Source organism: Anabrus simplex, chromosome 4 (assembly GCF_040414725.1).
Source record: "Anabrus simplex isolate iqAnaSimp1 chromosome 4, ASM4041472v1, whole genome shotgun sequence".
Lineage (NCBI taxonomy): Eukaryota > Metazoa > Arthropoda > Insecta > Orthoptera > Tettigoniidae > Anabrus > Anabrus simplex.
This window is the reverse complement of record NC_090268.1, coordinates 308,537,623-308,609,711: the sequence shown is the minus strand read 5'-3', so window position 1 is coordinate 308,609,711 and position 72,089 is coordinate 308,537,623.

Below are 72,089 nucleotides of genomic sequence, written 5' to 3'. Positions count from 1 at the left end.
CACAAAATGCGAAAGTTACCTTCGTCCTTAAGATTCTGCTCGGCATTGTAATATGACTAATTTTGTAGAATGATATGAAATAAGTATATGTAAGTTATTATAAAGGCAAGCGTCCTACTGGTACGTTGACGGTAAATAGATTACAAATACCGTGTTTATTATCGATGAAGAAAAATATTTCTTACTTCAAATAGCACGAAAAAAAGCTTAATTTAAAACAATTCACTGATAAATTCACGCACACCGAGTTGGTTGACTACGGAGTTTTGGTTACGTAGCTGTGAGCTTGCATTCGGAGGATCGTTGGATCGAACCCCGCCATTGTAGCCCTAAAGGTGGTTTTCCGTGGTTTCCCATTTTCACACCAGGCTAATGCGAGGACTGTATCCTAATTAATGTCACGGTCGATTATTTCTCAGTCCTAGCCTTATCCTATCCTATCGTCGCCATAAGACATGCCTGTGTCGGTGCGACGTAAAAAAGCAAAAACAAATTAAACAATTATTATTATTATTACTATTATTATTATTATTATTATTATTATTATTATTATTATTATTATTATTACTGTACCAGGGGTACACCTTCCCCGGCTAGTTAAATTGTGCCTCTTCTCCACTACGGCCATCTCTGACTGTCATGTCCGGCTCTATGGCTAAATGGTTAGCGTGCTGACCTTTGGTCACAGAGGTCCCGGGTTCGATTTCTGGCAGGGTTGGGAATGTTAACTATCCTTGGTTAATTTCACTGACACGGCAACTGGGTGTATGTGTCGTCTTCATCATCATTTCATCCTCATCACGACGCACAGGTCGCCTACAGGTGTGAAATCAAAGGACATGCACCTGGCGAGCCGAACATGTCCTCGGACACTCCCGGCAATAAAAGCCATACACCATTGCATTTCATTTCTGACTGATTGTGAACTTTTAAGACTTTCTAAAACTTTCTTCTCCGATGGTTAGATATCTCTGACAACTATTTTCTAGCGATCTCTGGTGGGCCAAGCCCAAATTAATTTACGAACAAATTTAATTTGTTGTAATTGGTAAACCTTTTTACGGTTTATTGTTTCTTATGTGCCGAAGTTGTCAATACTTCACCTGGTTCCTCCTCTAATGTTATCTGCCTATCTGCCTAAGTTCTCTAACCAGGGGAGTGGATGGAAATTTAGCCTATCAGCACTCTGGATTCAAATATACGAGTAGTACAGAACTTTCCCCTGCGGATCTATTTAAGGAGAGCATTTTAGGACAGTCTTGTCTGATATGCTCCGGTTAATTTTAATTTCGTGTGGCTATTTCTAGCCGAGTGCAGCCCTTGTAAGGCAGACCCTCCGATGAGGGTGGGCGGCATCTGCCATGTGTAGGTAACTGCGTGTTATTGTGGTGGAGGATAGTGTTATGTGTGATGTGTGAGTTGCAGGGATGTTGGGAACAGCACAAACACCCAGCCCCCGAGCCATTGGAATTAACCAATGAAGGTTAAAATCCCCCCCGGCCGGGAATCGAACCCGGGACCCTCTGAACCGAAGGTCAGTACGCTGACCATTCAGCCAACGAGTCGGACTATGCTCCGGTGATTGAGAGTGCAACTTGATGGAGGTTAGAGGGGCCAGCAGGCAGAAGGCAGAGGGTGGCTGGCTTGAAGGAGATCAAGCGCTGACAGGTAATGGCAGAATTTACCTAAATATGTGATTGTGCCGGCGTGTGTTTTGAGGGAAAGATTTTAGCGATGTTCTTTAAAGTATAATATCTAATCCTTTCAGTCTTCGCTGAAATATAGGTCCTTCTGCGCAGTTTTCAGACACAATTTATATTCCCTACGGGGATAATATTTAATGTAATGGAGCACGAGTGGTGACTCTCAGAACTCTCCCCTTCTAGTTTTGAGCTGGGTGACTAAACTTTTTCACCTCTAAATTTTGGAAATTTCTGTCGGCCTTTAAACGCTCCCATTTCAGACACCCTTTTCAGCATGAGATTAGCCTCTTTGTCTTTGGGCCTTAAGCACACTTTGGTTCTTGTTGTTCCCGTATGTTCCCTCCTCCTTTCCTTTTGTTAATGGCCTACTTTTGCTATAACGTGTTTTTTTTCTTCTTAAGGTCACGTAGGATGGGCAATATGCCCCTGTATATTCATTGTGGTTTTGCGGGTAACCGTGTCTACATTTAAGTTCCCTTGTAGAACAATACTTCTCTTGTTTGTGAAGGCTTGTAATTGATAAGCCCACCATGGGGCAACCTGTGTATGAACAAGTTGAAATGGGGTCACCCAATTTGTAATAATAATAATAATAATAATAATAATAATAATAATAATAATAATAATAATAATAATAATAATAATAATAATAATAATAATGCCATCGCGATGTAAAATGTAATCAACATTTCACACGGACAAATATCTGAATTATTCTGCATGGAAAATATGATAAACGAGCTATTAAATGTTCTTGATTAAGTTTGTGTTCAGACGTGACTCACCACCCTTTTTACTACTTCCTGATAACATACGCTTTACGAGTGTGTTCTACTGCTTTAACATTTGAAAATAGGAGCACATTAATCTAGTACGCTGCTCGCTAGTCTACTTTGCTATTGTGAAATTCTCAAGTCACGCCAGCTTAGCTGCAGGACATTAAACGGCCTTTTCTAATCTTCTTTCCCAACACGAACCAACTTGATGGATCGCATTGCATGGTTCGGTTTCTACCAAGCAATAGTACTTAATGTCACTTCTAATAACTACATCGACCAAATTTGTGGCATTGCGTGCTAAAAATTGACGGTTACTTTTTTTCTTATACTTGTTCGTTTGTCTTGGGTTTCAAATCGATTAGATGATTTTACTAATGCAAGAGCAACTACCAGTTGGATGGATAATTGAACTGGCTTTAAGTAAGTGCGGAAATGAGCTTTTCTTTCTTTGAGTGATATCGTAAATAGGGTTAAGTACCACATTTCTTGTACACGAATCAACCGAAAGCTGGAGAGTTATGTATGAAAATGTACAGTTTGATGAAGTGAGTAAGTTCTTAAAAAGCCTCATTGGGTTTTCGGGAAATATTCTTGCGGTTAAAGCTGCAAAGGAAGCAGTACTTTTACCTCCAAGGCCTATGCTTGTACCTGCTAAAGATATTTGTTCTCAGCAACGTCCAACCATCTTGGCATCCTGGGAATCGGAGTGGCTGGCTATCCGAACTCGCAACAAGCTGACGGTGATTAAGAGGACAACTACCGTGTGGTGGTTTCTCTTTCCGGCCTAGTGTAGGCTACGCATTCTTATCTACTAAAAAGGGAAGACTCCCCAGTATGTCCTTGTGGTGGCAACTTCACCGTGGCCCACATCTTCACAGAGTGCGCCGATCTGTCTGGCATAAGACGGAGCCACGGTCTGCTGTCTTCGAACTCAATTTAGCCGATGACGCGACTACTGCTGATCTCCTCATTCGCTTTAAGTGTGACAGTGGATTAATCAAGGGTATATAAACTGCAAGTGTTCCGTTACTCAGGGAACTCACGTTTCCTTTCGATTTGTTAGTGACCTTTTAGGCTTAATACAATACTTTTTTGTTCTATTTTTCACTTCGTTTCGAAATTCCATCCTTGAATAAATTATTTCATTTTATTCTAAATTTATTTTCCACTTAATTTATTCAGAGAGGACGACTACCTAATAATATCATCATCATCATCTGTTTACCCTCCAGGTTCGGCTTTTCCCTCGGACTCAGCGAGGGATCCCACCTCTACCGCCTCAAGGGCAGTGTCCCGGAGCTTCAGACTCTTGGTCGGGGGATACAACTGGGGAGAATGACCAGTACCTCGCCCAGGCGGCCTCACCTGCTAAGCGGAACAGGGGCCTTGTGGAGGGATGGGAAGATTGGAAGGGATAGGCAAGGAGGAGGGAAGGAAGCGGCCGTGGCCTTAAGTTAGGTACCATCCCGGCATTCGCCTGGAGGAGAAGTGGTAAACCACGGAAAACCACTTCCAGGATGGCTGAGGTGGGAATCGAACCCACCTCTACTCAGTTGACCTCACGAGGCTGAGTGAACCCCGTTCCAGCCCTCGTACCACTTTTCAAATTTCGTGGCAGAGCCGGGAATCGAACCCGGACCTCCGGGGGTGGCAGCTAATCACGCTAACCACTACACCACAGAGGCGGACACCTAATAATATACTTCCTCTTAAAACAAAAATTAACCACCAACACCCCACCTAAAAAAGCTAAAAAGTTATTCAAACATAATTACAGCAACGAAACTACACACCACATTATTACATTTGCCAGGGCTGTAAATAAATTACCGGAAGTGGCAATAATAATAGAACGCAATATTTAATGGAATATCAACTACAGTTGCATTGCATTCCTGGTCCGCCTCTATGGCTATGTGTTTAGCGTGCTTGCCTTTTGTCACAGGGGTCCCGGGTTCTATTCCCGGTAGGATCGGGAATTTTAACCATAATTGGTTAATTCCCCTGGCACGGGGACTGGGTGTATGTGCCGTCTTCATCATAATTTCATCCTCATTACGACACACAGGTCGCCTACAGGTGTCAAATAGAAAGACCTGCACCTGGCAAGCCGAACCCGTCCTGGGATATTCCGGCACTAAAAGCCATAGGACATTTCATTTCAATCGATTTAGTACCGGGCGAGTTGGCCATGCGGATAGAAGCGCGCAGCTGTGAGCTCGCATCCGGGAGATAGTGGGTTCGAACCCCACCGTCGGCAGCCCTGAAAATGGTTTTCCGTGCTTTCCCGTTTTCATACCAGGCAAATGCTGGGGCTGTACCTTACGTAAGGCCACGGCCGCTTCCTTCCCATTCCTAGGCCTTTCCTCTCCCATCGTCGCCATAAGACCTATCTGTGTCGGTGCGACGTAAAGCAACTAGCAATAGATTTAGTACTAATTAAATGAATAGTAATACAAGAATGATGACTGTTAAGATTAAATAAAGATTAAATAAATTAGATATAATAAAAGGATACATTATTCAAACTAATATCCTACATGTAAAAAGAGGTACTACATAAAATGTAATAACATTTGAAAAACAGATATGGTAAGAATTTTAGACTAATCTTCTACCAGAACATCCATGGCGATAGAATGGCTGTGAGTAGCAGCATCAAGTTTTTTCTAGTGGCTTTACGTCGCACCGACACAGGTAGGCCTTATGGCGACGATGGGATAGGAAAGGCCTAGGAGTTGGAAGAAAGCGGTCGTGGCCTTATTTAAGGTACAGCCCCAGCATTTGCCTGGTGTGAAAATGGGAAACTACGGAAAACCATCTTCAGGGCTGCCGACAGTGGGATTCGAACCCACTATCTCCCGGATGCACGTCCACAACCGCGCGCCCCTAACCGCACGGCCAACTCGCCCGGTAGCATCAAGTTTACAGATGATCCTTACTGGTGCATAAAATGTCTCCACAGTGCTTCCTTGAAACGAACAGCGCTTAACACTCTGATGCATATATGGTAATGCATTCTCTCCACAGGCTTCACGTAATCCTCGATAACATTATGATATATTTTGCCATGGGCAACCTCGATTTTAATCCACGAATGCTGATCATCTTTTGAAAACATGCTTCATAGCGGTGAAATCGACAGTCTTCACTTCAACGCCACACAGCAACAACACTCCCAACATTCTCAAATGTACACTACGCATCGACAACAGCTCCCATATCCTATTTGGGCATGCCCAATCTCCTGCGAGTGTCTGATCTACGTTGCCATTACTTTATTTACAACCCTCGTACTTTAGCCTTTATTACATTTCGAATAAGCTGAATAATATTATATTTTATTCCCTGGATGGTAAGTCTTTTCAAGTCGTCGCCTTGGTGCCAACCTTTCAATTATTTAAATTTGGCAATTATTAGCTTTACTACCTGTATCAAAGAGCTTCCTGTATCCTCGATAAATTTAGGGTCTGCTCTGATCTTTGTTCCGTCTATCCCTTTCATTTAATTTTGTTCGATGTGACTCATATCACACTTTTTGTGTTGCATAGGAAACCAAGCCTTCAATATTGGAGAATTTGACAAGTATCCAGTACTTGGAAATAATATTCTTTCCTCCTTCTACCTTAATTTACTGAAATTACTATACACTTTTATTTCCATAAAGTTTTACTTTTTCTCTGATATTCTTACATTAGCTGTTCCCCAGGCCTACATCGAGCAATACGAATGTACGTTTATTATAAATGACTGGTTCGCCGAATCTGGCCTTATTTTTAATTCTTCACACACTATGCTTGTTTGTCCAACTCTTGTCCGGTTTCTCAACGAGGTCGGGTTTGAGATGAGATGAGATGAATCTGTCGTGGCGGGTTTTTATGACCGGATGCCTTTCCTGATGTCAGCCTCATCAGAGGAGTTAATGGGATGAAATGAATGGCATGATATATGATAGTAGGAAGTTAGAGGGTGAAAACCGCTGCCGGCACATAGCATACTCCTGTCGAATAGCACCAGGGGTCTGATCAAAGCTGAACGCCTCCATCCGACGGACGAATCAAATTCTATCACTCCATATGAGCACAGCGAAGAGGTTTGGAATTGACTTTAGGCACGCAATCTAGTGATTAGAAATTGTATACCACCATCTCTTCGACCCTGCTGGCCAACATTCTGATGGTGAAAACGTTTTAGATCAACGGGACTCGAACCGGCTAACCACAGTGTCAGACCCTTTAGACTTTAATGCTTTAACGGCCATGGCCACCAGGCGGCCTTAATTCTTCATATATTTGTGATTTCAGATGCTTTCAGTGCGGTAAATTACAGCATAACATACATTCCTTCTTCCCTTTTCGGCTAATGTCACTTTTAGCTATGAATCAATGTTTCTAATTATTATTTTATTATTTTCCTATACAGAGTCAGATTTAATTGAAATTCCTAATTGTTTAGTCATTTACTGTAGTATTCATTTTCCATGCTCTGAGGATATTCGATCATACAGTAACTAAGCCATGACACCAAGACATGTGATTTTACAATAACAACAACATGTGGATTAAACTGAGAACAACACATCGTGCCCACAATGTATATACAATCTCTTCATTCTTCATGTTATCAACATGATCAGATAAGGCCACCTTGTATCTAGCATAACGATGCTCTGGAGGCCTCTCTGAATCATTGTTGGAGAAATTACCTAGATGTACCGTCTTTTAATGTCAACCGTCATGATCATGTTCACAAAATTGGTAAGATGGACCTTGATTTCTCTCACATTAACTAATAGAACATAAACAGCATCGGTTTCAGATTAGCAGTAAATTTATCTTCCACAACAAAAGAGAATCGCTACCTGATAAGCTTGGTAACTAGCGATGAAGAATGGGACGTGCATACTGTACAACAATCGTAAGTGATCAATGATAGAATGAAATAAATAAACCTCCTGGATAATTTCCTAAGCCAAATTTGATTCCGCCGGATGTCTTGTTGGCAAAATTGTCTGCAAGGTGTCATACAAAATGAGCTTGTAGGTGGTGATGATAAACTTGACAGTCGCCTGGGCACTATGTTCCTGTGCCGATGCACAGTTATGTCCCGCTGTTCTCGAACAGCGAGTGTCAATTCTTCCGAAACATTCTCAAGCGAGACCGAGATAGTGATCCGCTATCCCATCACTATGCACTGCCCTTCGCCTACTAGCTGACTGTCGATACCGGCTGTGTGCCGCCACGTGCTGGAGTGTTCCATGTTCTGTCACATCCTCTTTGTCCTGTTCGTTACGTTGCACCGGCAACTGCCTTTGGTACATGCGAATAACGTAATGTGTTCTTTTTGTTTTCAACTGTTTTGTAAGATTGTTTTCATCGAAGCCCAGTAATATAACCGCACGAAAGACAGTAAACTTTGCATAATGTCATACCGGAGTCCTGTTTAGGACTATTTTTTTTTACTAGAATTAAACCGGACAGAGTGAAATGCAATTTATGTTTTTCTATTTTGTCTGCAAAGGGGTCTTCAACCGGCACGATGACGAGGTATTTCAAACTTAAAAACATCCCACAATTTTTATTTTCACGTTCTGCTTGTAGCCTATAGTTTTATTTTTAATCTCCTGATCCACTTGTATATAGTGTTTAATTTTTATCTTCGTGTTTTGCTTGTATGGGTTAATTTTTAATTTTTATTTTCGTGTTCCGCTTGTATATTGTGTACGTAAACAGGTACTGATGAATGATTCTTCAACTGTGCGAGTATATTTTTAGTTGGTGAAAATAACATTGCGACATTTGCAAAAACACATTACTGTGCCAGTGTAATTGTGACAGGTGTATTTCAGAATGAATAAAAACATTCTTATCCTAAAAATAACATTTAAACATGAGTTTTTGGGTGCGTATTTCAGAGTTCCGACTGCTTTTTCATGTGCCGTGTAGTTTTATTCTGGAGCTAATTACTCACAATACAGGCCTATAAATAAATAATTTCGTGTGGCTATTTCTAGACGAGTGCGACCCTTGTAAGGCAGACCCTCGGATGAGGGTGGGCGGCATCTGCGTGTTATTGTGGTGGAGCATAGTGTTATGTGTGGTGTGTGAGTTGGAGGGATGTTGGGGACAGCACAAACGCCCAGAAGCAGGGCCATTGGAATTAACCAATAAACGTTAAAATCTCGACCCGCCCGGGAATCGAACCCAGGACACTCTGAACCGAAGGCCAGTACGGTGCCAATTTAGCCAACGAATATACAGGCCGATACATTCAAATGATGAAAATATCCTTGGATTAGTTACTTTTAAACACCTGTAAATCCGTTGTAACCCTGTTATGCGTATTTCATAATGACCGGAAAAATCTTTACCTAAAAGCAGCCTTTGCACGTGGTTATTGGGCGCAAATTTCAGTGTTCCACTGTTCTTTCGCATTCTGTGCAGCTGTATGCTGGCCATAACTACACACAACATGTCCGGTACAGACTCATTCCCGCTGACGCGGAGCATGTCATGTTGCCTTACGAAGTTCTCTCTACCGCGCAGTTACTGTCCGGTGTGCCGTGTGCTTCTAATGTTTCGGAACAACTGACTGTTCCGGTTTGCCCAACCCTACTCCGTACAGGCCACGAAGGACTTTGTAGGAGTGGAAGGAAGAGGTTTCTTCCATCATGACTTCGACACTAACGCCTGGTTGACAGGGCTGACACTTGGATTCTACTGGTATTGTAGCAAAGTCCACCAAGTAAGTGAACTTGCTCCAAGTTGGTTTCCACACCTAGGGGCTTGAACAGTCAGGAATATGGTACATTTCGTTTTGCAACGTGTGGGATTGGTAGCGGATATGCTTATACTGGAGCGTGAAATTTGCAAAGAAACTTCGAACGTGGAACTGGATCCATGGACATGAGGCCCTTGGAGCTTCTTCCGATTCTCTTGCTATCCTTTCCACTGCTGAGTTCCGTATATCTTTGTTCTTATATTCCACTAACCTCACATTCCACAACACCAACTCTGTCTCATTTATCTCCATGTATCTTACATTTTTACCTATCCGTCCACTTTCTAGCTGTTTTCCGTTTACTTTTACGGGGTTACCCTGAGTGTTCTCCTCAACTGACGCCATTTTAGTCACACAAACTTTCCACTTCCATCCAAATCAAGTTGGGTGTAACTCCTATCTAAGTGGTCCTTGATGAACTGTCGCTACGATCCATGTAGCGTCCAAGTGATGCGCATGCAGCGTCCAACTGTACTTGATCCAAGTATACATGTACCGTGTCAACCAGACTACAATGGAATAGACTGGTTAGCTCTTTGCCCAGCCTCCTTTGCTCCCAGGAATTTGCCTGGACACTCTTTTGGTGTAAACGAGGAAATGTCGTTCCTAACGTTTTCATCTTTCTGATGGGGAATATAACCGTTGTCCTTTCAGGTGAATCGAGCTCGTTTACCACCTCTGCTAGATAGTCCGTAATTCACCTCCATGATACTACAAAATGTCAATAATTGCACAAATGCAACAAGCAATGGTAAATTTCCCTAGCCTAGCACACACACACGATTGCCTAAATATGAAAACATAACTGAATAAAATTTGTAACGCTTCATTGAAGTCAAGACACCTTCTGGGCTTGCACTGAATCGCATGTCAACCACTGCCAGCACAATGTAGTTACAGAAAGTTCCTGCTTCGCATTAAATGGTGGGAGCCAAATGTTAGGGGTTGTTTAACCGAGGCGGTGTCCTGCTCCATGGCTAAATGGTTAGCGTGCTAGCCTTTGATCACAGGGGTCCCGGGTTCGATTCCCGGCAAGGTCGGGAAGTTTAACCATCATTAGTTAATTTCGCTGGCACGGGGGCTGGGCGTATGTGTTGTCTTCATCATCATTTCATCCTCATCATGATGCGCAGGTCGCCTACGGGAGTCAAATCAAAAGAACTGCATCTGGCGAGCCGAACATGTCCTGGGACACTCCCAGCACTAAAAGTCATGCGCCATTTCATTTCAGCCGAGGCGGTAAAGGCGCGCTCAATTCATCCTGTAGGACACGGGTTTGATTCCCCGTCAAAAGTCGAAAAATTTAGAAACGAGATTTCCACTTCTAGATAGGCATATGACCCTATGCTTCACTCAGCCTGCACCAAAAATGAGTGCTTTTTTGCTATTTGCTTTACGTCGCACCGACACAGATAGGTCTTATGGCGACGATGAGATAGGAAAGGTCTAGGAATGGGAAGGAAGTAGCCGTGGCCTTAATTAAGGTATAGCCCCAGCATTTGCCTGGTGTGAAAATTGGAGACCACGGAAAACCATCTTCAGGGCTGCTGACAGTGGGGTTCGAACCCACTATCTCCCGATTACTGGATACTGGCCGCATTTAAGCGACTGCAGCTATCGAGCTCGGTAAAAATGAGTGCCGAGGTAATTCCTGGGGACAAAGGCGGCCGGAAATAAGGTTTACCAATCTGTTCCTCTTCGTGCTGGGGTTACGGATAGCGAAAGCCAGACCTTACATTGTTCCAATAGCCTTCATGGTCTGTATAGAGATGACTTCTTTGCTTTGTTCCTGGGTTAATTTTATATTGTATCACGTTTACCTTTATGTCCCGAACGAGGTAGTTGTAAAAATAAAACCAACAATGAATTAATTTACTGAATACTTTGTTTCGACTTTGAGCCGGGCCTGTATTGTAGGGGCAACGTGCCTGCCTGTTATCCGGAGACCCCGGGTACGATTCCTCGCCAGGATAGGATTTTTAACTGGATCTGAGGGCTGGTTTGAGGTCCGCTAAGCCTACGTGATTACAGTTGAGGAGCTATCTGAGGGTATGTTAGCGGCCCCGGTCAAGAAAGCCATGAACAACGGCCAAGATGATTCCTCGTACTTACCACATGGCACCTCGTAATCTACAGGGTTTTTGTTTTGTTTCGACTTAATTTTGGCTCTTCTTATTTCATTTTTGTGCGCTTATTTTGAAAGCTATTTAGCACCTACAGTTCCTATAATCATTTACGAGATTTGTGATGAGATATCTACCATGTTATTGTGCAAGAAGGGTATCATTCTTGCTGCGTGAAGAACGCATCCGGAGAACTAATGTCCGCGTTCTGTATCTGGCTGCCAACTGCGTTGCGACAGCACACGAGTAATAGTTGGAAAAAAGACCTTCATTTGTAGATGCCGTCCAAATGAGGGCCAGCGCAATAAAGAAATGTCCGTCCTGGTTATTTATCCCCTAGCTGGACGGTCGAGTGCTCCTCAGACACATGGCGTGTCCTCCTCCAACAGACTGAGGCTTTCTCAACAACAGATTGACAAGACAAGAGAATATCAGGACCTGATGTTGTTTACAGCAGTCGCGCTTCGAGACTGAGCCTACCAAACTAAATAATTAAATAAATAAATAAATAAATAAATAAATAAATAAATAAATAAATAAATAAATTACGATGGGGTCCACCAATTTATAAAAGATCCATTATTGTTCCAAGTAATATTATTACTGCTGCTGCCATTTGTTCTCTTTTGGTGCCTTTTTTTTTAGACATCCTTGAACAAGATGTGGGGCGGCTTCGTGGTGTAGTGGTAAAGTGCCTGCCTCGTATCCGGAGGTTCCGAGTTCGATTCCCGACCAGGTCAGAGTTTCTTACCAGGATCTGAGGGCTGGTTCAATGTCAACTCAGCCTATGGCGATTACAGTTGAGGAGCTATCTGACGGTGAAATGGTGACCTCGGTTTAGAAAGCCAAGAATAATGACCGAGAGGATTCGTCGTGCCGTCCACACGATAGGTACCCCGAAATCTTCAGGCCTTCGGGCTAAGCAGCAGTCGCTTGGTAGGCCATGGCCCCTCGGGGATGTTGTGGCATGGGATCTACTCCGTGGAACTGAGATGAACTCGCATGCCTCTGTTCATCGGAGGTATTTACATGATTTTGTTCTCCAATATCCAGACGCCCAACTTGTCTTCACGGGTGGTTCTCAGGTAGAACATAATGTTGATGCAGGTTCGTTTCCGATAATGTCAGCACTGAGATCTGGCATGAACAAGGCAACTTATGCATGTTACTCGTTAACTTATCTGCGGTCCATTTATATTTTTCCCACTGATACAGCAGATTAATTATGTTGTAACCAGATAATGCGATGTTGGAACCCAAGTTACCTTTGCATGGCTCCCGGACGACAAACTGCAGTATCTAGATCTACGAACGTACCTGCTACGGATAATTGTTTTCAGCTTCGTCGAACAGTTTTGGCTTTCTGAGAATCCGACAAGGGAACAACTGCCAGGTGGTGATCCTATTTCTGACCTTCAGTGATAGAGAAGAATGCTGATCTCCTTATTATCCTTATATGTGGTAGTGTATTATTCACGCGCATATAGATTTCAAATGTTCTGTTACTCAGGGAATTTAATGGGCTGGAGTGAGAATTAATGGTAGAATGAGTTCTAGGTTTAAGATACTTACAGGGGTTAGATGAGGCTATATTCATCTTCGTTGTGCATAGTTTACATGAATAATCTGCTGAAAGGTTTTAGGTGGCAGGATATATTCAGTTATGCGAAAATGTAGTAAGCAGTCTTTGTTGTTTGTTGTTTAAAGGGGCCTAACAGCTAGGTCATCGGCCAGTAAGCAATCTAACCTATGCTGACGGCTTGCTCTTTATGGCAGATTGTGCCGAAAGTCTGCTGTATAATATCTTGGAATGTGAAAATAGGTGCAATGAGTACGGTATGAAAATCAGCCTTTGATGTCAGTAGGTAAGAAATCGAAGGGAAATGAATATCAGATTGGGGATTCAAGACTGGAACAGGTAGATCATTTCAAGTATTTAGGAAGTGTGTTCTCCCAGGATGGTAGTATTGTAAGTGAGATTGAATCAAGATGCAGTAAAGCCAAATACATTGAGCTCACGGCTGTGATCAACAGTATTCTGTAAAAAGGAAATCAGCTCCCGGACGAAACTATCTTTACCTCGGCCTATTTTCAGGCCAACTTTGCTGGATGGACTCAGGACATCTTGTTCATAAGTTAGAAGTAACGGACATGAAAGTAGCGAGACAAACAAGTGGGAATGATGAGATAAAGGCTAATATAGGAATGAACTCGATGGATGAAGCTGTACGCACAAAACGGCTTCGATGGTAGGGTCATATAAAGCAAGGATAGGTGACGTAAAGATATCCCGAATAGATCTCAAGGTTCATTATTTCTATCTTCACAAATATTTTTATCGTGGGATTCAAACAACGCTGATGCGGTATATAGATCTATATATCATCAGAAATGACGGACGTCTCCATCTGACCTATCGTGAAATTGCAAGAAAATGGATAATTCTAGAGCATAAATCTAAGTTAACCTTTGTTACAATGCAAAACAACACTAACACATCACATTAACCTTAATTAATGCCATTTATACATTACATTACATAATATTATCATTATAGACTGTTATGCCTTTCAGAGTCCAGTCTGCAAGCCTCTGAGAATTTACTAAACGTCGCCACAATCCTCTATTTGCAACTAGTGTTGTGGCCTCTATTAGTTCTATACCTCTTATCTTTAAATCGCTAGAAACCGAGTCTAACCATCGTCGTCTTGGTCTCCGTCTACTTCTCTTACCCTCCATAGCAGAGTCCATTATTCTCCTAAGTAACCTATCACCCTCCATTCGCCTCACATGACCCCACCACCGAAGCCGGTTTATGCGTACAGCTTCATCCATCGAGTTCATTCCTATATTAGCCTTTATCTCCTCATTCCGAGTACTCTCCTGCCATTGTTCCCACCTGTTTGTACCAGCAATTATTCTTGCTACTTTCATGTCTGTTACTTCTAATTTATGAATAAGATATCCTGAGTCCACCGAACTTTCGCTCCCGTAAAGCAAAGTTGGTCTGAAAACAGACCGATGTAAAGATAGTTTCGTCTGGGAGCTGACTTCCTTCTTACAGAACACTGTTGATCGCAACTGCGAGCTCACTGCATTAGCTTTACTACACCTTGATTCAATCTCACTTACTATATTACCATCCTGGGAGAACACACAACCTAAATACTTGAAATTATCAACCTGTTCTAGCTTTGTATCACCAATCTGACATTCAGTTCTGTTGAATTTCTTACCTACTGACATCAATTTAGTCTTCGAGAGGCTAATTTTCATACCATACTCATTGCACCTATTTTCAAGTTCCAAGATATTAGACTGCAGGCTTTCGGCACAGTCTGCCATTAAGACCAAGTCGTCAGCATAGGCCAAACTGCTTACTACATTTTCACCCAAGTGAATCCCTCCCTGCCATTTTATACCTTTCAGCAGATGATCCATGTAAACTACGAACAGCAAAGGTGAAAGATTACAGCCTTGTCTAACCCCTGTAAGTACCCTGAACCAAGAACTCATTCTACGATCAATTCTCACTGTAGCCCGATTGTCAACATAAATACCTTTGATTGATTTTAATAATCTACCTTTAATTCCATAATCCCGCAGTATAGTGAACATCTTTTCCATCGGTACCCTGTCATAATATGCTTTCTCTAGATCTACAAAACATAAACACAACCGCCTATTCCTCTCGTAGCATTTTTCAATTACCTGGCGCATACTGAAAATCTGATCCTGACAGATTCTCTGTGGTCTGAAACTACACTGGTTTTCATCCAACTTCCTCTCAACGACTGATCGCACCCTCCCTTCCAAGATGCTCGTGAATACTTTGCCTGGTATACTCATCAATGAGATACCTCGATAGTTGTTGCAATCCTTCCTGTTCCCTTGCTTATAGATAGGTGCAATTACTGCTTTTGTCCAATCTGAAGGTACCTTACCAACACTCCACGCTAATTTTACTAACTCTATGAAGCCATTTCATCCCTGTCTTCCAACTATACTTCATTTCAGGTCTAATTCCATCTATTCCTGATGCCTTATGACAAGAAGTTTATTTACCATCCTTTCCACTTTCTCAAGCATAATTTCACCAACATCACTTTCCTCCTCCCCATGAGCTTGGCTGTTTGCAACACCACCAGGATGATTTCCTTTTACATTGAGAAGATGTTCAAAATATTCCCTCCACCTCTCCAGTGATTCCCCTAGATCTATTATGAGTTCACCTGAATTACTCAAAACACTGTTCATTTCCTTTTTCCCTCCCGTCCTAAGATTCTTTATTACTGTCCAGAAAGGTTTCCCTGCTGCTTGACCTAGCCTTTCCAGGTTATTAGCGAAATCTTCCCATGACTTATTTTTGGATTCAACAACTATTTGTTTCGCTCTGCTTATTTCATCTACGTACAAGTCCCTGTGTGTCTCGGCCCTTTTTTGGAGCCATTTCTGATAAGCCTTCTTTTTACATTTACAGGCTGCTCTCACTTCATAATTCCACCAAGATGTTTGCCTTTTCCCGTCTTTACACACAGTTGTTCCTAGGCATTCCCTTGCTGTTTCTACTACAGCATCCCTGTATGCCACCCATTCACTTTCTTTATCCTGAACCTGCCTACTCTCTACTGTTCGAAACTTCTCACTAATCATATCCATGTACTTCTGTCTAATTTCCTCGTCCTGGAGATTTTCTACCCTTATTCGTTTGCAGACAGATTTCACTTTCTCTACCCTAGGCCTAGAGATACTTAGTTCACTACAGATCAGATAGTGGTCTGTATTATCGAAAAAACCGCGAAAAACTCGTACATTCCTAACGGATTTCCTGAATTCAAAGTCTGTTAAGATATAGTCTATTCTGGATCTGGTACCCCTAGCCTCCCATGTATAGCGGTGAATAGCCTTATGCTTGAAGAATGTATTCGTAACAGTTAAACCCATACTAGCACAGAAGTCAAGCAAACGCTTCCCATTCCCATTAGCTTCCATATCTTCCCCACATTTACCAATCACTCTTTCGTATCCTTCAGTTCTGTTCCCAACTCTCGCATTGAAATCACCCATTAGCACTGTTCTATCCTTGCTGTTGACCCTGACCACGATGTCACTCGATGCTTCATAGAACTTGTCAACTTCATCCTCATCTGCACCCTCACATGGTGAATACACGAACACAATTCTTGTCCTAATTCCTCCAACTGACAAATCTACCCACATCATTCGCTCATTTACGTGCCTAGCAGAAACTATGTTGCGTGCAATGGTATTCCTGATAAAGAGCCCTACCCCAGACTCTGCCTTTCCCTTTCTAACACCCGTCAAGTACACTTGATAATCTCCTATCTCTTCCTCATTATCTCCCCTTACCCGAATATCACTTACTCCTAGCACATCCAGATGCATCCTCTTTGCTGACTCAGCCAGTTCTACCTTCTTTCTTCCATAAGCCCCATTAATATTGATAGCTCCCCATCGAATTCCATTTCGTTCGCCAAATTGTTTCCAAGGAGTCCCTCGCCTGTCGAATGGGAGTGGGACTCCATTACTCCCATAGGTCCGAGGCTTGCTTAAAATGTTCTGAGCTCGGTAAATCATGAAGCAGGATGCTACCCTACTTGCACATAGTCCAAGTGAGAATCTCTCCTCTAACGGGTTATGGACCACCGGTGAATTGTATAGTTCTAGCCGCCTGAGCACAAGGAGGGCCATGACTCAGAATATGTCCGAAATGCCCACTCCCATTCCATAGCAACTGGTATCCCGACTCTCAGGACCACTTTACTAGGCCACTCAGCCCTTGCCCATGGTTCACGAACTAAGAAGTTTCTACAGTAACCCACAAACATGAACCATTTATTCAAGAAAGTAATAATTACGTAGATGCGAAAAGTAAAATGTGAAATTAAGGTCAAAATTTAATTAATATTCCTTCTTCTGATATTTAATAATCATCTATGCTCATATTATCTGCATCAATCATGTTATTAGGTTCATATATCACAATTGAAATGGGTTATTAATTATATTCAATGAAATATTCATAATGAAAAATAATAAATTGCATCTTGACATGGGAAATTCTTTGTTATATCGATCTGAAAGATCATTCTATACATTAGTTGTCGTTAACTTTACTTAGGACAAGTTTTGTTAATACATGATTGTTATTTTGGTTTCGTAGCATTTCAATATAAGCTTCTGGAAATGATAATTTTTTCACTCGACAGCATAAATCTGCTTCTATTCAAGTTAAAATGATTATTATTATTAACCATCATCATATTTGATATATTAATTTATTTTAACGTAAATCAACATTAGTTGTGTATAACAAGGTAATAAAATTCTCAAATGTGACCAAATATATCAATAAATGACCTAATATGCGAATTATTCTAAGTATCTTGCCTAGGGAAAGTCATTTTTAAGACACTATGTAATATCTACTCTCAATTATATTTATCAAACAATATGATAATAATTATCCATGTTAGTCTCCGTTATGCAATCATTATTTGGGAAAAATTGGATTTCAAAATAGAAATATTAAGTTAAAATATCCAAATGCATAACCAATCAATATTATAAGAATTCCTTTTGATGATCTTGACCTACAAAAACATTCCATGCAGGTATAACCACGTCACCATTAACATAGGATATGGATTCTCAGATATTACACCGTTACTGCATAATAAACATATATGTTCCTACTGTGCGTCAATGTTACTTTCCTTACTCTTCAAATAAATAATTTATATTTCATATTTCGTCGTATCATTACATATTCCTTCAATAAATTCTTCATTCTCAACATATAACATCGTTTTGTCTTCATCATAACTCATTTTGCCTTATATCACTTCATATTCTTTCATATATTTCAACTATATATCTTATCTGACGCTCAACTTATTTCCAAATATTCGTAGTATCGGATCAATATTTTTTCAAATAACATTACAACGTCTTCAGTCTGCCATTATATTCATATTTAATGCATATCCTAATTTATTACGGTAAAATATAACATCTACATAACATAATATCAGTTGGCATTGCGTATCGAAGATCCTAAAATTATCCCTCTTATAAACATTTCGCTTATGGTACAGTATAACATGGCTAATTGGAATTCTTTTTTTTTTTTTCATTGGAACATTATTAACACTTTATTTCACTCCCTAACTTAGGTTTGTCTTATTTTTGATGAAGACTACCTATTCCCTTATATCACTGGCATAAATAATCACTCGCGAGAATCTAATATAATTTAAGTCATTCTGAAAACTCTAAACACATACCTACCAATGTATAATTTAACAACAGACATCCTAACTTTGTTACTACTTATTGATATACATGTTAGAAAAACTTTTCTTTTTCCGTCGCTTTCGGGAATGATATCTGCCATTTGGTCATCCTCTACAACTCGGGATACTGGTCATTCTGCTTGGCCGGTCATCGTGTGTCATCGGAAACCAGGGGTCATCTCTGCCACGTCGGTCCAGCTCAGAATCACCCACATAGTCGACTCCTAATCTTCTTAGCAACCCATGGTTTCCTTCAAAAACTCGATTGGGAATGCAAAATACAATGATGAAATCAACTGTGACATAATAACAGTTTCAAAGCCTTCTAACTTGCTTCGTACAATATCAATGCCTCTATTAGATCTCCAATATATCTGCATATATTTCAGTTTTTTTACTAGTTGTTAATCGTTTAAATTGCGATATATTGAATATTCTTTCTTGAAGTCACGGCCTTGTCGTTGCACTTTCCATATGCCTCTGCAAATCAATTTATAAGTTGCGTATTTTATTATTTGATTAGTCTTTAATACCTTCTTCTACTTTCTGCTTATTCATATGCTATAAGTAGCTTCCATTTCTTATTTTCTTCTCTCGTTTTATGACGCGATTTTCACAGCTTCTTCATCGGAACACGTCCATTCACTTGAGTTAGTCCTTCATTTGTAATTTAGACAGTGTCTGACTTAACAATTCGAATATCTATTTTGTTTTGGTCACTGCCACCATGATTTTATTCTTTACGACTTTGCGTTATTCTCTATTCCTTGATATATTATATAATTTTTTCATTGTGTCTAACTTCATTACTAGTAATCATGTTCGTATTAATTCCATTGAGCTTGAATGCTGGAATAGTGGTGGAATGGCACAATAGGTTACTTAGGAGATTAATGGACTCTGTTATGAAGGGTAAGAATAGTAGATGGAGACCAAGACGACGATGGTTCTACTCATTTTATAATGATTTAAAGATAAGAGATATAGACCTAAACGACACCGCAGAACTAGTTACAAATAGAGGATTGTGGACGGTTAGTAAATTCACAGATGCTTGCAGAATGAACACTGAAAGGCGTAACAGTTTATAATGTATGTACTTTTATTTCATGTTCAAACTCGTTCGTTGAATAAAATAAATTATCTAATTTTATTTTAATTTCTTGTTTCCATTTAATTTGTTAGCGAAGCTAGTTGCATAGCTGAAATTTCCCTTAAAACAAAAATTGTCACCACCACTCTCCCCTCTAAGGGGTAGGAACTCTCGGTGGATTATAAAATCCTAGCCGCCTGAGCACAGGGAGCTGCACGACTCAGAATATGTTCGAAATGCCAGTTCTGTTCCATAGCAACTGGATTCCTGACTCTCAGACAACTTTCATGGCCACTCAGCCTCTGTCCATGATCACGGAGTAAGACGTAATCCATAAAACGAACCATTTGAATAATAATAATAATAATAATAATAATAATAATAATAATAATAATAATAATAATAATAATAATAATAATAATAATAATAATAATAATCTGATAGACAAAGAAGTCAAATCAAATTTCAGATAGTTAATTTATTTTATTGAATTAAACTATTGAAATAAAATGTGTCCATGAGTCTATGCCGCTTATTAAGTCCCAATTTACCCGGACCATGCTGTCAAGCAACGTCACTGGTTTGCACTATACATTATATTATTTGTTGATGGCTTATCCTCTTGTTATTGTATAAAGGATAAGTAAATGCCCTGCTGAAGGAATCGCACATCGTACTTGAATGATAAACTCGTATACTTGTTGCAAGATGTGCATGTACATAGTTAAAAGAAAGATCGCTGAGATGGAGGCTGGTAAATGGTAAGAATTACTTGAGGGTGTGACTTACGGGTGGCATTATCATTGGGTTTTCATAGGGCGGACCCAGTTCGAATTCCGGTCAATGAACGTGGGAATTTTGAAATTAAAGTTGCGTCCCTCTGGTTCACAGTCCACGTCAACTTGGAGGTCCCGAGGCTATGATCACCATATCTGTGGTCACATAAAACTACAAGCTGCCTTACTTATTTTGTACTTCTGCAGTCCTCAGTAAGTTTCTAAGACCTGTGACATGAAGACAAAATGAAAGGCTTAATTTTAAACCTCAGTCACTTTCGGTAGATATTTTTGTTTTTAACATTCATTCCTGAAAAATGGAGAAAAGAATAATAATAATAATAATAATAATAATAATAATAATAATAATAATAATAATAATAATAATAATAATAATAATAATAATAATAATAATAATCTGATAGACAAGGAGTCAAATCAAATTTCAGGTATGTTGCGTTTTCTCTTCAAAAAAACAATCGTAATAACCATTATTTCAACATGTTGCTGTTAAAACACAACTTTGTGAATTCCCTTTTACGATACTCCCACGGAGTATGATTGAAGGTTTGGGTCGATTGATGTCAGATTTCTATGTTTGCTGCACGTGATTGACAAGTAAAGCAAACATGCTTCAGGGATACTCCACATTACACAAGCGTGCAGCGCTCTGGGCGAATACAATGCTATCACAGTCAAGAGGATTTGATTGGATTAAAAAAAGTCATTCTTGTTTGGTAAAAGAACACGCTCACTCTAAATGTGAGACACAGCGCCCACTGTTTTCAGGAACAGGAACCTACTGTACTGTCAGCATTCCCTTGAAAGTTAAGCAGCACAAAACAAAAGAGCAAGGGAAATGTGTGAATGAAAGAAGGGAACTCCAATTGGAAACCTGATCATTCTCAAATGAATAAATTTGTAAAATTCAAGCTGATATGTGATTCTCACACACTTCCCCTCCTAGAATCGAGTTGACAGTGAATGAGTACAAACGTGATATTGATGTGTGTCAGTTTTTATCTAAATAAACATACTTCAAGTCCTTTCTCAATACAAATGCTGGACTAAATGTGATTATTACGACTCAGTGTAAATTTCGAGGACTGGACTCGACATAATTGTATTTAATTAGAGTGAAATTGAGTATTTTCTGTTCTACGTGTAGAAAACCGTTAGTATATCAATAACCAACAGTTGAACATCGTAATTCAGGGAGACTTCAAAGCCTTCCACCCTCAAAGAAATGGCTTCTTACCAAGGAAATCAGTCCGTACATAACTTTACCGACAGTTATACACATAATGTACCTAAGCAGTCTCAGATAAGTGATGCTTCTGTAATGCAGTTATACACACCAAAAAATCACAGGCTATTATTATTGTTGTTCACGACGGAATCCCAATAAGAGACTACGTCCTTGCTGTAGGAAAAAATTAACAGAACCAGCTAACATACGTTATATATCTCGTATTTCAAACTCAAGAATTTGCTTATTCCAATCGAACACAAAAATTGTTCAGGAATTGTCACTCAGTCACCCTGTAATTAGAATCAATAATATTGATCTCACTCTCAGACCGTTAATTGTCGCAAGCAAGAGAGTGATATTATACAATGTATGTCCTATTTTACCCAACACAGTCATTGAAGAACATTTACAACAATTGGGTATCAAACCAATGTCATCTATATCCAACCTAAAGGCTGGAATTAATATTCCGGGATTCACACACATTCTTAGCTTCCGCCGACAACTATATGTAAAACATGACGATTTCAATAAACTACCGAATGCACTACAAATATGTTTTGAAGGAATCAGTTATTGGATCTACACTTCGTCAGACGTTCCTACCTGTTTTATTTGCAAAGAAGAAGGCCACATGGCATGAGTATCTCCCTCACCACCTGAGACTCTAGAAGAAAACAACCATCCACCTAATCAACATTTAGTTTCCTCCAAGGAGGACACCTCCAATCCAGAAAATAAAACTATGAATTCTCAGCCAACTACTGACCCTCAGCAAATTATTGAATATTCTAATGATACATCATCTTCCTCTAGAAACCTCCCTCAACAGGGCGTCTCCTTGAGCTTGAACACTTCAGTCCCTATATATGAAGCAAATAAAGAATCACTTATAACTAAACCTCAAGGAATAAAACGACCCTTCCTTTCAAGTGACTCTGCAAATAACACTTCCAAGGCTGATAATAATTCCTTCTTAGAAAATTCTTCTATCTCGGGAGATGATAAAATAGATGATGAATTTCATGTTCTAGGATCACATGAAACCCAAGACATTAAACAGCCTAAGAAGAAACTAATGGCATTAAATCCCCTCAGTCTTGAAGAACAACTACTTCCTGTTAAGGAAGTAATAGAAGCTAATCCCTCAAATTTTATTCTTAATTTCATACAACTCAAAAGTTTATTTGAAAATACTAAAGGAACATCAGCAACAAATATCTTACCTATTGCATTATTTTACACTTCCCATGTTGAAGATCTCATCGACACCCTGCATAAACTATACCCCTACTATCAGCACAAAAAAATTAAAAACCAGAGTACCAGACATGTTAAGAAATTACTTTCGGCCATAAACGGAAAAGGCAATAGGCCTGCCCCGGATCAGACAATCCCAATAACTGATAAGGATCAAATCTAGTAAATACATCTCTTAAAAGCCATCATGAAATCTTGGATACTGAAGTGGAATATGAACGGATTTTATCCTCAATACGAATATCTACAACAACTTATGAATGAACACCAACCCGAAATAATTTACTTACAAGAAAATAATTTTCGAGATAACTACGTAGCTAATATGAGACAATTCACAGCATATCACAAAAATCGCAACAATCCCATTCATGCAAGTGGAGGGGTTGCTACTTACATACGTGACAATGTTCCTCAAAAAGAAATACCACTAAAAAACCAATTTGGAAGCAGTAGCAGTTACTGTCTTTCTAACATTTTCCCTATGCATCTGTAATATTGATTTGCCCAGCAGCCAGAACATGGATTTAAATGAATTAGTAGATCTAATAAATCAACTTCCTAAACCATCCTCCTCTTAGGTGATTTTAACTTCCATAACACCCTATGGAACTGTCTCTACACTAACACAAGGGGAAGAATAATCGAATCGTTGCTAGATTCTGAAAATTTGATCCTAACAGACTCGAATAGTCCTACTCATTATGATATCCAGCACGGAACTTTTAGTACTATAGATCTGTGTCTGAGCACTCCAGATGCAGCAACGATATATACATCATCAGTTAGCAAAACCCTATCATAATAAATGGAAACAAACAAGCCCCACCCAAGTGTACGCCCAAATAAATGGAATACTAAACATGCCAATTGGCAAGAATACAAAGGAAATATTAAGGCAGAGTTACACAGATTACCACCACCTACCCATTTCAAAAATTACAACATTGACTACATCGTAAGAGAATTCACCAATATCATACTTAAAGCCGCAGAAAATTCTGTTCCAAGGACCAACAACACAACTTACAGAAAATCAGTTCCTTGGTGGAATGGTTCCTGTAAAGATGCAATTAAAAAGAAAAACCAAGCATTCTACAAGTATAAACGCCATCCCATTTTACAAAACAAATTACGGTTCCAAGAAAGTCGTACTGTAGCCCAAAAAGTCATAAAAGAGAGTAAACGAGCATCTTGGCTGAAGTATGTGTCATCTCTTTCTCATCAGACCCCACAAAACACAATTTGGGAACACCTACAAAAATAAGAGGGCTTAAAAAACCCTCACGTATCTTAGCCCTCAATAAAACGACTGGATCAGTTACAACTACACATCACGATATTGCAAATGCATTAGCAAAGAACTCTGAAAAAATTTCAAGTGATTCCAACTATGAACAAGAATTTTTATTCTCTCGTGAAAATTGTCCTGATTTACAGTCACACATCCATCTAAGTGCTGACCAATGCTACAACAATAATATCAGTATTACTGAAGTACTACTTGAACTTTATATCTGTACAAGTACAAGCCCAGGTCCTGACCATATTATATATTACTTCTTGAAAGAACTTCCTCCTGAAGGCCTAGCATTCTTCACTAAAATATTTAATTTCATTTGGTCACAAAGTATTTCCTGTAGCTTGGAGGAAAGCTATAGTAATTCCAATACCTAAGCCTGACTGCGACCACATGTTACCAGATAACTATCGACCAATAGCTCTAACCTGCACTATGTGCAAACTAATAAAAAGATAAAAGACTAAAATGGGTTGTAGAACAACAGAATTTCTTCACTGCAGAGCAGTGTGGCTTCCGACAGTTTCACTCAACACCTGACAACTTAGTAGTATTAGAGTCAGAAATCCTGGATGCCTTTCATTGTGGACAACATCTCCTTGCAGTCTACCTAGATATTCATAAAGCGTATGATATGGTGTGAAAAACTCACGTTATTAAAACTCTACTGCAACATAATATTAAGGGAAATATTATCAGTTTTATCTACAACTTCCTGCAAGACCGACGCATTCAAATTCGAGCTAATGGTGTCCTGTCCCAAGAAGTCAGTCATTTTAGAAAATGGTGTCCCACAAGGCTCAATTCTGAGTGTAACACTATTCATAGTAGCTATACATGGCATCACGTCATGCGTTAACCCTTCTGTAAAGATCTGCCTCTTTGCTGATGACATGACTATTCTTTGTCGAGGTCGCAACCTGTCAACCACCCAAAAAATTATACAAAATTCTCTTGAAGATATTTCCAAATGGGGAAAACACACAGACTTTACCTTTTCTTCAACCAAAACTAAATGCATCTTATTTTCCTAACAAAGGAGTTATAGTAACTGCCCAGAATTGTACCTCAAGGGAAATAAAATTGAGATAGTAAATGAAATAAAAATGCTAGGAATGACCTTTGACAGAAAATTAACATGGAACTCTCATCTAAAAATTGTAGAAAAGGATTGCCTACATCGAATTAATGTACTCAAATCATTAGCAGTTAACAACTGGGGAGCAGATCTTCATGTATTAATGCGCACTTACAAATCTATAATTAGCACCAAACTGGATTATGGTTCTATCATATATAATTCAGCTACAGCATTCTCACTGAAAATGCTTGACCCGATTCAAAACACGTCTCTCAGGATTGCCTTGGGAGCATTCAAAACTAGCTCAATCTCAAGTTTATTAATATAAGCTAATGAACCGCCGCTTCGGACTCGCAGAAAACAACTGTCTATCAACTACGCAGTAAAGATAGCGGCCTCTCCTCACTCCAGAGCACATACTTATGTTTTCCCACGCTATCAGCCTCAACGCTATTCCTCGTAACAAAAGAGACATATACCCTTCCACATTAGGTTTACGCAATACTTACAGAAAATTAATTATTCAGTTCCCCCGATTGCTTCAAGAACTAAAAATGACATCACATTCCTTCCATGGAAAGCTGAACCACCACCAATAATATTAGATTTAAGTGAATTCAATAAAGAAACAACAGACAGTATCGTATTTAAACAAATACTATCTAAAAAGTGTGAAAATCTGCCCAGGCACACTCATATATACATATCGATGGCTCAAAAACCGAATATGGTAGCGGCTGTGCTGTTGTCCACCCCGATCACACAATGAAGTATGCACTACCAGCTACATGCTCCATATTCACATCTGAACTGTATCCTATCCTAAAAGCTATGAAATCCATAAAGAGTTCCCACAAAAAAACCTTTTTTAATCCTTAGTGATTCTTTATCATCAGTAAAACTCATTCAAAATGCATCATCTTCAAATACATTAGCCCAAAACATACTGCAGACTTACAATACTGTGAAAAATAAAGGACAGCAAGTTACCATAATATGTATTCCCTTATATAAGGGAATAAAATGCAATGGACAAGCTGACATAACAGCTAAAGAAGCAACTCGTCTTCCTGTACATGATTCAAACTTTCTAATTCCCCACACCGATGTTGCTCCTTTTCTTACTACAAAGATCCGAAAACAATGGTTAACTGAGTGGACACGGGAACAACCCGCAAGACTCCACGATATCAGGCGTGGATCTACAGATAAATTTGATGTTTCATTCCTTCAGAATAATAGTGTGTGTGACATCTTCAACAAAGATACTCAGTGTAGAAATATTATTAGGCTTTTTTAGACAAACAAATCTATTCAGTGACATAGAATCACTATCTGATCAATATGTACTGTTGTTATTTTTGCAATATTGTAACTCTGTGTAATCAATGTAATAATCCTGTATGTATAATTATGAATGACGCGATATGACTTTCTAAGTTAAAGAGGTAATAAATAAACTTTTAAAAAACTTCCCCTCCTTGCCCTTCAGGGATTCCCACTTCGTAGAATGTGTGTAGCTTTAATGGAGACCTAGGTTTGTCTCTCTTTGTCTCCACCTCATACGAATATTTGTTTACTCTCATCTCTTTTGGTCAAATCTCTTTACCGATTACGACAGTATTACATCTGCAAAGTCTAGAGAATCTCTAGATTCCTCACTTTCCTGATTTATTTTTCTAGCATTTGTTTTTGTTTCTTAGTAGTTGAACGTCACACTAACTGAGATTTTCGGTGACGATGTGACACTAAAGTGCTGGAACTGCAAAAGACGCGGCCGTGACTTTAATTAAGGTACAATCTCAACTCTCATATTTGGTTATGAAAATATGGATGTGGTAGAGATATGAGCAAAACAAGTAACATTCTTCTTTATGCAGCCAGTCCCTTCCGATGAAAATTATGGGAAAACGGGAAACCATGGTTGTCAGCTACACCATCCGTATCACGTAGCCATTTCCCTTGGTCTCAGAATGTATAAAACCTATGTCAAGAAGATTTACAGTCACTCAAACAATGAATCAGCGCACGGAATTTTATAAGTTTCTCGCAGGCACACTTTTCCCTGAAATACTTGGGTATCCACACGATTTGTATTAACATATGAGGTGAATTATATTTTGATAATAATTAAAATTAAGTCTGATAAAGATTTAAATGCGATGAACATATAGGCCTAATACCATGCGCTCTTTCTAATTTTGAACGACTATACATAAACAAATAAGCAGTAAGCTTATTTACGGGATGGAGGAGTCATGATGGTGTTTTGAGATGATCAAATAGCGTATTTTACTTCTCCGACATGTTTTCTATTGGCTCCATTTAGCCGTCGAAATTTGCCACACAGAAGAATGTTAGAAGTCCCGTGGGTTCAACAAGTAACAACAGGTTTTACAACGTGTTTCTGGTTGTTGTCAAAAGCAGAAAGATAGCCTACCTGGAACATGTACTTCCTAGCAAAAAATACAAGGTTCTGCAGCTTATTTTGAAGGCCAAAATCGAAGACCGAAAAGGAACAGGGAGGAGGTGAACATCTTGCCTTAGCAATATCAAAGACCGAACTGATATACAGACTATTGAACAACTGTACCGTGTTGCAGAGGACTGAGAATGTGGCGATCGTCAACGTCCGGAAGACTGATCATGACTAGATCTCGTATTTTTAGGTGATAAAAATGTTATTTTAGGTGTCTCAAACAGGCCCTCAAAAGTGAAGGAATAGGTTCTAAAAATATATTTTATGCAGCTTCAATGTTACATATTTTAACACATTTAAATAATAAAAATACCATTATTATTTTGCTAAATTGATAATAACTCTTTAGGGGAAATATAAAACAAATTTCACTCACCTCTTTGCTACAAACGTCACTGAATATAATTTTACCATCCGATGTGGAGTGGGGAAACTCCTGTAACCTTTTAATTAAAGATGGAAACTAACGCTTTCTTGTTTTCAGCAGGTCAATGGACACTCATTAAACACCTTTCTCGACCATCAGTTCTTTAGAAAAGTAATTACCACATGCTGATAGGATGAATTCAGATCCTTGCCACAAACCAGTCATTCTTCTTCTTCTTCTTCTTCTTCTGTGTGTCATGACTAGAACTCGGATTTTAGGGAAAAATTCCTTGGTTGTTCCTCAGGGAGATGTGGATGACATTACAGCGAAAAGTGATAAAATAATAATAATAATAATAATAATAATAATAATAATAATAATAATAATAATAATAATAATAATAATAATAATAATAATAATAATAATCGTATGGCCTCAGCTACCGTGTGCAGACATTTCAATTTGACGCCATCTGGCTGTCTGCTCGTCAATTTCAACGTTCCATTTTACTCTAGGCCTACTAGATGGCAGACCGAGTAAACCGAAACTCTCTTGGGCGTCTATGGCTGAGATTTAATGAATTTTGTCGGGTAAACACCAAATGTGTCACCAGAGATCTTTTATATGCAGACATCGTACGACATGGAGTGTCGAATGGACTTTTTTCCGCCCTTCAAAAATTCGACTCCCTCTGCCTGGTTTGAACCCGCTATCTTGGGTTCCGGAGGCCAACACTCTATCTCTGATACTGGATACTGGCCGCACTTAAGCGACTGCAGCTATCGAGCTCGGTGAATATTTCTTTAAACAGGCGTGATGTCTGAGTGACTCGGTCGCTAGATTCTAACCACGGCATCCGTGGTTTGAATTCCAGTCAACGGGACTGAGATTTTTGAACTGGAAATTATTATTATTATTATTATTGTTAATTATTGTTATTGTTATTGTTATTGTTGTTGGAAACCCACATAAAACTATGGAATCTGTATTTATGTAATACTCCAAGCAGAAACTCCACAAATCTATTTTGAATAATTTTCTGAAAGAAAGTGGTTGTTAATATGATTTCAAAATGCTGCCGTGTATCTCTCCATTGCATCTTCCACGTTAGTTATGTGAATCTTCTCTTATTCTAAGCAACTCATCTCTAAAGTAGTCATGCTTGACTGGTGACTACTGCAGCATTCTAGTCATAAATAATTTCGTTAAACTGGCAGCGTGAAAGATATTTAATTACAAGCAGACTACCATTTGAGTACATGTAAGACTAATCTATATGATGTGGAGTCTATAGACTATCACCACATCAGCTGCGTCTACTTTTTCGTGAATATGTGCAACCTGCTAAGAATTAAATGTCTCGTAGTCGTGTCCTATGCTAACAAGAGATTGGTTGCAAGTGTCTTACCCAAGAAATTGTTAACTGCCGCAAGTCAACTTGCTGAAAAATTTAGACTTGCAATAACTTGCTGGTGTAAACGTAAGTTTAAGCAAAATCTTTGAGCAATTTTGTGTACGTACAGTAGAGTAGTCGGATATAGACTTGCCCGCACAATGCAAAAAAACATACAAGCGGCAGTAAATAAGACCCAGCTTAAAACACTCTACCCATTTTATGTTGAGCGAAGTTCACTTCTTTAATCATATTTATGAAATGTTACTGTACTGTATAAACTACAACCAACGTTATAGTTTTTGCTGGAAAATTGAGTATCTTATTGACCCAAGCAGCTATTCTTTCTCGAGAGAATATAGTGGAAATGTGTCACAGAAGACTTTATCGGTTGCGATCAATTACAGACGTGCCTTTGCACTAGACCCCACCATACTGGACAGTCTCGCGTCATCGCCATTGATAGAATTTCTTTTAAAATTATGATAAAAGCTATGAATGATTGCGTTAAACTGGTAGAGAGAAAGATATTTAATTAACAACAGATTACCATTTGAGTGCTTCTAAGACCATTCTATACGGTATAGGGTATATAGGCTGTCACCGTATCAGCTGCGCATATTTTTTTCTTGAACATGTGCAACCTGCTACAAATTAAATAGTTTGGTATACAGAAGACGTCATGGCTTACGCCGTATAATTTCTACTAATAGAGCGTTAAATAAAAGCCTTAATGCTGTAACATATAAGCTATTTAGCGAAGGCAAACTTTCGGTTCCTAGTGAATATAGAGCTATAATGCGCAAACATGCACGCTTTAATCAGCTGTATGGAATTATACACGATAGATTCATGAAATCTCAGGGCATTGAGGGTTCGATTCTTACTTGACTCGCGACTCCTTTTGTTTTCATCCTGTTCACGGGTAGACATCCTGAAGTCTCAGATGTCCTCATAACTATGCTATAATTAATAAATTAGGCATAATAAACATCGCTAACTAAATACTGATTACGGACACATTATGTATACCGCTGCCAGCATTATGCTGGACCCGTTCAATTAAGTAATAGGTACATACTCTACACATCGGCAATGGTTACACCTAGCGGAACTTAAGAGGTGCATGATTCAATACATTGTGGTTGTTTCAGCAAGACAAATCTTTTTATATATTTTATCAAGTTGCATCAATCATATCTTACGGATTCTAGGCCCAGGTTTATCAAGTTTGTAATACCACTACACAGTTTGTATGAAAAATATGTAGTCTTTTTCAGAACAGCTTTCTAGTTCTAAACAATTATCCCCGATGAATTGGAAAAAGGCAAACAAGAAAAAGAAGCCTAAATATTCTAAATTTCATATCCATGCGTTCTCTGAATCAACCACCCTATAACCTGTTTAGTTCTCGATTATGGTAAATGAAAGTTATTTTTTAACGGTTCAATTTCTACTCACATGTGAAAAGAAATACCAGATCCCTTCTGATAGCAGTCTGTACAAATGAAGGCTGCACACGAGTTCACCCTCGTGAATATCTTTCCATTCCACAGGTAATGCCTAACTTTAGGCCTAATATTGCCGATCAATTTAACTAACGTAATGTGTCAGTTCCCACATTCGTTGAAAATATTTGACAGTATATTATCACTCCGTCACATATAATACCAAACCAGATCCACTGACAGGCATGATTCAAATCGAAAACATGCAAGGGTCTGTAAACATTACCACGTGCTAGCTATGCATTTGAAGCTGAAGCGCCCGCAACATGGCGATGCGCAAATTCCTCTTAGCATCAGCGCGCTCTGTAAGTCTAGATAAGTAACATTGAAGTCTTTGCTTTTACATAACCAACCAACTGCTGAACATTGCAAGTCCAAAACAGGTTTGGGTAGATGTTTCTGCCTTGTTACCCGTCGTAACTGCAGTAATATCTGACTTAAAGCGCTACAGTCGGATAAAAAGGGAAATGAAGATGATTGATGGCACGCTTCAGTAGCTTTATCATATTCAAATGATATTAAAGTGGCGTTTTAGAACCTTACATCTGCATGGATAAGTTGTTAGTCGAAGTATTAAAATAGGAGTATTGTTATGTAAATTAATCTTCTGGGCGCGACTAACAGCAGGCACATCTGTATCGCCGGAGTCCGTGGGGAGAAGGAAGCGTGCGTAGGAAAAGGGAGCACACACGAAGAAGCAACGTGCGAATGAAAATCACATTTCAGTAAAATGAAAGCTTGTGAAAGCCACTGTCGATGTCTTACAAAATGAAAGCCATGCAAGCTTTATCACAAATGTGCAGCCCGTGAACAAGAAATTAAAGTCCTGCAGTATTTAAAGTTACAGTATCCCAAAGTACCTTTGAAGCCCACACTACATTCATGAATAGCGTGTTTTTTGCGTGATGAGAATAATTCATTTGCACTTGATGATATTATGAAGCCCATGGAAACTAAATATAAGATCTTTATGGGCATGATTGAAATAAAACTCTGCGGGAATTTCGGCACCTCGAAAATGGTAAAATTAGTAGAACATAAAACTAATACATTTATTATTATTAAATCTAGGATCTCGTGGACACTGGTCAGCAGCGCCGCTAGCCTCTAAGCTATGACACCGTTCTAGAGTTTCAAACACAGGAAACGAATACAAAACGAAATTAATTGCTTGAGTTTGCTCCAAATAATTTTCATGTACTCTGAATTTCAGTATGTCCATTTCCTTCGATGAGTGGTATGCGCTAGCTTAGATCCGAGATTATTATTATTATTATTATTATTATTATTATTATTATTTCCGATGAGGCCTGCTAAGAATCACGTGCCAATTTCAATTCAGTTCTTCATGGTGTGCCCGTTCGCATCTCGTAGACTATTTACAAAATGGCGGCGTAGGAAGGTATGGCACATGCGATCTATTAAGGCAATGAACTTCTCATTAATACGGCATATAGGAGACCATGCACGTCACGGAACGGACTGATTTGGAAGACACTGCAGGACAGTAGAGGCTCAGTTGGATTGTTTTATAAAAAAATATAGCAGCGGACTAATTGTTAAAAAAATATACTCTTAAAATTTCAACGGCAGAAGAAAGACGCAAGCACAAGCTAAGCTTTACATCTGAAGATTATCCTGAACTTCTGAAGAATATATTGACTTTTTTACGATCGACGATCAAATCTGACAAAATAATTCACCGGCGTCCATTATAAAAGAGACGATATATTATAAAAATAAGTAAATCGCGGTGAGATACAGCTGACTTGGATCCGGTGAGCAACCACTCTGCGATTAAAGAAAAAGGACTCACCATATTGGAGGACCGATAATTTTGTATGGGAAGAAAGTTACCCCTGTTGTTATAAACTTAATATATATATACGGAGAACTTATCCCAACCGAAGAAAATTTCGTCGTTAAGAATAAGCAGTAGAACAATGGAATATATCATGACTGATTGCTCCGCAAAAGGAATTTTCTACGCTGTCTGCAGATTTGGAATGATGACTGCTTGCTAAATCTACATGATGGACTGAACTGGGGACAGGCACCGGCCAGCCAGAGGACCAGCCGATGAGGACTGGACCGGCCAGCCAGAGGACCAGACGATGAGGATGGGCACCGGCCAGCCAGAGGACCAGACGATGAGGATGGGCACCGGCCAGCCAGAGGACCAGACGATGAGGATAGGCACCGGCCAGCCAGAGGACCAGACGATGAGGATGGGCACCGGCCAGCCAGAGGACCAGACGATGAGGATAGGCACCGGCCAGCCAGAGGACCAGACGATGAGGATTGGATCAGCCAGCCATATGACCAGCCGATGACCGGGAAGACGTTATCCAACCGGAGATCCAGATGCTAACAGAGGGTCTAACCACAACCAAGGAATGGAGCGACAACCAGACCAAACATAACATCTGACGAGCTAAGTCCATACATTTTTTTAGTAGAGTAGTTTCTTGCAATCTACACCCTCACTTTAATTTCGGCATGTGCTGATTAATTGGTGATATTTATGAATTAATTAAGAACGTGTGTGAATCATAAAGTGAGTGTGAGATATTTAAGGCTATAAGATAAGATGGCAGTGTAGAATTAGAATTCTGTTATATCATATACATGCTACCGCACTTGCATACATACAGTAGAAACTAGCATGAGTAAATGAAGGAAGTGTTACTTGTGAAGATCTAATAGCAATGAGTCTATATAACTGGTGAAACTTCGATTAATCTCGTATTATTTGTACAATGATTACGTCACGAATTTACCTGCGCGACACAGATGAATATAGTTAAGTTACGTATTCCTTTCTTTATAGAAAGAGGGCATTGAACTCCAACTGCTGTTAAATGATAAGAGGTTATTAAAATGCGTTTATTATAAGGCAATTCTAAAATGTTTTGGCATATAGCTTTGGGTGTAATCGCCTATATGCGTACGGCAATAAGTATGCCGGTGGTATGATAATGTATATTGGAATGGTGTTAAAATATGGTTATTTCTTGGAGTATATTAAGGAATATTTGAAATGCAGATGTTTGTTTATGTTCTGCGGTATGAGAAAGAATTGCTATTCGCCAAGGAAACGTTGCGTTAGATTAACATGAGGTGAGTTTCTGTGTCATATGGAATGAACATGTCAAATGAGTGAACATCGCGCAGATGACCCATTTTAAGGTAAGATTGACATGTATTATGGTAGAATTGTGAATCGTGACAGTTTTTATCTGACATTGGTAAATGGTATGTACCGAATACAAGAGAGTTCTTTAACTTACGGTTTAACTAGGCTCATGACTAAGTACACATGTGATATTCTTTGGTGCGGTGACGTTTCAATATAATACGTACTAATTTCATTCTGTACTGACCATACGAGTTGAGTAGCTCGTACACATGAGTGATATTGAGTAATATGAGATAGCTAAAGCACATTGAGCCGTTGCTGGAGGAGTGTGTGGATCGGAAACTACTTAAACAGTTAGATAGATGTTCATTTCTTTTCACGCAGATATGATTTGAGTTGAAGTGTTTAAAATATAAAGAATAGGAAAATGGTTAGTTAGGAGCCATATATCGTAGGCTCTAGGGAGGTATTGTCTTAGCCCGTAAGTTGTTATTTATCAGTATTCAAGATGAAGGACCAAATAATCAGAGTTCAGATTTATGAATGAAAAATTTGGAGAGCAGTTTTACGATTTCATACTCACGCAAGAGTTTGTTTGGGAGATACATACGCAAAGATATGATCAGATTTACTTTCGCAATCTGATTTTTATCCCATTTAATTTTTATTACGTTTCAATTTAGCAAACCATCCATTTTTATCACAGTGAACTGACTCAAATGTGGTGAGAATAATTAATATAATTATCGTGACAGTATTCACATCGAGTATTTATATGGAGACCGTGATTGCTCAGTGATCTCTTGAATATAATTAGAGTAAATCAAATACACTTCGGAACATGGCTACGAGTATAGAAGTAAATAACTAATATGAACTTGAACATTGAATGAGAATGAGTGTAAATAATTTAAAATCTTAATTATTTTACTTTTATTTGAGCCAGCGCTGACTCTAATCCTTTATACTTAAATGTTATTAAGATAATACTACCCAGAATTCACATTAACTTTACATTGAACATGATTTATTCAATAAATTTTCTTATACTTTTCTTTTAGGAAGTGCCTGTGTTATGAATTCTTTTTGGGTAACGGATAGTTTGTAAGTTAGCTAATAAGTTTTGTAGATATAAGTAACTGATGAGTTTGACAAAAGAGAGAGATTCTTTTTGAGGTTTTCGGCCCCAGGTCCTTACTTGAGCGAATAGGTTTTCCCATGATGTGCGTCTCAGCAGACCGAGTCTCTTCCGAAACCACGTAAAAAACAAACACATATAAAATCTCAGATTTTATGAGCGATAGATAGAATACCCTGAGAAGAAATCGAGTTACCGGGAGAACTTTGCACTGACCGCTCGACTGGCGGGTGCAATGGTTTGTTGTTTTCTCTTCCGCAGGTTTCTTGTTCACTCTTCCTTGGAATCCTTCCATACTTACTACCCTCTTTCTAAATAAATTTCTGTGAACAGTTTCTTCTTCTCTTATATTATTTCTTCCTAAATCTTTCTTTACTTCTTGAATCCAGCTAGTTGTTTCGTTTTTGTTCCAAACGTACTTGAAAATTATTTAATCTGGAATCATCCATTTCGTAAATATGTTCGAAAAATTGCAACCCCCTGTTTCTTATGGTTTCTGTTATGTTTCCTATGTTCTTGTATATTTCTTTTTTTTTTTTTTTGCTATTGGCTTTACGTCGCACCGACACAGATAGGTCTTATGGCGACGATGGGACAGGAAAGGGCTAGGACTGGGAAGGAAGCGGTCGTGGACTTAATTAAGGTACAGCTCCAGCATTTGCCTGGTGTGAAAATGGGGAAACCACAGAAAACCTTCTTCAGGGCTGCCGACAGTGGGGTTTAAACCCCTCTATATTTCATCATTAGATCTATTATTATTCACATAAAAAGCCAGTATTCATATTAGTAGACCGTGCTTAATTTAAGATCCTTCAATGGGTCAACTTTCCTAAAAATTTATATATCGGAAATGGTTTAATCTCATTCATAACGAGAATTTTTAGTTGTTCATATTATATATCCTTTTCAATAAAAGAAATACAAAGTATTCAAGTTAAACTTCACTAGTCCTTTATTTATCCCAATTACCGGATACCCTGGTACTTCAAGGCCCAAGCAATAACTTTACGTCATTCCGAAACAGACAATTCCATTGAAGGCTATTCCACAGTCCCACCATTCCCCTTCTCTGTCTAATTTTAATATTTCGTTACTCACACGTTCGTTTTTCTACACCTCCTCAGAATTAAATCGATAGCTTGATTTACGATGTTTTGTTGGAGCTAGCCCAGCATTACCGTCATCACCAAACAAACTGGTTGCTCGGTCGGTCGGTAAATAATAAATGCAGTGAATCATAACGAAGCGCGCAAAGCCTCGAAGAAACAGGATTATGAAGGGGGAAAGGAAGTGGGTGCAGAGGAGGGGATAGAAGAGATATCACAACTATCTTCTTCTTACTCTTCACCGCAGTCTTCTTCGGTGTTGAGCTCCATATTAGGAGAGGATTTAACGATATGAATGACATCACGTGTGCCGAGTTCTCTACTAGACTCCGTAAATCCGTCTTAAATGATCGAAGATCAACTGCATGTATGACATCCAGATCGTTAGATGCTATGTATATGTGTCTGTCAAAGTCATCAGCTTATAGGCTGGTTGAATCCTCAATAATCTTGTGTTCATTACTTCTGGATTATTATAATATGTATATAATAATTATGATAGTTTATCAAAGAAGCAGGTAGTTTTCAAATAGACCAAATCGGAAAAATGCGCAACCGCGACCCTCAAAAATGAATACTCTGCCTGAATTGTCATTGCATTGTAAATGCATTATTATTATTATTATTATTATTATTATTATTATTATTATTATTATTATTATTTTGCTAGTGGCTTTTTCGTCGCACCGAGACAGATAGGTCTTATGGCGACAATGGGATAGGAAAGGCCTAGGAGTTGGAAGGAAGCAGCCGTGGCTTTAATTAAGGTACAGCCCCAGCACTTGACTGGAATGAAAATGGGAAACCGCGGAAAATCATCTTCAGGGTTGCCGACAGTGGGATTCGAACCCACTATCTCGAACCTGAGCCTCATGAGTGGCAGCTAATCACACTAACTACTACGCTACAGAGGAGGTTATTATTATTGTTATTATTATTATTATTATTATTATTATTATTGAAATGAAAATCCACAGCCTGTTTCCAGTCATTCGGCTGGCTCAGGAATGGAAAGAATGAAGCCCCTACCTAGCATCGAGGATAGGAATTGTGCCGGCTGCCGAAGCCTGTCGCACTCCTCTGAGGCAATGATTTATGAATGGCAGATGGAATGATATGATACTGGAGAGTGTTGCTGGAATGAAAGATGACAGGGAAAAATCAGTGTACCCGGAGAAAAACCTGTCCCGCCTCCGCTTTGTCCAGCACAAATCTCACGTGGAATGACCAGGATTTGAACCACGGAACCCAGCGGTGAGAGGCCGGCGTGCTGCCGCCTGAGCCACGGAGGCTATTGTTATTATTGTTATAATTGTTATCAGTATTAGTCTAACTTGGACTAAGAATATTTGCTCTTTACCGGGGGTTTTCAAGGAACCTTCATTGTCTATAGCCGATACTTCTCTTCTTTTTACGCTGATTACTGCTGAGAGATGCTGAAAGGGCGTGGTTATCCTGTGCATTTCCCCCTCTGAAAGGTAGTCAGCGTGATTCTTTTCACCACCAACATACCCTGTTACCATTACCTTGTTGTACTCTGTTACTTTCCGCTTTAAATGCAATCGCACACTACTATACGCGTGTTAGATGTATGTTGAACATTTCGCTTGTGCTGGAATTGTAAACGAAGTAACTGAATGACACACTGTTGCTCCCAAGGTAGTGATGTACAGACGATCGAAATGAACTCGTGTTGTTGCGCCATGTAGCTGCCACGGCACCATGTCATAGCGAGACCAGGATAATTCTGCACTGTCTGTCTGCGTGACGGAGCGAACACGACGTAGTCGCTGCCTGCCTGATGGAATTAAACCGAGGTTACACTCCATAATAAAGTGGTGATCATCAGCCTTGGGGAAATTAGAGACTCTGTGACAACAATTTGTCTGGAATGATGTTGACTCCCGGATTTCCAGCCTTCATGTACTGAAGGGAGAGATACGTGTTACAATGAAGTTTCTGTGAAATGCAATATTTCTTCTCTGCAGCTGGAAGCATGGATAAAATGATAAATTCACCATCATTTGGTAACATAGCAGTATAATTGTACGTTAATATTAATACTCCCCAGAGGCTCGGGTTCGATTCCCGGCCCTGACATGAATTTTGAAAAGTTTTACGAGGGCTGGGACGGGGTCCGCTCAGCCTCGCGAGGTCAACTGAGTAGAGTATGGTGTTCGATATCCCCCCCCTCAGCCATCCTCAAAGTGGTTTTCCGTGGTTTGCCACTTCTCCCCCATGCAAATGCCGGGATGGTACCTAACTTAAGGCCACGGCCTTTTTGTTCCCTCTTCCTTGTCTATCCCTTCCGATCTTCCCATCCCCCCGCAGAAGGACCCTGTTAAGCATGGCAGGTGAGGGCGCCTGGGCGAAGTGCTGGTCCTCCTTCCCGTTTTGTCTTCCCGACCCAAAGTCGCATGATCGAGGTACTGGTCCTTCTCCCCAGTTTTGTCTCCCCGACCCATAGTCTCACGCTCGAGGACACTATCTTTGAGGCGGTAGAGGTGGAATCCCTCGCTGAGTTAGAGGAGAAAACCAACCCTCTAGGGTAAACGGATTAGAAAGGAGAAGAAAATATTACCACTACAAGACTTCATTATGTCTTTGCTGGCAGGACCTAGTGTTTACAGTGCACTGTGTCTTCTGGTATGGGCTAAAGCAATTTTGTTACTTTCATTGATCTGTCTCAGCTTTATCCTTGGCTTTGACAAGATGAAAATGACTGAGGTATGAGCGATGCTAGTAATGCCATTCCATATGCAGCCAGTCCCTGCTATGAATGGTGCGAAAATGTTCTCATAGAGTCAGTTGGTGCATGCATTTCAGTGGGCTTGGTAGACATATGTAATAGCAACTTCTGGCTCGGTGAGGAAAGCAACGGGAAAGTACCTCACTCCTCATTTCCCTAGTACGCCTCTTCAGTGATGCCTAGGCCATTTATGACAGCTGATGGCGGAGCTATTGAGGATCCAGCCAGCCTTCGGGCTGAGGACTAAACAAACATACAGACTTCATAGGTGCGCTTCTTGGGGTAGAAATTGCAAGTGTGATCTCGACGTTTTATCTTGAAGGAACAGTGCGTTTTATCTGTTGGTACGATCTCGAGGAAAAGTAAGTTTTAAGTATTTTGTCGAGAATAGTACGTTTTATCTGTAGGTTTATTTACAAGTTGCTGTTCGTGGCACCGATACAGACATATCTTATTGCAACGGTTTAAATTTCGAGAAACACTTTTTATCTTCAGGCTAGATCAGAGGTTTCCAAATGGCGGCCATTTTTACGGCCCGCGAGAGCACTGTAAGAAATAATGTGTAGAAAAGTCACAAAAATATTTATTAGATCGTTCAAAAACGTGTTAATTTTTATACACCTTATAGACCCAAGTCAGAACTAATTATTCTTTAATACAAGTCCCTCTTTTCAAGTATTCACTTGCTCTCAACCGATTACTTTTGATTTTAAAACATTTAAAATTCCAAATTTCAAGTAATTATGTTATTACTTTTTCGTCCCATCGACTACTTTGGATGGTTTTCGGAGACGCCAAGGTGTCGAAATTTTGTCCCACAGGAGTTCTTTTACGTGCCAGTAAATCTACCGACACGAGGCTGACGTATTTGAGCACCTTCAAATACCACCTGACTGAGCCAGAATCGAACCTGCCAAGCTGGGGTCAGAAGACCAGCGCCTCAACCAACTCAGCCACACAGCCCGGCTCCAAATGTCACTCTTTTATGCAATTTTAAAATAATGTTTTAAGCAATTAAAATGATCAAACCCTCATTTCATTTGAACTATGCATATTATTTCATAATGGTGCTTCTGTACTAATTCCAAAATTTTATGAAAATTGGCCTATTCAAGTGCGGCCCGCGAACATGACTAAGGTTTCCAAAATGGCCCTCGAGCCCTTACAAATTGGAAACCCTTGGGCTAGATGTATAAAACAGTATATTTTATCTACAGGTTATATCTCGAGGAACAGTATGTTTTATCTATAGGTTAAATATCAAGGAACAGTATGTTATCCACAGGTGAGATCTTCATAAACAGTGTGTCGTATCTACAGGCGTGATCTTGAGAAAGAGTCTGTTTTACTGCAGGTATGATGTCGAGAAACAATATGCTTTATCTGCCGGTATGATTTCGACGATTAGTGTTTTTTACCTCCAGGCATGATCTCGAGAAACAGTATATTTTATCTGCAGGTAGACGAGGCGAGGCGGTATCGATCTCTCACTGAGGAGACGAGAGCCCTGTGATGAATGACCGCGGGAAGGGTGCCAGCACTATCATCCACCATCCGCCCCCTAATCTGTCATTTCTTTGTCCGGGAGACTTAGCTCTTCGCCAATGATAGCAGTTCACTCACTACTCACTACTCACGCCTCCTTACTTCATTTCTATGCATACTGAAGGCTCTGTTATCACGTGTAGGTTTTTAAGGTCACACCAGACAACCATCCTACAACTCGAAACTTGATATGGAGAATTCTATTATTTAAATTCTACACACTCTGTAACTAAGGGTTCATTATTGAGATAAACTCGAAAAATGCTCTGTCTCTCGGTGGCACACAATTCCAAAGACTTGAAAGATGTACGCAGAATCTGCAGATGAAGTTAATTCTGTACCATTTCACAGGAATTACTGATCGCATTGTTCTTTACCTCTCCTTCCTTACTGTGCGATTATTCGGCCTCTCTTGAACTAATTTCTCTCCGATTTAGACAACGGTCTCCCTCCAATATTAACCAGTTAGATGGAGCTGTGTCCTTCTTTGCTGGCACTGAAATGAAATTAAATGAAATGGCGTACGGCTTTTAGTGCCGGGAGTGTCCGAGGATAAGTTGTCCGACTCGTTGGCTGAATGGTCAGCGTACTGGCCTTCGGTTCAGAGGGTCCCGGGTTCGATTCCCGGCCGGATCGGGGATTTTAATCGCTTCTGATTAATTCTTCTGGCTCGGGGACTGGATGTATATGTCCGTTCCAACACTCTCCTCATCATATTCACACAACATACTACACTACCAACCACCACAGAAACACGTAATAGTGCTTACATCCCTCCATAGAGGGTTGGCGTCAGGAAGGGCATCCGGCCGTAAAACATGGCCAAATCCACATATGTGCGACGCAGTTCGCACCCGCGACCCCACAGGTGTGGGAAAAGAGCCAGGAAAAGAAAGTGTCCGAGGATAAGTTCGGCTGGCCAGATGCAGGTCTCTTGATTTGACTCCCGTAGGCCACCTGCGCGTCGTGATGAGGATGAAAATGATGAAGATGACACATACACCCAGCCCCCGGGCCAGCGAATTTAACCAATTAAGGTTAAAATTCGCGACCCTGGGTACGATTCCCGGTTGGTACGGGGATTTTAACCGTCATTGTTTAATTACAGCGGCTTGGGACTAGGTGTGTGTGTATGTGTGTGTGCGTGCGTGCAGTTTTCAGCATAATAATTCATCATAGGCAGAGCCCCATCCTCACAGACACGCAGGTCGCCTATACGGCGTCAACTCGAAATACTTGCACCAAGCCTCTTCGGAGGCCACACGTTGTTATTATTATTATTATTATTATTATTATTATTATTATTATTATTATTATTATTATTATTATTATTATTATTATTATTATTATTATTATTATTATTAAGTAAATGTATATTTCAGAGGAGTGTGCGGTCCAACGTGGCACGTGCCGTCATCGAGCAGCTCCTCGAAAGCTACTGGAGTTAGAGAAGGCAAGTGACATCGAGAAAAGCACCACCCACGTGGTATTGTGGACGGAAGTTCCACGGTGGATGCGATATGCAACATGCTCCGACCACAAAGCACGCTGGCAACAGGACGACAGTTGCATCTCTGTCCATAATATCCTGAGGATGGTGCACGCTGACACGTCCCGAGAGTTGCTGATCACCGGTTGTCACACGTCCTTGCTGAAACTTTCCCACCCACCACGGTATGGGAAAGCATTATTCCCAAGGGCTTCCACCAATTCACTATGAAGTTCTCTCGCATTTCTCCTCCGGAGAACGGCTATTTCAATGTATGCGCGCTGCCCAACAGGAGTTATTTCCATTTAGCACGACGATTGCTACACAATTGATTTCACAGCGCTCTCTATGCTACTACCACAGAGTCATATGTTACAGTAAATACACACAATGTCTGCATAGCTTTCACGCGACAAATAGCAGTTTGTGATCTGCTCACATTTCTGCAAGAAAAAAGCTGCAATGCCTTTTGCCCCAACCCTCGTATGTAAGGTTGTAGCAAGGTTCTTAAACACTACTAACGGTTGGGACCAACGCGAGACGAGCTGCTATTGGTTAACGACATGACGTCACAGTAGGAGCAAAGCAGCCGAGCTCAGAGCGCGCAAATCAGTAGGAATATCTATTTAGTTTAAGGAAGGTTACGCGCTCTGAAATCTGTAAACATAAATATTTAGAGATATGAAATGTTTGTAATATTATATCTTTACAGCAGAACTTTCGTGATGGAACTACCGTATGCTAACATACGATATGCTGACTCACTTCCGCAGGTATCGAGTTTAAAGCTTAACACATATTATAACAGCAGCAGAAGTAAGTTCATATTCGAAACCATGCATAGATAGTCCTGGAAAACCTAAAACCTGTTTTCCAGTCTTTGACCGGGTCAGGGATATAATGAATGAACCATATATAGGCCTAGGCTATTATTACAATGGGGGTCGCCACTCGCAAAGTGATTTATTAATGACTGATAAATGATATGAAATGATAATGGAGAGTGTTGCTGGAATGAAAGATGACAGGGAAACCCGGAGTACTCGGAGCAAAACCTGTCCCGCCTCCGTTTTGACCAGCACAAATCTCACATGGCGTGACCGGGATTTGAACCACGGTATCCAGTGGTGAGAAGCAAACGGACGCGCTGCCGTCTGAGCAACGGAGGCTCCGCATAGATAGTCTACTTTTAAAAATTAAACAATAAGAAAGAACAGGAGAACACTTCATTAGAAGACAGTCCTACCTGTGAGCTTAGATGTCATGAAGTGGTTGCTTTTGAAGATGAAATCCACTGTCGTGCCTTTCGCCGATGAGCTGCTATGGATTTTTCAGTTCTTACCCGAATGTTCATTTGTCGCATGCGTATAAATATTCTCGTTCTAACATACATTTTTACTATTTCTGGTGGTACAGCGGAGAATTTGTCCGCCTCTGTGGTGTAGTGGTTAGCGTGATTAGCTGCCACCCCCGGAGGCCCGGGTTCGATTCCCGGCTCTGCCACGAAATTTTTGAAAAGTGGTATGAGGACTGGAACGGGGTCCACTCAGCCTCGGGAGGTCAACTGAGTAGAGGTGGGTTCGATTCCCACCTCAGCCATCCTGGAAGTGGTTTTCCGTGGTTTCCCACTTCTCTTCCAGGCGAATGCCGGGATGGTACCTAACATAAGGCCACGGCCGCTTCCTTCCCTCTTCCTTGCCTATCCCTTCCAATCTTCCCATCCCTCCACAAGGCCCCTGTTCAGCATAGCAGGTGAGGCCGCCTGGGCGAGGTACTGGTCATTCTCCCCAGTTGTATCCCCGACCAAGAGTCTGAAGCTCCAGGACACTGCCCTTGAGCGGTAGAGGTGGGATCCCTCGCTGTGTCCGAGGGAAAAGCCGACCCTGGAGGGTAAACAGATGATGATGATGACAGCGGAGAATTTACTGCTAATTGACACACTTTGCGTATAATATTAGGTATGCGTCACAGTTCAACACCGCCGTGAGTGACCGTGAAAATTAACTCAAATTCCTTTATTTGGTTTACCATTCTTCCGATGGAACGAGTAGACCTCCCCGAGATAACACTCCTGTCCATCCCACAGCGGCTGTACCACAAGAAATGGAAAGCATTTCCCCCGTGGGACTTCCAATTGACCTGTCATATTTTCTTTCACAGTCGGCGATGTAACCGGCGAGGTACCGAAATCCCTCTGCTGAACAATCAGGTGTCGCTGTAGATTGCGGTGAACCGAGCTCGAAAGCTGCAGTCGCTTAAGTGCGGCCAGTATCCAGTATTCGGGAGATAGTAGGTTCGAACCCCACTCTCGGCAGCCTTGAAAATGGTTTCCCGTGGTTTCCCGTGGTTTCCCATTTTCACACCAGGCAAATGCTGGGGCTGTACCTTAATTAAGGCCACGGCCGCTTCCTTCCCACTCCTAGCCCTTTCCTGTCCCATCGTCGCCGTAAAACCTATCTGTGTCGGTGTGACGTAAAACAACTAGCAAAAAAGATTGCGGTGAATCATAAACGGCACGGTTTTCTATCGCAATGATACTGTACTATGAACACATAACTTTTACTCAGCTACTATTACACTGTTCACGCAACTAACGAAAAGGAAAAAAAATGCACCTCACTGCACGAAACACAGCAACTTAACAGAGATCTCACAGAAACGAACTACGATACAGATACTACGCAAAATACAGCAGGCCACTACATACACCAACAGCAATATACGGAAAGAAATTACGTATAGTTATTACGTGGAAATCCTTTCTTTGTAAGACAGACATATATAAACAACGAAATGAGATACACGTGCGGTTGTATGCTACACAGTCGCGGTGCTCCTGTGATGACGTCACGAGCAGAACGAGGGAAAAAACACATCTACTGCGCATCCAATCTGGGCCACCCGTGAGGTTGTAGAAAATGAGTTCTACCATAGAAACAGAGTTTCTGGACCCATGTCTTCTTCTACGTGTGAGATACTGTATGTGTCTTATTGTTACACCCAGTATTTCTTATCTTGATAATGAATACGCAAACAGCATTTACGATGTTCACAGTAAATGGGTATCTAGCCAAGAGGTCGAAACCTCCTCACATCCCCAATCGAACAAACCACCATCTCCCATCTCCTAACTCCATCAAATAAAAAAAAACCGCCGCATCTCCTGGCCAGAGAGAAGGCGTTACCTTCTAACTGGCCCGCCCCTCGCCTTCCGGGAGGGGAATGAAAACTTCCCCCTAGGTCCTAGGCGCAGTAAATGGGTCTGTTTGTATGTAAGAATTATAATATCCGTATGAAATAGCTAGTGTTATTGCTTTCATGTTCTGAATATGATATTGAGACATAAAGTGTCAACGTGTTCCACTTGTTAGGATAAGATCCTTAATGGACACGTGCCCTAGATATTAACACGACGTTTGATAACAGACATGGAAACCCCGCAAAATATTTATAAATATATGCTAAATATAACATTATCATTCACAATCATACATGAATGAGCAGCAGGGGATTTGAATCTCGACCTGGCCGGGTATATCAGTCGCGTCTGGTTAATTACTCTGGCTCGAGGACTGATTGTGTTCAGTCTATAAATACCACACACCACTCTAACAACCACTACAGTGACACACAATAGTGAAATTGGGATATGATATCTTGTGGCCTCCGGGATCAGAATGTTGACCGGCAGAGCAGGAGATTCAATTTCTAATCACTACACTGCGTGTCAAAAGCCTGGCTTCAGTGCTAAACTTCTCTTCAGTGTTCATATGAAGTGAGGGAATATGGTGCTGTTGATGGTGATCGTCCGTTGGTTGGGGACATTGAGAAGCCTTTGATATTATTCAACAGGAGTAGACTATGTGCTGACACCAGACTTCGTGCTCACCCTACCTCATTATCATCGTCATCCTACATGCAGATACGCAGGTCACCGATGGGTGTCAAATAGACCTGAACGGGCGAGGCAAAATGTCTTCGTACATTCCTGGCACTAAGAGCCACATGTTAAATAAATTAATAAATAAATAAATAAATAAATAAATAAATAAATAAATAAATAAATAAATAAATAAATAAATAGTCCGCCTCTGTGGTGTAGTGGTTAGTGTGATTAGCTGCCCCTCCCGAAGGCACGGGTTCGATTCCCGGCTCTGCCACGAAATTTGAAAATTTGTACGAGGGTTGGAACGGGGTTCACTCAGTCACGCGAGGTCAACTGAGTAGAGGGTGTTCAATTCCCTCCTCAGCCATCCTTGAAGTGATTTTCCGTGGTTTCCCACTTCTCCTCCAGGCAAATGCCGCGATGGTACCTAATTTAAGGCCACGGCTGCTCCTTCCCTCTTACTTGTCTATCCATTCCGATCTTCCCATCCTTCCACAAGGCCCCTGTTTAGTATAGCGAGGTACTGGTCCGGTTGTATTATCCGTCTCAATGTCTCACGCTCCAGGACACTGTCCTTGAAGCTGTAGAGGTGGGATCGCTCGCTGAGACCGAGAAAAACCAACCCTGGAGAGTAAACGGATTAGGAAATAAATAAATATAAATTTATTGTTCAACAAGCATTTCTGCCCACTTACAGAATATTTCCACTTCTTATTTCTAATTTTAAAAATAATTTACAATAAAAATTAAAATATGAAACCTAATACTATACTTATGAACTGTGGACAGTGGTAAGTGTGTGTTTCAACTTATTATTTCAACTTCTCTTAAAATATACATTGTTAATCTAAATTGTTCTAAGGACTAAATGATTCATGGTACACAAGTATGCTACTCTATTTAACTTATGTCTTCTCTCTGTGTGAGTTCCCCTCTGACTGACCTTAACCAGGCCTTCGGGCTGAGCAGCGGTCGCTTGGTAGGCCAGGTCCGTCAACGCTGTAGTACCATGGGTTTTTTTATTACGCAAACTTCATCAATGTTAAAAATGAAGAATTCTGGAAATCGTGCTTACTGGAAGTCTCTTTTTCTCGAACACTATTCAGATTACAGTTATTCCTTGCAATTAAAACTGACAAGGTTGGCTAATTTGTGAAATTACTTCTTATCAAGAGAGGCTGCAGAGTACATATGGCAACTGATAAAGAAATGTTGAATTTGTATCAGTATAAAATTATCTAAAAGTAGTACATATGGGTTAAAGCCATTTTTACGGTCGGGTACCAACCCTATGTGAGACTATGTGAGAGAATGTATTCACTATTATGTGTTTCTGTGTTGATTGCTAGGTTTTTATTTTATTTTGATAATTGGCTTTAAGTCCCACCACACAGATAGGTCTTATGGCGACGATGGGATAGGGAAAGGCTAGGAGTTGGAAGCAATTAGCCGTGCCGTAAGGTAAAGCTCCAGCGCTTGCCTGATGTGAAAATGGGAAAGCACGGAAAACCATCTTCGGGGCTGTGGACAGGGGGGATTGAAACCACTACCTCCCGAATGCAAGCTCACAGCTGTGCGTCCGTAACCGCACGACCAACTAGCTCGGTTTGATTGGTATTGTGATGTGTTGCTTGTAAATAAAGATGTGCATTAAGACGAACACAAACAAACAAGACACGGCTAAAATCCCTATCGAATCGGGGCCTTCTGAACCGAGGTCACTACGCTGTTGATTCCTTGAAATGACAGCAATATAACCCCAATAGACATTACATAACATAGACTATATAATTTGACAATATTAGACTATTTACGACCGAGCTCGATAGCTGCAGTCGCTTAAGTGCGGCCAGTATCCAGTATTCGGGAGACAGTAGGTTCGAACCCCACTGTCGGCAGCCCTGAAGATGGTTTTCCGTGGTTTCCCATTTTCACACCAGGCAAATGCTAGGGCTGTACCTTAATTAAGGCCACGGCCCCTTCCTTCCCACTCCGAGCCCTTCCCTGTCCCATCGTCACCCATCGTCGGTGTGACGTATAGCAATTAGCAAACAAAAAAAGAAGACTACGTGCAGGGCCCGCGATGTAGGGGTATCGTGCTTTTTTTCTTACCCGATTGACCCTGGTTCGATTCCCGGTCAGGTCAGGGACTTTTACCTGGATCTGAGGGCTGGTTCTTGGTCCACTCGGCCTACGTGATTACAATTTATAAGCTATCTGACATTGAGATGGCGGTCCAGTCTTCGGAAGCCAGCAATAACGGCTAAAAGGATTCGTCGTGCTGACCACACGACGTCTGATAATCCGCAGACCTTCGGGCTGAGCAGCGGTCGCTTCGTTGGCCATGTCCCTTCGGGGCTGTTGCGCCATGGGGTTTGGTTTGGTTAGTGTTTTAGACTATTTACGTCGTTTTTCTGAATATTAATCTTTTGAAAGGAACGTAAAGAGGTTCCGACAAAGTAGTCTTCGAAACTCCCGCCCACCTCTTCATCGTTAATCAAGCTGAAAACCCTTTTAATGGTGGCTGTTCACTTACGAATATGGTGCCCGTAAAGTGAGATACGAAGCAATAATAAAAGCACTGTGTGTGTGGACTTATATGGCTGAAAATAAACAGCCATTCCTATTGGCTATAACAGTATTTAAATTATCTAATTACAGGCAATATAAGCTGTGAACAACGTTATAATGTTAGCAGTTAGTTCAGTTATATGGACAATGTTACGGGCTATCACGATATTCTTCTTTATGCGGTATGTTTTAACCTCACAGCTGCCAGCGGGAGAAACTACCAGTTAGCGTCTACAATTTATTGATTGCCACCGTCTGTTTCAGTCCTTTTCTTCGGTATGAAGTGGTAGACCTTTCTTTCTTTCTTTCTTTCTTTCTTTCTTTCTTTCTTTCTTTCTTTCTTTCTTAATACGTTTACCCTTCAGGGTTGATTTTTTCCTCGGACTATGCGAGGGATCCCACCCCCTACCGCCTCAAGGGCAGTGTCCTGGAGTGTGAAACATTGGGACGGGGATACAACTGGGGAGGAGGACCAGTACCACGCCGAGGCTGCCGCACCTGCTGTACTGAACAGGGGCTCTGTGGTGGGCGGAGATCGGAAGGGATAGAAAAGGAAGAGGGAAGGAAGTGGCTGTGGCCTTAAAGTTAGGTACCATCCAGGCATTTGGCTGGAGGAGAAGTGGGAAACCACGGAAAACCACTTCGAAGATGGCTGAGGTGGGAATCGAAACCCCCTTTACTCAGTTTTCAAATTTCGTGGCAGAGCCGGGAATCGAATCCGGGCCTCAGGGCGTGGCATCTAATCACACTAACCACTACAACACAAAGGCGGACGAGGGGAAGACCTAACGTAGATAATCAGTAATCGTTAACTCTCAGAATATAAATATCTCGAATGCTTCATTAGAACCAGCACCGATATGACGCTGAAGATCTTCAGATTCAGAAATCTGACTCAAACAGTTCGCATGACCATCAGACCCCTAGACATGTGGTTTGATAGATTTATTGAAGAAGATCTGGCTCCATGGCTGAATGTAGTTGGCCGTGCGGTTGGGATCGCGCAGCTGTGAGTTTGCATTCGGGAGATAGTGATTTTCCGTGGTTTCCCAATTTTACACCAGGCAAATGCTGGGGCTGTACCTAAATTCAGACTACGATGGCCTATCCTATCCCATCGTCGCCATAAGACGCACCTGTGTCGGTGCGACGTAAAATAAATTCGCAAAAGGAGACTGTAGTGAGTGACCTGCGTTGTAGAGGAGACCTGGTTGTGATTTCAGGCCAGACCGAGGATTTTATCTATGTCCGGTTTATTCTACTGGCTCCAGGACTGGATGTTCGTGTGTGACCTCGAACTTTACCGTCGGCAGCCCTCAAGATGGTTCTTTCCATGGTTTCCCATTTTTACAGCAGACAAATTCTGTAATTAAAGCTACTGTCACCACCTTCCTAATCTAAGACCTTCATTCAGTAGGTCGTACATAGAGAAAAAGCAGAGGAAACTAAGGTGACGATGGTTAGAGTCAGTTGTTAGTGATAACAGGATGTGTCGATGTAAACTAGGCCTTAGAACTACAGAAGTTGAAAGTAGAGGATTGTGGAGGCACTTAGTTTATTCACAGGGATTGTGCACTGAAGTCTGAAAGACGCAACTGTGTGTAATGAAGATTATTATTATTATTATTATTATTATTATTATTATTATTATTATTATTATTATTATTATTATTATTATTATTATTGTAGTTTATTGTAAATCTAAATCTGACCCTAATAGTCGGAGTAATAACTGTTCTCTCTTCTCTAGAGTTTCTTGACAGCCAAGAAGCCTAGTCATATTACTACTCGTGATGTGTGATTTGTATACAGGAAGACAAGGAAGTAAAGAAGAAGGTCGTAACAAGGTACAATCGTTGTTACCTTGAAGAACACATGTGTACAAGACTCCCGCTGCATGATTCATTCGGAAGATAAATCCCGTCAGTGACGCAAGGGCAAGTACTAAAAGGTTGCCATTTTCAGTTGTTACTGGCTTTTAGTATGCTATTCAACAACGATGGATATCCGTAGTAAGTCCTACCCCAGCTCTCTCGTCGATCCCTCTAAAATGGAAAGTTTTTCAAAACCATATTTCCACTTCTGCCTACTTAAGTTTTGAATAATGAATTATTGTATCTTACAATCGGGTAGTACGTTACAAAATCCCAGTTATTTTGAGCAGGCAATTTTTCAAAAACACTAATTCTCTAAGAGAGCACTGCCCCTTTTGATGGGACTTGGCCTACCAAGCGATCGCTGTTCAGCTCGAAGACCTGCAGAGGTAACCTGTGATCAGTGCAACGGATCTTCTCGGCCGTTAATCTTGCCTTTCTAGACCGGAGCCGCTGTCTCTAAGGCCGGCCATACACGTTGCGGCGTACCGGAGAGGTTTACCTGTACAGTTGACCTGCGCAATAAACCTGTACAGGTGACGACCTCATACACGGTACGGTTTATCCATCAGGTGACCTTACGGCATCGACACGACGAGATGATGACGCGATCGCAGTGGTTGGTTTATTGTTAGCAACTAATAAAAGAAAAAGCAAAGGAAACCCCGCAACTCAAGCTGTAAAGACTGGTTGTTGAGAAGAAATCGCTACACTCACGTCAATTTATTAAAAGAATTGAGTGGAGAAGAAGGAGACTACCGTAATTACTTGAGGATGAGTGAAGTGTGCAACAAAAATTGCTTTCATTGGTGTCACCTTTAATCCAAAAGGTTCAGATTTGTACAACTCGATACACTTCTCTAAAACTTGAGTTCGCTTAAGGTTTGACATAGTATTCTATCAAAACAAAACAAAAAATCACCGGTAACCAAAAAGAAATTACAAAACAAACCGAGTGGTTTTGTAAAAAAAAAACAGAACGCAAGACCCTCTTCCTACGCTTGTCCTGCTTCAACTGAGCTGAAACCTGTGCAGGTCTTGGGTGAATCACACAGACGTGCAGTTATGTTCAACTGCGCAGGTAACGGAATTGTTTTTCGATTCTTCCTGGCTCGCCTGTACAGGTCTGGCCACCTGTGCAGGTTCATCGAACGTAGGTGCCACTCACGCTCCGGTTTACCTGCGCAGGTCAACTGTACAGGTAAACCTCTCCGGTACGCCGCAACGTGTATGGCCGGCCTAAGATAGCTCCTCAATTGTTCGTACGTAGGCTGAGTGAACCGGCTTTCCGATCACTAACCTGGCCGGGAATCTAAACCAAGGCCTCCGGGTGAGAGGCAAGTTCGCTACCCCTAGAATGAGGGGCCGGAAACAAACGAAGAGAGGAAAAGAAAAATATAACGTGCAGACCTCAGTGACTCATTCGGTTAGTCTTCGCTTGATGCCAAGATAGGAGGTTGGATCCCGACCCATACAGAGTATGCAACTCGCTCGGTAAAAAGGAGATATTAAAACTTTCAAATACCTCGCCAGTATAGCATTACTTGACTCAGCCGACGAATACGTCATTCCAGATCTTTACTTTCCAAAATCGATATGCCTCCTGCGCTGGAGGTGGTAGAATATATCCATGGTAGCATGCCTGTCACAGGAGGTGACTAAAAGGGGCTCCCATGGACCCCCGACTACGCCGAGAACCAGTTATGATGTGAATATTACTAGTGAAAGTAAAGTAATTTTCGTACAGGACACGGAGGCCCATGGAGGGGGGAAGGTAAAGGCTTCCACTATCCGTAACTTCAATGCTAAGTGGTATGGAGCTTCCTTTGCTCTGAGGAATTAACATGGTACTGATTTCTCATGTAGGGTGAATCAACCCAAGGGCCCTGTTCCTCGCCAGAACTGGAAGTATACTTCGTGATGGAATCGAACCCACACCCTTCCGGGTGAACCGATGCGGCTTTGCCAACTCGACTAGATAGGTTCCTGTAAAGTACATTTTATTACTTTACTCCCAATATGCATTGCATTTGGAATGACTCTGAAACCGACCTACAATGTTTACCTCATCTAAATAAATTACCATTAGCTTCATGAGGTCAACAGAATGGAAGTCATTTTTCTTAAAGGAAACATGACAAAAATTGTGTCTTGCTCCTGGCTGGCTGCGGATATCATTGGCTACAAATCACGCATGCGTGCTCTATTCGTATTAATGGTGTAAACGTCCGGTTTTCTTCCGTTAAGCTATTTTTTATGGTTTCTTCAAGTTTTTTTCTCATCTATACTTAGGGAAAAGGATAGGATGGGGAGGAGATGGGAAGCTGTGTTTTCTTGGAAATTCTTTATGAGTGTTTTTGTTTGTAGCTGGAGTCAACATGGAGCCGACCGTTAGGTTCGCTTGCTCCTACTGCGACAAACAGTTCTCTCATGTGATATTGACATGCCCCAGATGCGCTCGTGATGTAACTACCACTATTGCTGCAAACTTAATGCTTGACACAAATTTCAACTCAATTGCTGTAACCCGTTTTGTAGTACACCTTTGGTTCCAGTCAATCTCATTTACGTATTAAGGACGTCGTCATGTTACGAAGTATTCCCAATGACCTATGAAAATGGTATTTTTTTCAGGTATACCTAATGAATAGAACTGAGAAGGACATAAAATATGACTGGGCATTTTTATTTTAAATATAATAATAATAATAATAATAATAATAATAATAATAATAATAATAATAATAATTGTACCGGGCGGTACACCTCTACTCTGTTTATTTAAAAGTCGCGCCAGTTGAAACTCCTCTTCTGGAGGAAGTCTGAACTTTATCTACACTATTAATCTACTAATTTCTCAGAAGATGTCACTACCTGGAAATTTTTGAGTTTGTGAACTGTGTCATTTTTGATGTGTTTTTGTTTCGCTTGAAGTAAGAAGTGTGAACTTTCTCTTCTAGAGGACACTACTGAAGATCAACAATAGTGCGACCTAGTGCGGAGTCAAAGAACTATTTTGTTGGAGAAATTTCTATTTCAAGAGTTTGTTCTTTGTTAAATTTCTTTCTGTCATTGTTTAAGTTGGCTGTATACCCCTCTTTTTCCCCTTATTTTGGATCTAGCCAATCCCGAATTTCTTTAATTAATTTTCCACCAATAATGTGTTTCTTCTTCCTCTATGTAGGGGTTTCTTTTTCCTAGCCAATAAAAATTTTGTGGGAGGGTGTTTTCTTTCCCCTAACGCCTAGAATCTTCCGCGAGAGGATATAAACTGCTGATTTTAGGGTCTCGGGGCCACTTCTGTTCCATCTTTCAGTGTATTAAGTACTTAGCAGGAGGCGGGAAGCGCCTCTTTCTTCGGCGGCGTCTACAACAAGGTAATGGCCAAGTAATAACTTCTTTCTTTGCTTGCTCAGCAGTTTAACCTTCGGGGCGGGTTCTAGGCCTTCCACCATGTAACCTTCCTTTAAAATGTAAAGACTACTGGTACCTATCCTATCTTCTAAACTACATACTGGGATAGAGAGTGCTAACCCTCTCGAGTTCCCACTCATATTGTTTTGAGGTGAACTTATTTTCTCAAACCCATTCTTCCGTGATGTAATGTAAATTGTTATTTTCTTAAGTCACCTCTGTAGTATGGGATTAGCCCTTGTATTAACGGCCTAGTGCCAAGTAGGTCTTAAACAAAGTGTATCAGGAGTGCGGTTAGCCTCCTCTCAAATTGTTATTTTAGAGGTCATGTAATCAACCTTCTTTTCATGTAATAGACCTCAGTAGGTTGGGTATTTTACCCCTGTGAATACGTCCTTAGAGGACAGCTTGAAGGTAGAGTTTGGTGTGGCCTTTGAGAGGCTTAAATTTTGAGAGCGGATCGCTCTTTTGAAAATGGAGTGTCATATGCGTCATATGCCTCGCGGAGGCTTTTCTGTGTAATTCGGAGCCAGGGGCTCCTAGGGATGAATGGGGTTTTCTGCCCCTCTGTTAAAACTTGTGTTTGTGGTAAAACTGAGCTGATCGCTGAAGTCAGGGCGTGAAGCCCAAAACCTGTAAATATTGTAACTCCCCTTGTTTTGCTACATTGTACCTGCCATGTCTGTTATTGCTTTGTTTTTGAAAAGAAAATATAACTTTGTAAAATTTTAAATTAATTTTACATGCACTATAATTTCGTAGCTTGAAACCCATTCACACCCGCACCTTCTTTTACGCATAACTACCGCTAAAACACGGTAACAAGTGGTAGCAGAGCGTGGTTGAATGGGTCTCAATTTAGCCCCTTTTGACGGCTAAACATTGCTTTGATTCGAACTCTAACAATTTTCTCAGTTGCTGGAATTTTTTGAGTTTTTCAAAATTGTTCTGTCATCATGCCCGGCCCTCGCGATGTTCTCCTCCTTAACTATTTGCGCAAAGAGGAGTTGATATACGAGTTAACTATCAGAAATGTGCAATCTGGAGGCACGGTTGCAATCGACACCAACAAGCTTAGAGAGTCCCTTGATTTGCCCATTTCCATCCCCAATTTGGGAGAGAAAGAAATTGATGATTCTCTTTCCACGATCGTCGAGAATATTACTGGGCTAGCATCTGTAGTCAGCTTTTTTGATGAAAACGATCCGTCTCCTAATCAAATTAAGCGTGTGCAAGGCAGGCTGTATCACTTTGCAAATAGAGTTAATGATCTGTTGTCTCTAAAGGTGAATGACGTTCAGAGGAAGGACGCTAATATGCTCCTTGAAACTATTTCTGAATTGTCTAATAAGGTCACTCAATTGCTAACCGGCGAAGTTCCTCCCAAAACTGATCAACCCGCCACAGTGAATGTAGGTAGTGATGAAGAGCCTCCTCAGGGAGAAGTCAATAGGATAACCGTTGCTGCTCAAACTATCTCTGCCCCATCGAACAACGAATCTGAACGCCGTGCGTCATTGGGTAACATCCGCTCTGAATTAACTTCTTTGCCATTGAAACCTTTAACGACTATGTCACCTGGGTTCAGTAGCTTGCCTCATCCATTGGCAATGTTGCTTAGAGGTATCTCTAAGTTTTCCGTCAACACCACCAGTGATGTAATTTCATTTTTAAGATTTCTAGTGGAATTTCAGGATCATGCTCTTGTTTTTTCTCTTTCGCCATGTCAAATTTTGCAAATTATCTATCCGTATGCTATTGGTATTCTCTCTGATAAAATCGTAAGAGCCATTGCCGAGCAATCATCTATTGAGGATTTCCATGCCCATTTGCTAGCTAACTTCATCCCGGCTAGGGCCAGGTCCTCCCTGATTCAGAAGTACTATTACCGTGTACAGCGCTTGGATGAAAACTTGGCTGATTTCATACAAGATATCAAATTCTACACTAGGGTGTTTGCTCTGCACTTTCCTGAAGATCAGATTGTGCAGGCTATTGTAGAAGGTATTTCGCCATCCTACAGGTCATATTTGTGTTTCGCGGCGTGTCCGCAAACCTTCTCTGAACTTGAAGCATTGGCCGTCTCAGCGGAAGGAGTTAGATACGCCGATTCTTTGCGTGTCGCGAAAGAACCCCCGCCTTCCTTTAGTAACACTCGGCCTCCACCTCGCCGACCAGTCAATCCCCGTAAATGTTATGCTTGCGGGTCGCCTGACCATCTGCGCAACAAGTGTCCACTGATCAAGCCAAGTGGGACTAGGAATGGAGCTGGTTCATCACAAGGCTGCTTTAAATGTGGGGCTTTCTCACATATCGCCAAGAATTGCCCAAACTCAAATAGCACCCCCTCCTGCTCAACTTCTGGTGCAATTTCCACATATGCCAATAATAAAAAGTGACTAGCGGCTTCGGCTGAGTCGACTAATTCTGCTTTCCAAGGCTCAGCCCCGGGCAAAAAGGTCGAGAATTCAGGGAATGAGCAATCTTCAAATTCTTTTTTTGAATGCCCCAGAGAGTGTCTTAGGATTGCGGCGGATACCCCCGCACCTGTTCCTTTTCTTAAGATTGAGTTAAATAACGAGCCTATAACAGCTCTCTTAGATTCAGGCAGTGTTTGTTCCATTATTTCGGCTGATTGGTATTCTAAATTGAAATCTGTTTGTAAACTCCCTGACTATGACTCATCTCCTGTTAAATATGTTTCGGCTAATTCATCTCCATTAGAAATTCTAGGTTCCTTACATGTCAAAATTCGTGTTTTTTAATTTACATGGAAAATCAAATTGTTTGTGGCCAAGCATTTGTCTTGCCCCATCATACTGGGAGCGGACTTCATGTCTCACACTGGTCTTGTGCTCGATCTTCAGAGTAAGTCGTGCACATTCAAATTTGCCTCTAATTGTAAAATCCCTCTATTAAAGTGTAATTCTGCATCATGTTCATCTATTTCGCCTACCCAGGATGAGATGTTGTTAGACCTTAGACATCTACCTGAGGAGCAGGCTGATAGTATTCGCAAATTGTGTCAGTCGTTTCCCGAGGTGTTTTCTGATACTCTTGGTGTTACTGACCTTATTGAATACAAAATTGAGGTCACGGATTCGATTCCTGTTCGCTTTCCACCTTATAGGCTGTCTCCTCCTAAAATGAAAGCTCTGAAAGAAATCATCGATCAGATGTTGAAGGATGGTATTATTAGGCCCTCTAAGTCAGCGTATTCTTCGCCTATTTTTCTAGTCCCGAAACCCCAAGGAGGCTTCAGGCCTGTCATTGATTACAGGGCTCTCAATCGGAAGGTGGTGTTGCAATCTGTGCCCCTTCCCGACCTTCATTCTTGTTTTTCATGGTTTCGTAAGGCCAAGTTCTTCACCATCTTGGACTTAAATCAGGCCTATAATCAAATTCCCCTTGCCGAAGAGTCTAAACATCTTACAGCGTTTGCCACGGACTGGAATTTATATGAATACAACCGCGTGCCTTTCGGGCTCCCTACGGGAGCAGCTGTACTCACTACGCTGCTAGATAGGGTCTTCTCCGACATCAAATTCGAGTACTTATATCACTACTTAGATGATGTCGTCGTATTTTCAGAGACTTTTGAAGAACATCTAGATCATCTGCGAGAAGTTCTCGATCGCCTTCGTAAGGCTGGGTTAACTGTTAAGTTGTCCAAGGTTGCCTTTGCTAAGCCCTCTATGTCATTCCTAGGGCATATTGTGTCACCCGATGGAGTAGCAGTCGATCATTCTAGAACACAGGCCATCCGTGATTTTAAACCTCCCAAGGACATTAAAGGTATCGCCAGGTTCATCGGTATGGTGAATTTCTTCAGGAAGTTCATTCCTAATTTTGCTAATAGAGCGGCGCCCTTAAACCTTCTACGTAGGAAAGGCATCAAATTTGAGTGGGGACCTTCTCAACAAGCCGCTTTTGAAGACCTTAAATTAGCTCTCTGTAATGCCCCTGTACTTGCTATGCCTGATTTCTCGAAGAAATTCATCGTCCAAACCGACGCGTCGTCGTCGGCGGTAGCTGCAGTCCTTCTTCAAGAGACTGAACGAGGGAGGCGACCCATCGCCTATGCGTCTAGGACATTGTCAGCTCAAGAAGCAAAGTACTCCATATATGAGCTTGAAGGTTTGGCAGTCTTATTCGCCTTAGAAAAGTTCCGTCTCTATCTGGAACACGTCAAATTCGATCTGGAGACAGATAATCAAGCCTTAAGCTGGGTCTTAGGTAGGCCGCGTCGTACAGGTCGTATAGCCCGTTGGGCCATCCGTATTTCTGCCTTCCAATTCGATGTACGGCATATCAGAGGTACTGAAAATGTTGTGGCTGAAGGACTCAGCCGTATGTTTTCTAACGACGTCGAGACCCAGGAACCGGCCGACAGTTCATCACCTCCCGAGTCCATACTATCTGAGGTTAATGCCATCTTAACAGATGCTCCCATGCTCTTTAGGGATATTGAGAAATACCAACGTGAAGATCCGACGCTGGGTCCGATAATGGAAACCCTTTCTTCTGGGGAACATGTCGTCCCTTATGTTCTGAGGAATGGTGTTTTATGTTGCCCATCGAGGCATGATAAGATGATGAAGGTTGTCGTCCCAGCGGTTCTGGTGCCTATGATCTTCAAATACTATCATGAGACCCCATTGGGGGGGCACCTGGGTATCTTTAAAACTCGTGAAAAGATTCGTGAAATGTTCATCTGGAAAGGTATGGACGGTGAAATCCGTGAACTTGTAAAAGCTTGTAAGTCTTGTTTGCTTAGTAAACCCACCATGTCCACCAAGGTAGGCCTTTTGTCTTCGCATCAAGCGTCGCGCCCCATGGAACGCCTGTATATCGATTATGTAGGACCCTTCCCCCAGTCAAAGGGTAATGCTAATAAGTTCATCTTTGTATGTGTAGATGGTTTTACAAGATTTTCTTGGTTATTTCCGACTAAACTGGCTACCGCTCAGTCTACCATTACCTGCTTAAATTCTATTTTTGCTTCTTTTGGTCCGTGTCAATATATTGTATCTGATAATGCTAAGGCGTTCACATCAAATTTATTTCGTAAATTCTGTTTTGACTTGTCCATCTCTCATGTAACTACTTCTGCTTATTACCCTCAACCATCTCTGGCTGAACGGGTTAACCGTAATCTCAGGTCCGCACTCATTGCCTATCATCATGAAGATCCTTCCAGGTGGGACACGTCCCTGCATTGGATAGCTTTTGCTTTGAATTCGGCGGTTCATGAATCTCACAAGTTTACTCCAGCTTCTTTGATGTTTAAGTTTGTTCCCAACTCGCCGCTCGTTAACCTCTGGTCTCTGAATGACATTCTACCCGAGACAATAGATCCGGACAGCATTAAAAATCTTTGGAAGAAGGCTAAAGCCAATCTTAAAGTGTCTCATGAAAAGGTTAGGGAAAGGTATGATCGTGGACGGAGACCCACCCCTTTGAAGGTAGGCGACCAAGTAATGGTCAAGAATTTTGTTCCCGCGGGCAAGCTTGCCCCCAGATTTCATGGGCCTTGTATCATTCTCGATTTTCTTACGCCAGTTACGTTGTTAGTTAGCAATCCAGCCACCGAGAGGATATTTAGGGTTCACCTGTCACAGGTGAAACCGGTGTAATTTACGTGTTAACTTGCTTCATATTATTTTGAAAGGAATATGAAGGTTATATTTTTTCTTTTGAGTTTCCAAATTCTAGGCATTCTGCCCCTTCTATAGGATTTTGTTTCTTATGTAAGCATGTTTGTGAAACCTGCCCCGACCCATTAAACTGCCATCCTGTCTTTGCCACGGCCATTACCACGCTCCCGTCTCCTGCTCCACTCTACACAGTGGCTTAATGAATACCATGAATATCTGCACGCCGCTGGCCCCTCAATCTCTCTACAAGCCTGTGCCCTCAAAGAAACATGATGGTCCAACACAATTCTTCCGCCTAGCTTTAATGTTTCAGTGCCCCCGCAGCCACGCAGCGCCGTGCAGCAACTGGGGAGGGGGATGGGCCCCCTCCTCTCCAGCGAAGACGACATGTGCCCGGCGAGCCGGAGCTCTCCTCCCGGCCAAGGCTGATGTGCGGCGCACGACCTGCTACTTGCCCGCAGCCTGTATATGTTCACCGCGGGCGCGGCGTGTTTCAACTCCTCTGCTCCCCTCATAGTGCGGGCGAGCGGTATCTCAGGGTACTTGAGGGGTCCGAGCGGCCTCCTTTGGACGCAAGCTGCAACGGCCGGTCTGGCCACCTCACTTCATCAACATCAACTACATGAACAGTTACTATAAGTAATGATTACACTTGGGAATTCAACAACAATATTTGGTGGACATTGCCAAATTTTTCATCACTTTCAAGTATTAAAAGTTTATCTTCAAAAATTCAACTTCTACAAACTGAAAGACTTTGCTTCACCTGCAACAACAAATTGTGAAACTGAATCACACAACATTCTGAATATCTTGTAATCTATTTTCATATTCACCTTATAACTTGGAACTTGTTTCAAACTGATTTCATGTGTCACCCCTGGAGGAACTTTTGGGGGGGGAGGTCTGTACCGGGCGGTACACCTCTACTCTGTTTATTTAAAAGTCGCGCCAGTTGAAACTCCTCTTCTGGAGGAATTCTGAACTTTATCTACACTATTAATCTACTAATTTCTCAGAAGATGTCACTACCTGGAAATTTTTGAGTTTGTGAACTGTGTCATTTTTGATGTGTTTTTGTTTCGCTTGAAGTAAGAAGTGTGAACTTTCTCTTCTAGAGGACACTACTGAAGATCAACAATAGTGCGACCTAGTGCGGAGTCAAAGAACTATTTTGTTGGAGAAATTTTTATTTCAAGAGTTTGTTCTTTGTTAAATTTCTTTCTGTCATTGTTTAAGTTGGCTGTATACCCCTCTTTTTCCCCTTATTTTGGATCTAGCCAATCCCGAATTTCTTTAATTAATTTTCCACCAATAATGTGTTTCTTCTTCCTCTATGTAGGGGTTTCTTTTTCCTAGCCAATAAAAATTTTGTGGGAGGGTGTTTTCTTTCCCCTAACGCCTAGAATCTTCCGCGAGAGGATATAAACTGCTGATTTTAGGGTCTCGGGGCCACTTCTGTTCCATCTTTCAGTGTATTAAGTACTTAGCAGGAGGCGGGAAGCGCCTCTTTCTTCGGCGGCGTCTACAACAAGGTAATGGCCAAGTAATAACTTCTTTCTTTGCTTGCTCAGCAGTTTAACCTTCGGGGCGGGTTCTAGGCCTTCCACCATGTAACCTTCCTTTAAAATGTAAAGACTACTGGTACCTATCCTATCTTCTAAACTACATACTGGGATAGAGAGTGCTAACCCTCTCGAGTTCCCACTCATATTGTTTTGAGGTGAACTTATTTTCTCAAACCCATTCTTCCGTGATGTAATGTAAATTGTTATTTTCTTAAGTCACCTCTGTAGTATGGGATTAGCCCTTGTATTAACGGCCTAGTGCCAAGTAGGTCTTAAACAAAGTGTATCAGGAGTGCGGTTAGCCTCCTCTCAAATTGTTATTTTAGAGGTCATGTAATCAACCTTCTTTTCATGTAATAGACCTCAGTAGGTTGGGTATTTTACCCCTGTGAATACGTCCTTAGAGGACAGCTTGAAGGTAGAGTTTGGTGTGGCCTTTGAGAGGCTTAAATTTTGAGAGCGGATCGCTCTTTTGAAAATGGAGTGTCATATGCGTCATATGCCTCGCGGAGGCTTTTCTGTGTAATTCGGAGCCAGGGGCTCCTAGGGATGAATGGGGTTTTCTGCCCCTCTGTTAAAACTTGTGTTTGTGGTAAAACTGAGCTGATCGCTGAAGTCAGGGCGTGAAGCCCAAAACCTGTAAATATTGTAACTCCCCTTGTTTTGCTACATTGTACCTGCCATGTCTGTTATTGCTTTGTTTTTGAAAAGAAAATATAACTTTGTTAAATTTTAAATTAATTTTACATGCACTATAATTTCGTAGCTTGAAACCCATTCACACCCGCACCTTCTTTTACGCATAACTACCGCTAAAACACGGTAACAATAATAATAATAATAATAATAATAATAATAATAATAATAGTGATAATAAACACAAAAAATGCTTACAGAGTAACACGGAATCACTACACTAAAAGAGTGATGCGAAACTTCGTCAATACAGGACAGTCATTTTACCGGAAGCATTATATGTCTCAGAAACTATTTCTCTAGGAGGACACTCTAAAATAGATGAAACTGGAAAGCAAGAACGAAAACTCCTTAGGAAAATATATGGTACCACTCGTGTAAATGGCACATGGATTAAGATACACTGACTGACAGAGCAAATGCAACACCAAGAAGGAGTGGTCAGAACTTTATGCCAATTGCAGGGTAGACTGACGTCACTGAGGTATGCTCATGATGTGAAATGCGCCGCTGTGCTGCGCACGTAGCGAACGATAAATGGGACACGGCGTTGGCGAATGGCCCACTTCGTACCGTGATTTCTCAGCCGACAGTCATTGTAGAACGTGTTGTCGTGTGCCACAGGACACGTGTATAGCTAAGAATGCCAGGCCGCCGTCAACGGAGGCATTTCCAGCAGACAGACGACTTTACGAGGGGTATGGTGATCGGGCTGAGAAGGGCAGGTTGGTCGCTTCGTTAAATCGCAGCCGATACCCATAGGGATGTGTCCATGGTGCAGCGCCTGTGGCGAAGATGGTTGGCGCAGGGACATGTGGCACGTGCGAGGGGTCCAGGCGCAGCCCGAGTGACGTCAGCACGCGAGGATTGGCGCATCCGCCGCCAAGCGGCAGCAGCCCCGCACGCCACGTCAACCGCCATTCTTCAGCATGTGCAAGACACCCTGGCTGTTCCAATATCGACCAGAACAATTTCCCGTCGATTGGTTGAAGGAGGCCTGCACTCCCGGCGTCCGCTCAGAAGACTACCATTGACTCCACAGCATAGACGTGCACGCCTGGCATGGTGCCGGGCTAGAGCGACTTGGATGAGGGAATGGCGGAACGTCGTGTTCTCCGATGAGTCACTCTTCCGTTCTGTCAGTGATAGTCACCGCAGACGAGTGTGGCGTCGGCGCGGAGAAAGGTCAAATCCGGCAGTAACTGTGGAGCGCCCTACCGCTAGACAACGCGGCATCATGGTTTGGGGCGCTATTGCGTATGATTCCACGTCACCTCTAGTGCGTATTCAAGGCACGGTAAATGCCCACCGCTATGTGCAGCATGTGCTGCGGCCGGTGGCACTCCCGTACCTTCAGGGGCTGCCCAATGCTCTGTTTCAGCAGGATAATGCCCGCCCACACACTGCTCGCATCTCCCAACAGGCTCTACGAGGTGTACAGATGCTTCCGTGGCCAGCGTACTCTCCGGATCTCTCACCAATCGAACACGTGTGGGATCTCATTGGACGCCGTTTGCAAACTCTGCCCCAGCCTCGTATGGACGACCAACTGTGGCAAATGGTTGACAGAGAATGGAGAACCATCCCTCAGGACACCATCCGCACTCTTATTGACTCTGTACCTCGACGTGTTTCTGCGTGCATCGCCGCTCGCGGTGGTCCTACATCCTACTGAATCGATGCCGTGCGCATTGTGTAACCTGCATATCGGTTTGAAATAAACATCAATTATTCGTCCGTGCCGTCTCTGTTTTGTTCCCAACTTTCATCCCTTTCGAACCACTCCTTCTTGGTGTTGCATTTGCTCTGTCAGTCAGTGTATGTACACAGAAACACATAAGTTTATTTCTTCCCTGCGTAGGAGACGCTTAAAATTCTATGGTCAAATCTGTAGAATGAACAAAAAAAAAAGCTGTAATCAGTTCAAAGAAGGTCAAGGTCAACTGTCTGGAAGAAATTAAGCAGGATTTACAAGAAATAATCGCTACAGATAACACCATAAAAATGGTAGTCTTTTCAATTCTCGTTGCAAATCAAAGATTAGTGGAAAACAGAAAATACCACTGGCAAACAGTGAACAGAAGAACGGACAAACCACCACAGTGAATTCATGAAGAGATTCTGGGAGGAGAAAAAGAAGAAGGAGAAGAAGAAGAAGAAGAAAGGGAAGCCATCATACCAAGCTAACATGTTCAAACGCGCTTTTTAAATTGGGAATAAGACATTTTAATATGACGCCATTTAGGCTGCTTACGAGTAAATTTATACGATACGATTTATACGGATCGATCTATACTTCAAATGTTGTAGTGCTTTTGCCAAGTTTGAACCCACGATCTTGAGATCCTGAGGCCGACACCGTAACGGTGAACCATTTTCTCTGCTAGTTGCTTTACGTCGCACCGACACAGATAAGTCTTATGGCGACGATGGGACAGGAAAGGGCTAGGACTGGGAAGGAAGCGGCCGTGACCTTAATTAAGGTACAGCCCCAGCATTCGCCTGGTCTGAAAATGGGAAACCACGGAGAACCATCTTCAGGGCTGCCGATAGTGGGGTTCGAACCTACTATCCCGAATACTGGATACCGGCCGCACTTCAGCGACTGCAGCTATCGAGATCGGTGCTGAACCATTTTAAATGTTAGATAATTTCAGTATTATTACATTATTACTATACCGTAAATTAAAAATGCAATAGGCATACAGAACTTGGTTATAGAAAATAGCAACTTTTCCAGCACCTCTCAGCGGTTCGGATTTCACGTGAAACTGTCCATACTGTGACTATATGTAGATCTACAAAGAAAACAGAATTGGAACTCCAAAATTCCCGTTCCAACTCTCGGACCAACATTTAAGTCCTTCCGAACTGTAATCACGAATTGAAACCCTGGACTCTGGTTGAGACGAAAGAGTGGTGGTGAGTATTGCCCTTAAGGGGAAGTGTAACCAGACAACTGCCTCTTGTTAAAGTTATTCAGTAGAAAATATATTGACCCAACGAACAGTGAGCATATCGGCAAAATAAAATAAAAGACCGTGGACATAAATAAAGGACTATGCAAGAGAAAGGTAAAGAGCGTAAACATAAATGAAAGACTGTGCGAAAAAATGTAAAGAGCGTGAACATAAATAAAGGACTATTGCAAGAGAAAAGGTAATGAGCGTGAATATAAATAAAAGACTGTGCGAAAGAAAAGGTAAAGAGCGTAAACATAAATACAGGACTCAGCAAAAGGAAGAGAAAAGGACGTGAACATGAATAAAGGACTCGAACAAGAAAAGAAAGAGAGCGTGGACACAAATAAAGGACTACGTTGGACACGAAAATATGATACGTTCGGGGACAAAAGAGAGCAAGAGCTGACAAGGGACGTTGAATGGGAAACATGGAAGTGAAGATAGTAAAATAGAAAAAAAAGCAGCATACAATAATTTACATCAATCAGAGTTAATTAATACATTTGGAAGATAACTTCGTGGCAATGCTTGTACATGAAAACAAGATACTAGAAGAAACTATACCAGAATAAGAAGTTGCATATTTAAAATTTACAAAAACATACAAAAACTGAAACTTAAAGATTATGAGAAAATCAATCGCAAAGGAAGTTTTACAGAGTGCAGCTCAAATTGTTCCATTACAAGTAGCGTGACGTAATAGCCTAATTGCAGCAAGTTAATAAGTAAGTTGAAACCATGCCAGTCTCAACTATGAGACAGACACCTCGGAAGTTGAGAGCCCATAGAATCACCATTTTAGTCGCATATACGCATATACTCCCACTCACAAGGGAGATAAATTCATCTGCATTGGCTTTTTTTTGCTAGGGGCTTTACGTCGCTCCGACACAGATAGGTCTTATGGCGACGATGGGATAGGAAAGGCCTAGGAGTTGGAAGGAAGCGGCCGTGGCCTTAATTAAGGTACAGCCCCAGCATTTGCCTGGTGTGAAAATGGGAAACCACGGAAAACCATCTTCAGGGCTGCCGATAGTGGGATTCGAACCTACTATCTCCCGGATGCAAGCTCACAGCCGCGCGCCTCAACGCGCACGGCCAACTCGCCCGGTTGCATTGGCTTTAGCTCCGATACCTACCAATGTACTTGTGACTCCGAGTCAACACGCTCAGCTATGAAAGCTGGTGACTGTTATGACTGTTCTCCTTCTACTATGGACAATAACCTAGCCTATAATCATAAAACATATATGCCTACTACCATTTTTGGCAGCGAGTCGTCACGTAACCATATATGGCGTGCGTGAAATTAAATTCCGCATGAGGAATCAGAAACCACCATAATAATTTTCGCTTTATTTCGAGGCTACGAATTATCGACTGTTATTGAATTTCATAAAAGTACATGTTGACATCCATCCGTTCCCTGCTGTATAAACAAAAATACTACGACCAGGCAATGAATTTACTCAGGCGTGCTCAATAAAATGGTATAGCGTTAACCGCTAAACAAATACACGGGGAGTTTTAGAGCCCTGCATTTATTTCAACTCTTGATTCATTGCGTTCGTGATATCATTTCATCTGTCTCTCCCTCAAAAATACAGACCATACAACATGTGTATAAAGTAAACTAGTTACTTTTTTCCAGTTCAGTTTGATCAACCGTTCTGAACACTGATAACGAAGAGGTATGGATGTCATGAAGAAACATTCTGCTCTCTATGGAGTATCCTGCGTGAATGGTTTGGATCATCCTGTTAGGTAAAAATAAAATATAACGTATTATTACTATTACAATAATAATAATAATAATAATAATCATCATCATATTTTAAGAACAAGAAGAAGAAGAACTCTCCTGGTATATTAAATCCTCAACTTCTTCCCTTCAAAATATGCACTCGTTAACACTGATTGAGACACAATTCCTATGAATGACATCCAACTTGTTCTAGCTCTGGCGACTGGAAGTGTGAAACAGCTGCTTTAGATGGAGCAATCTTGGCGGTGGTGGTTAAGGTAAGTGCAACTAGGCAATCATCCCCACTTAACACTAATCAGAGAATAAAATGCAAAGTACCGATCGAAGAATGATGGTATCACAAAAGGAAAGAGAAGGGCTCCGAAGGGGGGGGGACTGAAGTTCTCCTATTTCCTCGCAAATCTTATACCTTCAGGATCGGAAGAAAACAAGAGTTAACCAAGAGGATAAGATTTAAAATATGAAAGCAGTGATCCTGGCACTAGGAGGTGGAAGCTAGGGGTTCGAAGGTCACAAATCAAAGCTGGCAAATTGTGAGTCTCTTGGGGGTCTCCGTTTCAATAACCTCTTACCGTAGATGAAAATATTCTCGTTGGGGTCTTCATCAGAGGGTGATGGAGGGAAAAATAGACGGGAGAAGAGGAAGAAGAAGGTTTGGAATGTGAACAGGTGTCAAGCAAGATGGAAGCTATGAACAACTCGTATAAGTTGCTCCCTCGCCTACTAGAAGGAGTGGTATTTTTGTGATTTTAGAAAAAGCAAGGGGCGTTGAAGTGGGTGGGGAATCAATAAAGACCATAAAATAGGCGGATGATGAGGCGGTATCTGCCGAATCAGAGATTGATCCACAAGACATGTTTGGAAAATATTGAACGAGTGGGCAGAGAGTTCGGAATGAAGGTGGAGATTGGCAAGACTAAGGCGATTCGGAAAGGAGGAAACTGCAGTTAATATAATACTAGAGGGAAAGCTGTACACAATGGAAGCTCTACAGAAGATGTAAGAAGCAGAATATTAATGGGAAAAGAAGCTTTCGAAAATGTGAGTGGGCTTTCGACGTCTAAGGCAATCCCCATTAATTTAAGAAAGAGGTTCGCAAAGTGTTTTGTGTGGAGTGTGGTGTCATACGGAGATGAAACATGGACATTAAGAAAGAAAGAAAGATACAAAGTATTTGGAAAGTTTTGAAATATGCTTGTGAAGAATAATGGAAACAGTGAAGTGGACTGATAAAATGAGAAAGGATGAAGTGCGAAGAAGAGTTGGATATAACACACATCTGATGAAAACGACAAGGAAGAGGAAAATGTCCTCGTTGGGTCACATGCTACGTAGAAACCGTCTTCAACAGAGGTGATGGAGGGAAAAGTAGATAGAGGAAGAGAAAGAAGAAAGTTTGGAATGATAACAAGTGTCAAGAAGATGGTAGGTATGAACAACTGAAATAAGATGCTCAGGACAGAAACTCATGGAGAATGTCCAATTGATACCTGTATCAGGACAGATTCACAGAAGAAGGAGTTTCATGCCATTAATTTTGGGACTCACAGTCAACAGACACTTAATACTTAACTTGTAGAAAGTCGAAACCTGTGTGAATGTAGGACCCCTATTTAGAGTTGCAATTTCGGAAGAAAATGGCCATGCCGACCTAGGATTCATCTGAAATTGAGTGGGATGCCCAGGAGTGAAATTTTAAGTCGCTTATCTCCTCAACTTTTGTAAATTCATAACATATCTGGAAATGAACGAATTCAAGCCTTGTGGGAACTAAACTATGCTAACTTTCCTTCCAGGTTAAAAAGTTCAATTAAAAATGTTTATGTCCAGAAATATACACTAACAAAAAATGTCCGACAATGAGTTTTTGTAAATGCCCAGTTAATGATGGAAAGAAGTCCAGGGACAAACATGTCTGCTCGGAAAAGGTTCACTTCAAAAATGTTCATGAACAATGTCAAAAATAGTTCAGTATCACGATATATTTAACCATTTCTCACCACAGAACTAATAACGCAGTAGAAGATGGTTGTTGCTCACCATGTCAGAACAGTATCTCGAGAAATTTGCAGCACAGTCGAGAAGAAGAATAACAACGCGAAAACGAAATTATGAAAACTCATACTCAACCCAGAGACTCAGGGCGTAGAGGTAAATTAGGAATAATATTATTTGTTCTTACTTTGAACTTTGTTATAACTTATCTGTGGGCAGAGAATACATTGAACATTCATGTAACAAAATTAGTGAAAATAGAATAAATTAAGTTGAAATTTTCTCAGTTTACAAGGACATCTTGTATGTCGTGCGTATGAGTGGGCATTTCTGTATATGGACATTCTACATTGGACATTTTATCCTACAACTATAATTTAACTTGCTTTTATTCTAAGGGTGAATATAAGAGAGAATAGTTCTACTGTTCAAACTTGGCTTTTATATGGCAGAAGAAATGTGTTTTGACAACTCGCCCACCTGGAGATTGCTGTAGTAGAATGTCATATTCATCATCATCTTTCTCTCTGTCGGAGACCTCTCTGTTGACCTCTTCTTAATGTAGCTATAACAGTGAAAAGATAATTTATTATAAGTTGTCACCCTATAAAATTCGTCTTCATTTTGAAGAAGCCATGCAAATTGTTTGTAAAGAGCAGAAGCCATTAATTTCCAAGTCCCTTCTACATCAACTCCCCAGGACTGGTGTTGTGTTACATTCTCCTGCCATCTCTCTCGTTTTGACTGAGTGTGTGCGTAGGCGAGAAGCAGCATGGCAGTGACGTCTGGGTCATGTCTAAGATTTACAAAACTTGACGATAAGCTATTGTAGATGTATAATGCACTATGGGGCGTTTCATTAAATAAATTTCACGTTTTCAGTCAAGTCAGAATGTTGATTCGACAAGAATGCATTTTTCAAGGGCCTTTGCCTTTGCTGGCGGGACCTAGTGTTTACAGTGCACTATGTCTTCTGGTATGGGCTAGAGCAATCTTGTTACTTTCATTGATCTGTCTCAGCTTTATCCTTGGCTTTGACAAAATGAAAGTGACTGAGGTATGAGTGATGCTAGTAATGCCATTCCTTCTGCAGCCAGTCCCTGCTATGAATGGTGTGAAAATATTGTTCATAGGGTCGGTTGGTGCATGAATTTCAGTGGGCTTGGCAGACTGATATGTAATAGCAACTTCTGGCTCGGTGAGGAAAGCAACGGGAAACAACCTCACTCCTCATTTCTCTAGTACGCCCCTTCAGTGATGCCTAGGCCATCTATGACAGCTGATGGCGGAGCTGTTGAGGATCCAACCAGCCTTCGGGCTGAGGACTAAACATACAGCAAGTAGTACTGATGAGCCAGCCCTATGGTGCACCTTACCCGGAGGCCTCGGGTTCGATTTTCGGCCAGACAGGAACTTTTATTTAGAGCTCAGGGTCTCCCAGTTTATGTAAAGTAGCGGCCCCGGCCTAAAAACCCAAGACCACGTGCCACCTCGTAATCTGCAGGCCTTCAGGCTGAGCAGCGGTCACTTGGTAGGCCAAGGCCCATCAGGGATGCAGTAAAATCGTGCATGGGATTTCTTATTATGAGATTTTGGACATGGCAAGTTCAAAAGTTATTTTCAGAGATTTAGGATACAAAAAGCAGACAATTACCAGTGCCAGTGCGGAAACGTTGAGCAAACGGTTGCTCATCTTTGGTTCGAATGTCAATTACATTATGGCAAGAGACGCAACTTAGTAGCTCATTTGAACTACTGTGAAATCTACTTCTCAACACCACTCACAGATGTATTTTCTGCATAAATTGTGTTGTTGTTGTTGTTCTTCTCTTTTTGTGATTGACTTGGAGCAGCTTTTTAAGCAACTATAATATCTGAGAATTTTACGTAATAGGGTTATGTATATCGGAGATTCAATAATAATAATAATAATAATAATAATAATAATAATAATAATAATAATAATAATAATAATAATAATAATAATAATAATAATAATAACTACGAACTTTTCTAGGTATTATTCATTATGGAGCGTTTCCCTAACGAGTTTCCTTTTTTGAACCGGAATTCAGGATGTTACGTATATTTTTAATAGCAGTGATTCTCGTGGGCTAGCCCCGTGGTGTAAGGGGTAGCAAGCTTGCCCCTTGCCACGGATCACTGTGTTCGCTTACCATCCAGGTCAGGGACGTTAATTCTGTACTTAGGGCTCTAACGGCATTCATTCAACCTTGTGAGACCAAGCCATTATTGTTATCTTAGGTATATCCTCGGCTTAAACGCCTGTCGGGGAGCTAGAATGCATCCGTGGTATCCCCTGAATGGGAACTCAGAGGCGTTCATCCTGGGAGCGTGGGTCGGCAACTATCGGCACCCTAGCCAAGTCTGGCATTGCTTCCGTTTGTGTCTGGCTTCACGCCTTCATATTTCGTACTCGACCTCCCTTGGTCAACTCTTGTTCTTTTCCGACCAGGACGGTATTTTCTTGCCCTTCATTCGGACCTCTTCTATTTTCTTCTCCGTACAGTGTTAATAGGCTAATAAAGGATGGTTGTCCAGTTGTATTTTATCTTGAAACGGTAATCACCACCATGGCAGCAATCCCACCTGGTGGCCATTCTATATTGTTTGGCACTTTGGTTAACCTGTTCGAGTCCCGTTGGTAGAAAACTTTTCACTATCAGAATGTTGGTCGGCATGGTGTGGAAGGTCGTGGTATATATTTTCTAATCATTAGATTGGATGTCAAAATCCTGGATTCAGTTCCAACCTTCTCCGCATTGTTCATATGGAGTCAGGGCTTATAACGCTGTTGATAAAAGCCTTGAGCAAACCCCTTAGTACTATTCGAAAAGAGTAGGCTATGTGCTAGCACCGGGTTTCTCCCTTTCCCTTCCTACTATATCACGTCATTCATTTCACAACTCCTCTGATGCGGCTGACGTCAGGAAGGGCATCCAGTCATAAAAACTTGCTACAAAAATTCATCCCCGACCCCTTTGAGAAACGGCATAAGGGTTGAACACACACCCCCATCACACCAACAACTCTCTTGTAGGAGAAGCAAGGATCCAGTCAAGAAAACTAAGCGTTACATTTGAGGGTACATTTGAAGGGTATCTGGGTGGGTAGCAGTCGTCTTGGCAGCCCAAGGTCTTTACAGGTTGTTATTCTACGCGTTTGTTTGTTTAGTGATGCTGATTGGTACGGGGAAGAGAATTCACTTCCTTCACAGGTATTTTTTAATTTTGAGAATGTTCCTATATTTCCATACTTTGAAATGAAAACATTTAGGTTTGTGACCAACATACTTGGACCTTG